The sequence below is a fragment of the Neophocaena asiaeorientalis genome, unplaced genomic scaffold (assembly GCF_003031525.2).
Source record: "Neophocaena asiaeorientalis asiaeorientalis breed wild unplaced genomic scaffold, Neophocaena_asiaeorientalis_V1.1 scaffold357, whole genome shotgun sequence".
NCBI lineage: Eukaryota > Metazoa > Chordata > Mammalia > Artiodactyla > Phocoenidae > Neophocaena > Neophocaena asiaeorientalis.
The window spans coordinates 5209254-5275150 of NW_020173270.1; the positions used below are offsets into that span (position 1 = coordinate 5209254).

Below are 65897 nucleotides of genomic sequence, written 5' to 3' on the forward strand. Positions count from 1 at the left end.
TCCTTTCATGTGTTTGTTGGCCATCTGTATATCTTCTTTGGAGAAATGTCTATTTAGGTCTTTTGCCCATTTTTGGATTGGTTTGTTTGTTTTTCTGATATTGAGCTGCATGAGCTGCTTGTATATTTTGGAGATTAATCCTTTGTCAGTTGCTTCATTTGCAAATATTTTCTCCCATTCTGAGGGTTGTCTTTTCATCTTGTTTATGATTTCCTTTACTGTGCAAAAGCTTTGAAGTTTAATTAGGTCCCATTTGTTTATTTTTATTTCCATTTCTCTAGGAGGTGGGTCAAAAAGGATCTTGCTGTGATTTATGTCATAGAGTGTTCTGTCTATGTTTTCCTCTAAGAGTTTTATAGTGTCTGGCCTTATATTTAGGTCTCTAATCCCATTTTAAGTTTATTTTTGAGTTTGGCATTAGGGAGTGTTCTAATTTCATTCTTTTACATGTAGCTGTTCAGTTTTGCCAGCACCACTTATTGAAGAGGCTGTCTTTTCTCCATTGTATATTCTTGCCTCCTTTATCAAAGATAAGGTGACCATATGTGCATGGGTTTATCTCTGAGCTTTCTATCCTGTTCCATTGATCTGTATTTCTGTTTTGGTGCCAATACCATATTGTTTTGATTACTGTAGCTTTGTAGTATAGTCTGAGGTCAGGGAGTCTGATTCCTCCAGCTCTGTTTTTCTCCTTCAAGTTTGCTTTGGCTATTTGGGGTCTTTTGTGTCTCCATACGAATCTTAAGATTTTTTTGTTCTAGTTCTGTAAAAAATGCCATTGGTAATTTGATAGGGATTGCATTGAATCTGTAGATTGCTTTGAGTAGTATAGTCATTTTCACAGTACTGATTCTCCCAATCCAAGAACATGGTATATCTCTCCATCTGTTTGTGTCATCTTTGATTTCTTTCATCAGTGTTTTATAGTTTTCTGAGTACAGGTCTTTTACCTTCTTAGGTAGGTTTATTTCTAGTTATTTTTTCTTTTTTTGCAGTGGTGAATGGGATTGTTTCCTTAATTTTTCTTTCCGATCTTTCATTGTTAGTGTTTAGGAAAGCAAGAGATTTCTGTGCATTAATTTTGTATCCTACAACTTTACCAAATTCACTGATTAGCTCTAGTAATTTTCTGGTGGCATCTTTAGGATTTTCTATGTATAGTATCATGTGATCTGTGAACAGTGACACTTGTACTTCTTCTTTTCCAATTTGAATTCCTTTTATTCCTTTTGGTTCTCTGATTGCCATGGCTAGGACTTCCAAAACTATGTTGAATAATAGTGGCGAGAGTGGGCAACCTTGTCTTGTTCCTGATCTTAGAGGAAATGCTTTCAGTTTTTCACCATTGAGGATGATGTTTGCTGTGGGTTTGTCATATATGGCCTTTATTATGTTGAGGTAGGTTCCCTCTATGCCCATTTTCTGGAGAGTTTTTATCGTAAGTAGGTGTTGAATTCTGTCATAAGCTTTTTCTGCATCTATTGAGATGATCATATGGATTTTATTCTTCAATTTGTTAATATAGTGTATCACATTGATTGATTTGCATATATTGAAGAATACTTGCATCCCTGGGATAAATCCCACTTGATCATGATGTATGATCCTTATAATGTGTTGTTGGACTCTGTTTGCTAGTATTTTCTTGAGGATTTTTGCATGTGTATTCATCAGTGATGTTGGTCTGTAATTTTCTTTTTGTGTAGTATCTCTGTCTGGTTTTGGTATCAGGGTGATGGCGGCCTTGTAGAATGAATTTGGGAGTGTTCCTTCCTCTGCAGTTTTTTAGAAGAGTTTGAGAACGATGGGTGTTAGCTCCTCTCTAAATGTTTGATAGAATTCACCTGTGAAGCCATCTGGTCCTGGACTTTTGTTTGTTGGAAGATGTTTAATCACAGTTTCAATTTCATTACTTGTGATTTGTCTGTCATATTTTCTATTTCTTCTTGGTTCAGTCTTGGAAGGTTATATCTTTCTAAGAATTTTTTTTTTTGGCTGTGTTGGGGCTTCGTTGCTGCATGTGGCCTTTCTCTAGTTGCGGCAAGCAGGGGCTACTCTTCATTGCGGTGCACGGGCTTCTCATTGTGGTGGCTTCTCTCGTGGAGCAGGGCTCTAGGCCCACGGGCTTCAGTAGTTGCGGCATGCGGGCTCAGTAGTTGTGGCGCACGGGCTTAGTTGCTCTGCGGCATGTGGGATCTTCCCGGACCAGGGCTCAAACCCGTGTCCCCTGCATTGGCAGGCAGATTCTCAACCACTGCACCACTAGGGAAGCCCCTCTTTCTAAGAATTTGTCCATTTCTTCCAGGTTGTCCATTTTATTGTCGTAGACTTGCTTGTAGTAGTCTGTTATGATGCTTTGTGTTTGTGGTGTCTGTTGTAACTTCTTTCTCATTTCTAATTTTATTGATATGAATCCTCTCCCTCTTTTTCTTCATGAGTCTGGCTAAAGGTTTATCAATTTTGTTTATCTTCTCAAAGAACCAGCTTTTAGTTTTATTGATCTTTGCTATTGTTTTCTTTGTTTCTATTTCATTTATTTCTGTTCTTATCTTTAGGATTTCTTTCCCTCCACTAACTTTGCGTTTTGTTTGTTCTTTCTCTAGTTACTTTAGGTGTAAGGTTAGATTGTTTATTTGAGATTTTTCTTGTTCCTTGAGGTAGGATTGTATTGCTGTAAATTTCCTTCTTAGAATTGCTTTTGCTGCATCCCATAGGTTTTGGATCATCATTTTTTCATTGTCATTTGTCTCTACCTATTTTTTGACTTCCTCTTTGATTTCTTCAGTGATCTCTTGGTTATTTAGTAGCGTATTGTTTTAGCTTCCATGTGTTTGTGTTTTTTACGGGTTTTTTCCTGTAATTTATTTCTAATCTCATAGCTTTGTTGTTGGAAAAGATGCTTGATGACGACTTCAGTTTTATTAAATTTACCAAGGCATGATTTGTGACCCAAGATGTGATCTATCCTGGAGAATATTCCATGTGCACTTGAGAAGAAAGTGTAATCTGCTGTTTTCAGTTGGAATGTCCTATGATATCAATTAAATCTGGTCTGTTGTGTCATTTAAAGCTTGTGTTTCCTTATTAATTTTCTGTCTGGATGATTTGTCTATTGGTGTAAGTGAGGTGTTAATGTCCCCCCCTAATTTTGTGTTACTGTCGATTTCCTCTTTTATAGATGTTAGCATTTGCCTTATGTATTGAGGTGCTCCTATGTTGGCTGCATATATGTTTATAATTATTATATCTTCTTCTTGGATTGATCCCTTGATCATTATGTAGTGTCCCTCCTTGTCTCTTGTAACAGTCTTTATTTTAAAGTCTATATTATTTGCTATGAGTATTGCTACTCCAGCTTTCTTTTGATTTCCATTTGCATGGAATATCTTTTTCCACCCCCTCACTTTCAGTCTGTATGTGTCCCTAGTTCTGAAGTGTGTTTCTTATAGGCAACATATATATGGGTGTTGTTTTTGTATCTGTTCAGCCAATCTGTGTCTTTTGGTTGGAGCATTTAATCTATTCACATTTAAGGTACTTATCAATATGTATGTTCCTATTACCATTTTCTTAATCATTTTGGGTTTGTTTTGTAGGTCCTTTTCTTCTCTTGTGTTTCCCACTTAAGAGAAGTTCTCTTAGCATTTGTTGTAGAGCTGGTTTGGTGGTGCTGAATTCTCTTAGCTTTTGGTTGTCTGTAAAGCTTTTGATTTCTCTGTCAAATCTGAATGAGATCCTTGCTGGGTAGAGTAATCTTGGTTGTAGGTTATTCCCTTTCATCACTTTAAATATGTCATGCCACTCCCTTCTGGCTTGTAGAGTTTCTGCTGAGAAATCAGCTGTTAACCTTACAGGAGTTCCCTCGTATGTTATTTGTCCTTTTTCCCTTGTTGCTTTTAATAACTTTTCTTTGTCCTTAATTTTTGTCAGTTTGATTACTGTGTGTCTCAGTGTGTTTCTCTTTGGGTTTATCCTGCCTGGGACTCTCTGTGCTTCCTGGACTTGGGTGGCTATTTCCTTTCCCATGTTAGGGAAGTTTTTGACTATAATCTCTTTAGATATTTTCTTGGGTCCTTTCTCTCTTTTCCTCCTGGGACCCCTTTAATGTGAATGTTGGTGCATTTAATGTTGTCCTAGAGGTTTCTGGCTGTCTTCATTTCTCTTTTCTTTACTCTGTTCCTCAGTAGTGATTCCATCATTCTGTCTTCCAGGTCACTTATCTGTTCTTCTGCCTTGGTTATTCTGCTATTGATTCGTTCTAGTGTATTTTTCATTTCAGTTATTGTATTGTTCATCTCTGTTTGTTTGTTCTTTAATTCTTCTAGGTCTTTGTTAAACATTTCTTGCATCTTCTCAATCTATGCCTCCATTCTTTTTCCGAGGTCCTGGATCATCTTCACTATCATTCTGAATTCTTTTTCTGGAATGTTGCCTATCTGCACTTCATTTAATTGTTTTTCTGGGCTTTTATCTTGTTCCTTCCTCTGGTACATAGTCCTCGGCCTTTTCATTTTGTCATTCTTTCTGTGAATGTGGTTTTCATTCCAAAGACTGCAGGATTACAGTTCTTCTTGCTTCTGCTGTCTGCCCTGTGGTGGATCCACTCTATGTCTTTTGATTGGAGCATTTAGTCCATTTACTTTAAAGTGATTATGGATAGGTGTGTACTTATTGCCATTTTGTTAATTGCTTTCTGGTTGTTTTTATAGCTTTTTTTTGTCCTTTATTCTTCTTTTGCTCTCTTGTGATTTTATGACTATCTTTAGTGTTATGTCTGGATTACTTTCTCTTTTGTGTGTATCTATTATAGATTTTTAGTTTGTGGTTACCATGAGGTTTATACATAGCAACCTTTCTATATACATGATTACCTTAAGTTCTAACAGCCCTGCATTTTTAGTCCTCCCACTTGTGTTTAATTTTTTAAACTTTATTTATTTATTTATTTTTGACTGCATTGGGTCTTCATTGTGGTGCACAGGCTCCTCATTGCCGTGCCTTCTCTTGTTTCAGAACACAGGCTCTAGGCACGCGGGCTTCAGTAGTTGTCACTCGCAGGCTCTAGAGCACAGGCTCAGTAGTTGTGGTGCACCGGCTTAGTTGCTCTGTAGCATGTGGGATCTTCCGGTACCAGGACATGAACCCATGTCCCCTGCATTGGCAGGTGGATTGTTAACCACTGCACCCCCAGGGAAGTCCTTTAATATTTTTTGTATCATATTTTACATATGTTGTTTTCTGTATTCCTTAACTACTTATTATGGATATAGATAAATTTACTAGTTTTGTCTTTTAACTTTCCTACTATGTTTGTAAGTGGTTGATCTACTACCTTTACTTTATCTTTGACTTTACCAGTGCAACTTTTCCTTTCTGGTTTTTATATTTCTAGTTGTGGTCTTTTCCACTTAGAGAAGAACATCATGAAAAGGTGATGTTCTAACAGATACTTTTCCTGAGTCTATTGAGGTGATCATATGGTTTTTGTTCTTTGTTAATAAGGTATTTGATACCAATGCTTTGTTTCTTTGAACCAAACTTTTTATTCCTGGGATAAATCCCTCTTGGTGATGGTGTTTAGTACTTTTTATATTTCTCTAGATTTGGATTGTGGATATTTTTGAGGAATTTTTTGGTCTATATTTATATGGAATACTGCTCTGTAGATTTCTTTACATGTGATGTCTTTTTGTTGTCTTGGTATCAGGGTAATACAAGCCTCATAGAAGGGGTTGGGAAATGTCTCTCTACAATTCAATTTTGTACATGGATCACCAATTACTCATGCTATTGAGCCTCTTTTCATATGGTTATTGGCCATTTGTATATCTTCTTTGGAGAATTGTCTATTCACATTTATTGCCCCATTATTTAACTGTATTATTTGTCTTTTATATTCTTATCTTTTATTTTTTTTATTGTTGTCATATGAGTTCTTAAAATATATTTCTGATACAAGCCTCTCATCAGGTGTGTGATTAGCAAACCCAGTTGCAACCCTAGTTGAAGTAACCTTGCCTTCTTTGTAGCTGATATTGTGGGGATTTGTTTTTCCTTCAGATTTTGAGACCATATTTTTTGTTTTAAAAAATCTCTAATTTTTAATTTTGTCATTGTCTGTTTATATCATCAGCGCAGTGTGGTCCCATATTTCTTTTTTCAAAAAATTTTATTGATTTTTGGCTGTGTTGGGTCTTCATTGCTGCAGGCAGGCTTTCTCTAGTCGTGGTGAGCAGGAACTACTCTTTTTTGAGGTGTGTGGGCTTCTTATTACAGTGGCTTCTCATTGCAGAGCGTGGGCTCTAGGTGCACAGGCTTCAGTAGTTGTAGCATGTGGACTCAGCATTTGTGGCACGTGGGACCTGGAGCACTCAGGCTTCAGTAGCTGAGGCACGTGGGCTCAGTAGTTGTAGCACACAGGTGCAGTAGTTGTGATGCATGGGCTTAGTTGCTCCGCGGCATGTGGGATCTTCTGGGTCCAGGGCTCAAACCCATGTGCCCTGCATTGGCAGTTAGATTCTTAACCACTGTGCCACCTGGCAAGTCCCCAATATTTCTCTAAAAATAATAATTAGGTTCTTTTTTCTCCCTGTTAAAGTCAACTTGACTCCATTACCATTAGATCCTTCAACAGCTCTTGTTTGTGGGGCCTGTTCCTTGAATTCCGAGCACTCTGTTATTTATTTGAGAGGCCCCGCTGGCTTGACAGATTCCTGAGGAACCAGGACTTTTCTTACCCAGTGGATGTGCCAGGCCCTGGGCCCTGGACTGCCTGTATACCCCTAGTGTCCATCTTATCTTGGCAGGGGGTGGTATCTCTGCCTCTGTTGGATATGAGGGGGCTAGACCAGACTCCCTGCTGCTTTTGCCTTCAAGTTAAGTGTTATTCAGATCCAGCAGCACTGACGTTCTGTTTCTGGTTCTTGGAGGTGACAAGGTAGTAATAACTTTTGACCAAGCCAGGTATCCATTTCCATGTGATCTGAATGATGATTTCATTTTTCAGTCTTTATCATACCTTAGGATATACTCTTTCAGTAAAAACAATTCTTTCTAATTATGTGTGTGTGAGTATTTATCAAGTATTGCTGTTACACTTTGCTTCAGTTTCCAGCACTTAGCATCACTGAGTAAAATGCATTTGATTGGCTTGTATGTGTTCATTTCCCACAAGAGTGTAAGCTCAGGAGTTCTAGGAATTGAGTCCAGTTCGCGACTTTCAGCCTCCCCATCTTCCCACACATGGGGGTGAAGAGGGAGCCTTGCTGACATAGAACCTGTGGCTGTTTCAGGACTCGGTGGTCTTTGAGGACGTGGCTGTGAACTTCACCGTGGAGGAGTGGGCTTTGCTGGACCTGGCTCAGAGGAAGCTCTACAGAGACGTGATGCTGGAGACCTTCAGGAACCTGGCCTCTGTGGGTGAGGATGGCTTCCTCCCTGCACTTAGTCTTTAGGGAACAAATATTTCTTACAATTGTCCTTTCTTATTAGGGACAAGGATGAGAACATGTTGGAAAAAAGACAGACACAGTCCAACCTTTCATGAAACCTACCTAGGGTCAGGTAGCTTTTCCATGAAAACAAAGTTTACTGTATTGATTGACTTTTTGTCACTCTTGATTAGAATCCTGAGGGTCCCGAATTTTATAAATGTGAGCATATTCTGCAGTGTCACGTAGAGCAGTGGGAGAAGCGTTATGGTTTTCACCCTGTGAAAGTTACACTGTGATCAGTATACATTTGACATGATAATTTTGCTGCAGTTAAACCCACACTTACCCATTGTCAGTGACTTGAGGACCAGAGAATTGGCCCATCTCATGGATGGCCTGTTGTCCTTCATCCTCCCCATGAGGAGCTTTTCTCCATGAGCAAGACAGCAGCCACACACCATCCGATCTCCCAGTGGCAGCTGGGTCAGTGGAGATAGGCTTTGTCTAGGGCCTCTGTGCCTGCGATCACCAGGAGGGCGCACCTCTCAGGAGGAGAAGGTTCTGGATCAGGGAGTGATATTTGGACGTATCTGTTAGAAATATGACTCTGTCTTTGAGAAGGTGATGTTTGTCATTAACCTGGCTTCCCTCTTGGAGTTTTCATCCATCCTTGCCCACTTGGGAAGTCTTTCTGTAGCTCCTCTTACAAAGGGAGCATTTGGGAATGTGCATTTTACCCAGTTCCATCCTACTTTACTTTTCTGAAAATACTGATCTCGACATCAGTCTCCATTCTTTTTGAAGTACCTCTTAGTGAACAAGCTGCCACTTTGACTCATTTTTTGTACGATGGCCAAAGTTCCAAATAGCTAGGGTCCTCAGAGTTTTTCTTTGTTCCCGTGTCCATTTTTCCTTATAAAATGTGTTTACATTTTTGGGTCAGTATATGGAAAGAAATCTGCATATGGTTTCTTTTCTTTCCTTTATCCCACCATTTCTTTCCCAAAGGTTTAGTTATGTTATCAACTGTTGCAGGTTCTTGCCCTCAAGTTAAAACCAGTGGATCAAGTCCTCAGTGGGATATTTTGGAGAATGAACTATGCAGTGAAAAGAAAATAGTAAGATGCACAAGAAATGATTCCTGTTCTGTTTTTGGAGAAAACTGGATATTTCATAACATCCGAGGTCACCAAACTCAGGAGAGGGATTTCAGGTGAGTGGCACAGCTACAGGGGAAGGCGGATCTCTGCAGACTGTTAGACTAACTTGAAACTAAAGAAAAGGTATAAACCTAGCTAAACAATTTTTTACTTAGAAAATTTTCACAAGAGAATACTTTCATAAATGTGAGGTATCTGAAACATAATTCAGTTGGAAACAACGACCAGGAAACCCTGTATGTAAGAAACACAGAACGTTATGGCTCTGTCTGAGCCCTCAGCCAGAGCATTAAGCTTGTTACATGTTGTCACAATGCAGACAGTGCCTACAACATACCCATTCCTTGAAAATGGCAAATACATAGTGAAAATAATAATGAACAACCATCAATAAATCATTAATGAAGAAATAAGTTATAATCATTAATCCCTAATACTGTTCTTCCCATTTTGAACAGAAATGGTTTGGTGGAGCATCTCTGCAAAGGTAATGAAGGTCATCAATGTGGAGAAACCCTGAACCAGATTACACATCTTACTGTGCATAAGGGTTATCCAACTGGAATTCAGCCCTATAAATGCACTAAGTGTGGAAAAGCCTTCAGGGATTGTTCTTTCCAAAAGAATCAGCAAAGATCTCACCCTGGACACAAACCTTATCCATGTGAAGAATGTGGGGAAGCCTGCAGCTGTGTCTCGTGCCTAAATCCTCCTGGGGAAACACACATTGTAGAGAAACCCGAAAAACATCAGGATGCTGGGAGAGCATCTGAGAGATATGTGAAGAGTGGCAGTAGTAAACAGTCTTTAGAGTGTAAGAAGTCTGGAAAAGCTCTCACTTGTCCCTCATCCTTTAAGGGACGTCAGAGAGGTCACCATCGACAGAAAATCCATGTGTGTAAAGTATGTGGGAAATCCTTTATGTATTATTCCTACCTTGCACGGCATGTGAGAACTCACACTGGAGAGAAGCCCTATGAATGTAAGGAATGTGAGAAAACCTTCCGATATCCTGCATCCCTGGGAGGACATGTGACAGTGCACACTGGAGAGAAACCTCACGTGTGTAAGGAATGTGGGAAAACCTTCAGTTGTCCCAAATACTTCAGAAGACACGTGAAAACACACAGTGGCATGAAACCCTATGAATGTATGGAATGCGGCAAAGCCTACAGTTGCTCCTCATCCCTTCGAGAACACGCACGAACACACAGCGAAGAGAAACCCTATGAATGTCAGCACTGTGGGAAAGCCTTCAGGCATCAGCGATATTTTAAAAAGCATGTGAGAATGCACAGCGGAGTGAAACCCTATGAATGTATGGAATGCGGGAAAGCCTACAGTTGTTCCACATCCCTCCGGGAGCATGAGAGAACGCACACTGGGGAGAGGCCCTTCGAATGCCAGCACTGCAGGAAAGCCTTCACTCGCCATGCCTCCCTTCGAGGACACATGAGAACGCACAGTGGGGAGAGAGCCTACAGATGTACACAGTGTGGGAAAGCTTTCTGTTGGCCCTCGTCCTTACGAAAGCACGTAAGAATGCACAGTGAGGAGAAGCCCTATGAATGTCAGCAATGTGGGAAAGCCTTCTGGTACCCCGCAAACCTGCGAGGACACATGAGGCTACATGCTGGGGAGAAACTCTGAATCCAAGGACCGTGGGAGAGACTTCATTCTCTCTTCAAACTTGTAATGTGAGCAGCACACTGTAGAGAAAACTTATGAAAGGGAAAACGTGGGAAAACTTTCAGCACTTCACTTACTTTGTACATGAAAACTCAGAGCACAATAGAAATCTTTTAACAGAGATAAATATGGTTTTGCCTTGGTAAGTGCCTCATCCTGAATAGGGATCCCAGTGTATTAATTTCTAGCTCATATTGCTGATCTGAATACTTAAGATAATAACTATCTCTCTATGTCTACTTCATCTGTACTACTTATGTTTTGTTATCTCCAACTTTAAATAATCATACAGTCATATAAAGCTTGCCTCATTTCCATCACAGTGTCTTTTTTTTTTTGGCTGCCCTGCTCAGCCTGTGGGATCTTAGTTCCCTGACCAGGGATCAAACACATGCCCCCTGCAGTAGAAGCACAGAGTCCTAACCACTGGACTGCCAGGGAATTCCCATTATGATGTCTTTTGAACCCAGGGGTGATAAGTGGTTTTCAGTTTTTGTTTTTTTTTCATGTGTAACTTGGTATAATTTTTAGGTGAAAAGCTTTTGATTCTTACTTTGCATTATCTTCCTAATATGTGATCATGATATGAGGTCTGTATTGTTGAAATGTCTTTCCTGGTCCACTGCTACAGATACTGGAATTTTCTGACTCAATATTTACCCTCCCCTTGCACCTTCATTACTGAAAGGTGTGTCTTCCAAGTTGTTTGTTGCTAGCAGATACCATATCTTTGTTTCTCACAGAAATTAGTAATTGTGGAAGGTCTTGGAAAATAACATTCTCATCTGATTATGTTTGTAATTTGGCCTCTGTTCATGTCCATGATCTTGGTTGGAAATCGGACATGATAATTGAGTTAAGAAGTGCAACTTGCTGGCATGAAGATGAAAGCTCCTGTCCAGACGGTTCTACTGAATTGTGTTGTCAGCTTGGGTGAGGTGGGAAACTGTATATCCAGAGTCCTTCTGTTAGTGGTTCTGAGTTAAAGTTCTTAAGATGAGGAAGAAGCATGTGGTCTGGAAAGCAGAAGTGTGGAAACCATGATTCTCAGGTCTTCTGTACCATCAGGAGACAGAGATGCATGGCAACCTGGTGAGCCTGAGTTCCAGCACCGTTTTTTGACTTCTGGCTCTGCCCATGTGGAGCAGTCCCAATCAGACATGTTTGATGAACCCAACCCTGTGGATTTCTGGCTACAGAATCTGATCCATGATGGGGGTTTATAGAGGTTATGTGTGGAAGCCAGGACCCCTAGAAGATGGAAGAGAAAAAGTTGGCATCTGGTTTGATTACTTACTTGATTGACCTGGCTGGTGATCACGAGCTTCTACCTGGTTGCCCCAGAAGCCCCTGTGCACTGGTCTGTCTGTATATGGTGGTTCCAAACCCTGGGAGGAATGATTTCTTCACTGGTGCCTTCCAAATCTCATATGAGTTAAGCTGTTGGTGAATTGTAACCTGGAATCGTAAAGACGGGGATCCTGGGAAACATACCTCCCAGCCTTACCCTCAGTGAAACAACAATTCAGCAGAAACATATCTACCTTTAGAGTTCATTGACCTTTCACAGTAGTACCAAGAAATGTAGCACAATGGGGATGAGAGGGATATGGAGATGGAAGTTTCATTCATTCATTTATTCCAGGGAATATTATAGCGGAAGAGTAAACTAACTATTTCAGATAACACTGGAAGTTGATACCTAAATGGATTATTAAAATATATACAAATGTGTGGGACTTCCCTGCTGGTCCAGTGGTTAAGACTTCACACTCCCAATGCAAGGGGCACGGGCTCGATCCCTGGTCAGGGAACTAAGATCGCTCGTGCCACACAGCACAGCCCCCCACATAAAATACATACACATATACTGACTTAAGTAGTGTGTCCTCCCCTGCCCCACCACCGATTTCATGTCCACCTGGAATCACTGACACAGCCTGATTTGGAATAAGGTCTTTGCAGATGTAATCAGGATGTGGTCATATTGGATTGGTGTCGGTCCTAATCCAATGATGTGTATCCTCATAAAAAGAGGGAAATTTGGGCACAGAGACCTGCACAGGAAACAGACATGTCTTCACCATGTAAAGACAGAGAAGAGGTGGGTGTGATCTCTGTACAAGCCAAGTCATGTGAAGGATTGTTGGCAACCTCCAGAAGGTAGAAGATATGCCTAGAACAGGTTCCTCCTCAGAGCCTCCAGAAGTAGCCAGCCCTGCTGATCACTTCATTTCATACGGCCAGCCTCCTAAACTGTGAGAAAATAAGTTTCTGTTGTTTAAACCACCATGTCTCCGGTGCTTTGTTAGGGCAGCCCAAGCAGACTAATGTAGTTCCTAAGGAGGGTGTGGGCCTTGGATATTTGAAGGACAGCCAGAGGCCAGTGTTTCTGGAGCAGAGTGAGCTGGTGGCAAGAACAGCAGAGGTGAGAGGAGAGCAATGGTGGTGGGTAGGCACATCATGTCCTGATGCACTGACCTGCTGTGGTGCCCTGACATTGGCCATGAGTGACATAGAGCCTGAAAGTGAGATGAGGCAGCTTTACAAAGTTCCTGTGTTACCCTGAGAATAGACTCTAGGATGTTGTCACTTAAGGTGGTGGATCAGATGGGGTTGGTATCAGTGACAATGATGTGCCAGGTTGGAGCCCGGATGTAATTTGAAGTAAGAGCCATCAGAATTTCTTGATGGCTTGAAGGTGGGGTGAGAGGAAGATTCAAGAGTGGCTCTATTATTTTGTGCAGGAAAAACTGGCATGATGGTATTGCCATCAACTGACATGTAGGTCGTGGGCAATGGAGAAGAATATTGGTGGAGTGTAAGGAGTTGAACTTGGAGTGTGCTGAGATGAAGATGAGATCAGGGCACACTAAGGCAGAAGATAAACTTATGAGAATTTTATTAGATTTTATTACAATTTAAAAAATATTTTAGGGACTTCCCTGGCGGTCCAGTGCTTAAGACTGAGCTTCTACTGCAAGGGGGTGTGGGTTCGATCCCTGGTCTGGGAACTAAGATCCCACATGCCCCGTGGTGTGGCCAAAAAATAAAAGTAAAAATAAATTTTAAAAAATTAAAACATATTGTAAGAGAATGTTATTACAAACATTGGTCCCAATGGCAAAAATGTGGGGGAAAAAAGCTCCTAACAGTTGAATCATTACATGAAAATGGTATAGTCCTACAAGCATAAAAATAGATTAATAAAAGTGCATAAATTACCAAGCTGTGGATGGCAAAACATTTTTGCATAAAAGACACTTGATAGGGACTTCCCTGGTGGTCCAGTGGTTAAGAATCCACCTTCCAATGCAGGGGACACGGGTTCGATCCCTGGTTGGGGAACTAAGATCCCACATGCCAAGGGGCAGTTAAGTCCGAATGCCACAACTAGAGAAGCCCTTGCGCCATAATGATGACCCAGCACAGCTAAAATTAAAAAATAAATAAAATTTAAAAAGTGGACTGTTAAAGCTGATATTTAAAAAAAAAGGACACGATATAAAATGATACATACCATTTGACTCTATTTACATGCAATATAAAACAGGAAAAATTATTGATGAAACTAAAAGTAAATGAAAGGAAATGATTTTTAAAAGTTTGGGATATTGGTAACTGTGAGAGGGCAGGGTGGGGCTTCTGATGGGGCATAAACCCAAGTGGGATGTGGGGGGTGTGACAGCAGCCTCCCTGTCTTGTATGGATTATGACATCATGTGTTAAAAAAAAGGAGACATCGGGCCCAAAATGTAGTCACTTGTGCTGAATCCCATGTCAGCAAGCCAAAACTTACTACCTAGCCAAATTGCACTTTCAGTCTTTCCCAGGAGTGTGACCTTTAACCAGTCGATCCGGGTTTTCCTGCTCAGCACTAGTGAGGTAATCCCCTTGATAGGCCCCCTCCATCCCCCTTAGGAGGGCGGCATTGCCTGAAACCATGCATTCTTTGCTAATAATTTCCTTTCCACTTTTGAAAACCTTTCCTATTCTGAAGCTCAGTGGTGCGCCTTTCTACTTGCCAGATGGGACACTGCCCAGTTCATCAATTGTTCAATAAAGCCAATTTGATCTTTAAATTTACTCAGTGAATTTTTGCTATTTAACAGATTTGGTGGCAGCAGTGGGATCAAAGGACTTTCCAACGGTATTCAGAGATGACCAGAAACAGAGGCATGGGGGACTTCCCTGGTGGTCCAGTGGTTAAGACTCTGCACTTCCACCGCAGGGGGCACAGGTTCATCCCAGGGAACTGAGATCCCACATGCCGTGTGCCATGCAGCACAGCCAAAAAATAATTAATTAATTAAAAAAACACACACACACAGCCATGGTACCAGCAAACCTTTTTTCGAGTTCACTGTCTTTCTCACCATTTCTGAGGGTTGTGGATAAGTTCCTCTCATTTCTGAGCTCTGCTCTCTGTTGTACTCCCAATCGAATTGACTTCCCAGTCAAGGGTTTAGTGGGTCAGCTTGAGCTGGAAGATGGTTCCATCCAGAACCCTAGTCCCTAGTTCTTAGTTCAGTCTGCAATCTCCTGCTTGTTTGGAATCCCTTTCACAAGTTGCACCCTGCATTTCCCCTTTACTGGGGTTGCTGTTACAGTCCTTTCCCCAGTTCCAGTCTATTGACCCCATTTGCTGGAGTCTCCTTATTTAGTCCATGCTGGGATTTTTTTTTTAATTTGGCCATGCCCTGAGGCATGCTGGATCCTAGTTCCCGACCAGGGATTGGACCTGTGCCCCCTGCAGTGAAAGTGCAGGGTCCTAACCATTGGACTGCCAGGGAAGTCCCCCATGCTGGGAGTTACTGGTGGTATACGTGGACTTCTGCAGCAGTGTGTCTTGGTTGCTGCTGGTTTGTTTTGGTGAACATGTTTATCTTGTTTTGTATAGATAAAGGCTACTGCTAACATGGATCTCAGAAGCCAAAAAGCCACAAAACTTGGTGGTCACAGATCAAGAATTTAAGAACTGTTAGAACACTTGCCACCTAACTCAAAGACTCCCATGTTGGGATAAGTTGGTCACAGAATGGGTTGGAATGGTACAAGGTCCCTTGCCAAACTCAAGAAAATTTCTATGCAGTGTAGTACATTGTAAACTACCACAGTTTCCAACTGAGTGGCGTGTCCCTTTTAGGTATTAGTTTGACTCCAAGTGACCGAAAGTATAAGAAAGAAATAGAGGGAGGGAGGGAGGGAGGAAAGAAAGGTACATACATACATAAATAAATAAGATCCTTAAATCCACATGGTTAATAAGCATGCCACCTTCCAGCACACCTGTTAGGAACTGTGGTCCCAGAAGCTATAAATATCTGTAAAAATGGCAAAATTTTACTGACAACAACCTACAAATTTTGTGTCTTGAGAACATGGCTTGGGAGCCCCAAAATATGGCCAAATAGAAATGTATGTTAATCTCCATTTGCAGCTAGGGTCCTACCAAACTGATGCCATTCCTCAGGGAAATTAAAACCTAGCGTTACAATGGTTGTTATAAGGAACATTCCAATTAGATAAGATCATTTAAGAAGTGCACTTGGGCTTCCCTGGTGGCGCAGTGGTTGAGAGTCCGCCTGCCGATGCAGGGGACACGGGTTCATGCCCCGGTCCGGGAGGATCCCCCAGGCCGGGGAGTGGCTGGGCCCGTGAGCCATGGCCGCTGAAAGTTTTTTTTTTTTTTTTTTTTTGTGGTACGTGGGCCTGTCACTGTCGTGTCACAAAAAAAAAAAAACAACTTTCTGTCTGTGAATTCCCTGGCATTCCAGTGGTTAGGACTCTGCAGTTTCACTGCTGAGGGCCTGGGTTCAATCCCTGGTGGGGGAACTAAGATCCCAGAAGCTGCAAGGCATGGCCAAAAAAATTCTTAAAAAAAATTTTTTTTTCTGTATTTGGATTTACCTAGTCTGGACATTTTATATACCTAAATGAAATCATACAATATTGGTCTTTTGTGTCTGGCTTTTTTCCTCAGCATATTTTCAAGGTTTCATTCATGTTGCAGCATGTGTCAGAGCTTCCCTTATTATTTTTTTTTTTTCGCGGTACGCGGGCCTCTCACTGTTGTGGCCTCTCCCGTTGCGGAGCACAGGCTCCGGACGTGCAGGCTCAGCGGCCATGGCTCACGGGCCCAGCCGCTCCGCGGCATGTGGGATCTTCCCGGACCGGGGCATGAACCCGTGTCCCCTGCATCGGCAGGCGGACTCTCAACCACTGCGCCACCAGGGAAGCCCCCCAAAAAGTATTTTAGTGGTGACCAAGAGGTAGGCTTGTCATGGCTATAATGGCCTTATAATTGTTTTTAAATGAGTATACCGTTCACATACCATAACGTTCACACTTGTAAGTGTAAAACCCAGTGGCTTTTTGTACATTGCACAGCTGTCCAACCATCACTATGCAGTGTGAAAAAGGAAATATAACTTTTTACATTTCAAAATTCACGGAGACTGACTAAAAGCTGATCTGACATAAATTTCCCTGCAGTATAAAATGCACACCTGAGAACTGTGACATCTCCGTGTCTGTGCTGAGACCAGTCCTGCAGAGAGACTGGGACCTCAGGGTCTGACTTCCCACGGGGTAAAGTTCCCTGGGCCTTGGGTAGCTGACCTCAAGCCCCAGCGGTGGGAGCTTGGACTAAGGGCAGAGCCTCCTGCTGTTAAAGGTCACACATGGACCACGCCTGACCTTGCGTTGCACATGGTGGGTGGTGTCACTGAGTCTTTGTTCTTAAAGGGCACGTTTCCACCATGACCTTGCCCTGGGCCATGCCCTGACACTGGAGATCACCAAGCTGATGAAAGAAATTTTCACCTATTGAGGTATGGGGAAGTTATTCGGACTTATACATGATTTAACTCGAATTTTATACTAACTAAAATGGCCTTTTTGTGGCCTATCAAACACATTGTCTGTCTGCTTTAATTATTAAAGGGCACATTGACCAGAACAAAAGATGTCCGTGTTAAAAATAAAGACTAGAAGTCTCCCTTCCTGGGACACCAATGCTGGTCCTCCTTCGATAGCTACTCGTTGCCTCCTGCTGCAGCCTATGTGCTGACCTGTTTGTTTTTTGGGGTTTTTTTTGTTGTTGTTGTTATTGTTGTTTGTTTGTTTTTGCCGTTTTTTAAAAAAATATTTACTTATTTGGCTGCACCGGGTCTTAGTTGCAGCACGCAAGATCTTCATTGTGGCATGCGGGGTCTTTAGTTGCAGCATGTGGGATCTAGTTCCCTGACCAAGGGTTGAACCCACGCCCCCTACACTGGGGGCACGAAGTCTTAACCAGTGGACCACTGGGGAAGTCCCTGATCTGTTCGTTTTTGAAACCTTGAAGGAATGTTTCCCTGCATTGTTTGCTGTTAAGAGTTCTTACAAGATAGAAAACGGTGCTAAAAACCATGCTTTTCCTGCGCAGGTCCTCTGAGTTATCTGAGAGGCCGTCTTAAGGGCTCTAGTCTTCAGTTTGGCTCAAAAGATATTTCTATTCCTATTATAGATCGTTTGTTTTTTATTTTCATCAACAAAGCCCTATGACCCGTATTTTCTCATCCTCATTCCGGGTATGGAGCGATCCCCGGGGAAACTGAGTCTGGACTTCCAGGTGCAGGAGGAGGACACAGGGGAGCCACCGAGCAGATGCCACAGGGTGTGCCGCGCCCAGAGCCCGTTCTACACGGAGCCCAATTCCCAGGCCGGCGTATCAGCCACGCGTGTCCCTGTGCCCTGTCATTCGGAGGTAGGGGCGGGGTCTGGTTGAACTGTCCAATGAGCGGCGACTGGGCGGGGTCCGGACAAAGCAAGCAGGATAGAATGGGACTAGGAGGACTGTCCATCAAGGCGGGGGCGGGGCAAGGATTACTGTCCAATCAGAGCCCGGGCCCCGAAGAGGGAGGGCGGCGTGCGCGTTCCCAGCCCGCGGAAGTTTTTCTGCGCTTGTGCGAACTTGTCCTGCGCGGCTTCAGGTGTCGCGTCCCCGTCGGTCTCACCTGCCCAGGTCGGAGGGTCGCCCCGAGGACGCTTCGCAGAACCCGAAAGGAGGCACAGATGGTGAGTGCACCGCTCAGGGCCCTAACAGGGAAAAGGCTGGTTCGAACGGTCCGGAACTTGCCGACAGCGACGGCCGGGCCAGGGTCTCCCCGCGTCCCACCCACCCCGGAGTCCCGACCCGAGTGTCCCCCTTGGCCTCGGGGTGGGTACCCGGGATCCGGACCCGAGTCTTCCCCTCGGCCGCGGGCTGAGGACCTGCCGCGTTGCTCCGTCACTGCTCGGGGTCCGGGGGCGTCCGGACCGAGTCTTTGGCCCCGTGGGGGTCGGAGGGAGGACAGAACTATTCCCGACGCGGGCCGTTAGGCGCTGGGGCGTGGGGCACCCGCCCTGGACCTGACAGATAAAGTCAAGCCCGGACTTGTCAAAGAGACTGTATTGCAAATACTGTTGCGATAGCGCCGAGGCTCGGATCTCAGAGATGTGCCAGCGTCTCCAACCACACATCAAAGGGCTTTTCTGTGTGAGGAGGGCGAGCAAGAGGGAAGTTGGGCGAGTGAGGGCGGTGCGCGGAGTGCGGGGCCAGCGTGGCTGGACTGGACAGGGCTCCTTGGGTCACCTGTTGTCTGGAGAAGCTGATCAGGGGCTTGTTCGGAACCTTAGTGTTGCTCAGACGTGGGGGCGACACCCTGTCCAGGAACCTGTGGGGAGAAATCTGACGATGTGGGGTAAGAAACAGGACACAGAGAACTTCGTCAAGCCCAAATGTGTGGGCAGGAGGGCCGGATCTCCTGGTGTCAAAGATAAAATGTCAAAGTGGGGCTGGCCCCTGAATACGTGCAGGGAGCATCACAGAGTGTCTCTGTACTCTGGGAACAGATTCACAGTGACCTTGCCCCCAGGCCGACCCCTGACTCGGGAGGTTCCCCAGGCCCTCCTGTGTCATGTGGAACAGTAATCAGTATTGAGCTTATTTGAGGTCTTAGGAATTGCAACTTGGGGGACCCAGATTTGAGTTGATGGAATACAATTTATGTTTTTGAGGCATAAGAAAGAAAATTTAAGCATAACATTACTCTCTGCCCTTATTGGGCCCTCCCTAATGTGCATTGTGCATCTGCATTATGCATTAACAGACCTTCTCAAAGGTAGGAATGTCTGCTCCACCAGAAAGATCAAATTTTTTTCCTTGTTCTGCCACCAGCAATGTAACTCCAAGATAACATACCTTTCCTAATCCTGTCAGGGGTCATGCTGATCTGCTGCAGATCTAGACTATGTATTTTTGGTGAACCTTATGTGAGATGTCATTGTGTCATTTTGATATATGCGCCTTTGCCTCAAAAATGTATATGATGGTCTTAGACTTCTAGTAAGTGGAACAGCCCTCTGAGTTTTATGAGAGACTGTCTCCTCGGTTATAATCTTCTCATAGGCTTAAACAAAAATTTCTATTTTCTCTTTTAGATCGACTATTCATTAATTTTTCATCAACAGCGTAACACTGAAAGTGTTGTAGGGAGGAGCAAGAGTAACAGACTTATTAAAGGAAAAGCCACAGGGTTGTTAAAGTTGCCTGGCATGAATTATGATAGACTGACACAGGGAATGAAAAATTTGTCCTTAAGGAATAGGCTGAAAAAAAAAAAAAAAAAAAAAAAGAAAAGACATTTTAGAGTGCTCTCTTAGCAATACTGACTCCATTTTGATTCTCCTTTCACACCTGTCCCCTGCTGTCCTGGCTCCCGGACTTAGGGGGGCAGCCCTGGACAGGGGGCACTGAGGGGAACTGAGTGGCACATTTCTGTTCAGGAGAAAGGGACTGCAAGCTGTGGGCTGATGCTGTGTCTGTCTGGCCAGCAGTACATTCGGCTTAGAGTCCACCAGGGCAGCCAGGTCTGGCGCCCCATAGAAAGCCAAGCAGTAAAGGGCTGAAGCCAACCAGCCGCACTTCCGCCCTGCTCCGTCACGTGACCTACAGACCGCCCTTCACTCAGAATCCAGACCTGCACCCGTTGTCAATCAGGGCCCAAGAAGGGGGTGTGCCTAGAGACCCGTCCAATTAAGGTGCGAAGGCTTGGAGCCTCATCCAATCAGAGACGGGGGCGGGCGCATTCGCTTACGTTGTGACGTCGCTCTTAGCCGCCCGGGCGTTGTGTCGCACCTACTTCAGGGGACCTCAGGTGTCCCGTCGGTGTTGCTCTAACCTGCCGGAGCTGTTGGGCTGCAAGGCCGCGGGGAGGACGACCTGAATGCGCGCAGAGGGGCTGAAATGGTGAGTGCGTGGGGCTGGCGCCGAGACCGTCTGGGGCTGGTTCGAATTGGCCGGAAGCGGCAGCAGGATAGGACTCCCTGACCCCGGTCCGGACCCTAGTTTCCACCCTCGACCGCGTCGCGCGGTCCCGGGGTCCTGTCCGGTCCTCGCGTGGGGTCTCGGGTCCCAACTCGGGTCTCCGCCCTCGACCGCAACTTGGGATCCCGTGAGTTCCGACCCAGTCCCTGTCCCGGTGGGTGTCTGAGCGAGGATGGGGCGAGCCGCCGGAGCGGGCGGTCAGGCGCTGGGGTCCCGCCCTGGACCTGAGAGATAATGTCGAGTCCAGGGTTGGTCAGGGAGACTATTTTGCAATTAATGTTGCGATAGGGCCGAGGCTCGGATCTCAGGGATGTGCCAGCGTCTCCAACCACACAGCAAAGGGCTTTTCTCTTTTGTGAGAGGAGGGTGAGAGGGAGGCGGATTGACAGAACCAGAGGTCCTGTGGTCAGGGCGTTCTCGGCCCAGGTGAGAGGGGATTTGCTCTGCAGCTCAGTGATGCTCAGTTTGGGAGGTGTAGCGGGGAGTGACCCAGAGTCAGGGGCATTTGGGAAGAAGCCTGAGTAAAGTTTAGGTAAAAAAATGGATGTTGAGCTTAAAAATAACAGTTATTTACTAGGAAAAATGGATTTATTTGGGAACAGCAAAAAATTGCAATTCGGGACAGACAAGGTATAGCAAAAGCCATAGGCAAGTCCAACAGACTTATTTATTGCAGAAAAAGGAGGGAGTTGGGAGGGGTTGTATTGATGTAAAGTCCGAGGAGAAATGGAGAATTAGGTTGATGCTGGTTTCTCATTGGCTAGTTGCTGGGGTAGCCAGTTTCTGGAGAAGATGCAGTGTATGTACATCTTTTTCTGTTGGGGCCTGTAATTGTTGATTCTTTCGTGTTCTCAATTTTTCTGTTGGGGGCTGTAATTGACACTTCTTCCTGTAATTGATGTCAAGTGGTTCTGGGTGAGGCTCTCCCTTCTGCACCCACCCCGACTTCTTTTTAGTGCGTTTTCTCTTTTTTAATTTTCACAAGGGCCGTTGAGAACACTTGGTCAACCCTGTGGCATTAAAAAAACTACAAACTTTACAACAAGAGACCTTTATTCAAATGAGTTCCTGCAGGGGGAGAAGGGTCTGTTGCACCAGGCACAGGGGGCTCTGCAGGAAGGGGGACATCTGACCCTAAGATCTGCAAGTGTCTCAAGAGTTGGGCAAAGAGAGTTTTTCTCTTATACAGAGGAGTAAACACCACCAGGAGGGACCAGGTGTGATGCTCGGATAGCAGATCCCTGAGGCCAGCCTGTTCTTAGGGGTCTGTCGGCTGGCTGCGGTGAGGCCAGGTCAGGGGGAAGGAGAGGAGCTGAACCAAAGTTTGGCCAACAAGCATTTGTTCTGCTTGGCCAGAGGGGGGAACAGTTCCGCTAATCACTGATGAGGTGGAGATGGAACTTTGAGGGGACTGCATCTGGCCTTGTCCTGGATAAACAGGGGGCCTCCGTGTGAGTCTTATCTGAATCAGGTGGGGCACGGGGGCGGTTTCTTGCAGCCTGCCGTTTTCCAGAAGAGCAAAGGGTGGGGGGCCCTTTCACCTCCCATCGAAGTTTCCAGGAGCACATGGCTCAGGGAGGGTTCAGCATTGTCCCCTGACACCTGTAAGCAGCCTCCTCTGGGTCCAGCTCAGCACTAATAGCTTCCCCTGATCCAGCTTCCAGTTTCAGCAAGTGTAAAATTCTCCATTCTTTTGCCTGGTTTCTTCTCCTTAGTGAGGGTAGTAAGAATCTTAGGTCTTTGCCTTTTCCTGACGACTCGTTTTATTCCAGGCTTTTGGGCCTTAACCAGAGATGCCTCTGGGGAGAAGTGTCTCAGTACAGAAAATATTTTCTCTTCCATTAGAACTGCAGGAAATGGGACTTCCCTGGTGGTGCAGTGGTTAGGAATCCGCCTGCCAATGCAGGGGACACGGGTTCAAGCCCTGGTCCGGGAAGATCCCACATGCCGCGGAGCAACTAAGCCTGTGCGCCACAACTGCTCAGCCCGCGAGCCACAACTACTGAAGCCCGTGCGCCGACAGTCTGTGTTCTGCAACAAGAGAAGTCACTGCAATGAGAAGCCTGCGTACCGCAATGAAGAGTAGCTCCTGCTCGCTGCAACTAGAGAAAAGCCCACGCGCAGCAATGAAGACCCAACACAGCCAAAAATAAATAAATAAATTTATTTTTTATAAAAAGGAAGAAGAATTTCAGGAAATGCAGGCAGTCCCACCCCTTCATGTGAAATGGGTGGAGAGATGGATTAAAAAGATTCATAGAAATTGTAGTGACTCTTCCATGAAGGGTACAGAGTTGTGACACTGTCCGATTCTTGTCTACTTCCTGTTATTAGCTGGTCAACAGAGATGAATGGAAATTCTGTGGAATGTGACCAGTGCTACTGAGACTTGCTCACTAATTTTTAGATGAGTTACAGCTCGTCATCATGAGGATATTAGTGAACTGATGCCTGTCTCCTGAAAGGGGTGAGCAGTAATCCTGTTCCTCAAATCATAAAAGTGCCCCAGAATTTCCCTCTCCTGCATTATCCATGAACACAGGAGGAAGCAGTGATCCTGCGGGTTCTCATTTACACACTGAGACGGGTCTTCATCTCCTGTAAATGACCCACAGGGATCGTCATGATTGCAGGTGTATCATCTGGGTCGGGGACAAGCTGAGCCTGTGAGGGAGGTGAAGGAAGGTACCCTGGGGTATTGCCCCACCCCATCTCCCCCATCCCCCCATTGCAGGTGGCCTACAGACCATAGAACCACCACAGAAGGAGCTGTTAATGGCACGAGCATGGGGCAGGGCATCCAGCTCCAGAAGTGCTGGGGGTGGTTTGTCCTCTGAGGTTGTGCTGCCCTCGGCTGTCTCCCGACCTTTGCTTTTGGCCTCATTCAATGAGTTGGTGGATTGAGTGTGATGTGTGCACCCTGAGTGAGTCTGTGAAGGTCAGACGTGGGGAAGGCTCCTTGGGCTCAGCTGCTGCTGAGAGGGTCGATGAATTAGAGAGTTTCTCTGGGTCAGAACTTCAACTTGAGCGTTTCCTCCTGGGTGAGAATTGAGGCCCAGGGAGGGGGCATTCCTATACTTAGGTGGAGCTCAGTCCTTCCCCCTGCCCTGGGGGTACCCATCCAGCTCGGTTGGCTTTGACCTTCTGACTTGGGGTTTCCTTGTGCACCGTGGGCAGCAGGCCGCTGATCTGAGCGGCTCACACTTGGCTGCGCTTCCCCTTTGTGTCCTCCTCAATACAGTGTTCTGCCCTGTGACTCAATGTGCAAGCATGTAAGACATTTTTGTTCCATTACTTGAAAGTGTAGGGTTGTTTGGTTTTTATAGATTTCACCAATTTTATATGTATATGTATGTGTGTGTACAGTTTTATCATGTGTACATGTGTATAGCCATCACCACAATCAAGATACAGCACTATTCTATCACTACAAAGATAGTTCCTGCTATCCCTTTATAGTCACACAAACCCCACTTCCTTCTTACCCTCACCCCTAACTTCTGACAGCCACTCAACTGTTCTTCATTTCTATAATTCTTCTAGTAGTTTTTTAAAAAGTTTATTTGGTTGCACTGGGTCTTAGTTGCAGCAGGCAGGCTCCTTAGTTGTGGCCTGCAAACTCTTCGTTGTGGCATGAATGTGGGATCTAGTTCCCTGTCCAGGGATTGAACCCGGGCCCCCAGCATTGGGAGCACGGAGTCCTATGCACTGTGCCACCAGGGAAGTCCCTCTTCTAGTAATTTTCTATTGCATACTTTTTTCCACTTTTTCTGAGACTCCAGTGATACTAATGTTTTATCTTTTGTGTTTGTCCCACAGGTCACTAAGGCTCTTTCACTTTTTTTTTGGTCTGTTTTCTCTGTTGTTCAGATTGGGTAAATTCTGATGTTCTACCTTCAAGTTGACTGATTCTTTCCTCTGTATTGAAACCATCCAGTTTTTTAGTTCAGTTATTGTATTTTTCAGTTCTAAAATATCCATTTGGTTCTTCTTTGTATCTTTTCTTTCTTTGCTGAGACTTTCAATTTTTTATTTGTTTCAGGTGTGTTTGTTTGTAATTACTCACTGAAGTATTTTTCAGTGGCTTTAAAATCCTTGTCAGATAATTCCATGTGTGATTTTGATGTTGGTGTCTGTTGATTGTCATTTTTTGTTTGTTTGTTTTATGATTATTTGGCTGCGTCGGGTCATAGTTGTGGCACACGGATCTTCGTTGTGGCACGTGGGCTCTTCCTTGTGGCGCGCAGGCTTATTTGCCCTGCGGCATGTGGGATCTTAGTTCCCCCACCAGGGACCCAACCCTCATCCTCTGCATTGGAACCTGGATTCTTTACCACTGGACCACCAGGGAAGTCCCTTGCATTTCAGTTTTTGTTACACTTTGCAGATACTGTGTTGTTTGCAAATTGAAGGTGTTGTGCAACCCTACATCTCAGCGTGGGTGCCATTTTCAAAGAGTATTTGCTCACTGATGGTCAGCATTTTTTAGCAATAGTGTTTTTAAATGTATGTACAAGGTTTTTTAGACATAAGTCTATCGAACACTTAAAAGACTATGTGACTTTTACCTGTACAGGGAAGCAAAAAAATTTGTGTAATTCACTTTATTGCAATATTTCCTTTATTGTGGTGCTCTGGAATTAAACCCACAGAGTTACCAAGGCCCGCATGTATTATTTCCTGGTAAAATGACGCCATTAGTTTCCTCTATTAATGATTTTAAAACTCAAGCATGTACTGCAGGTCAGCATTAGAGAGATTTCTATGTCTATTATTACCAAGAGATCAGGGTGAGAAATACATTTGGATATTTGAAAAGACTCTCTGAGCAGAAACAAGACTTGAAATGTGGTTTTATGATAAACCATTCAGAAGACCTCAGTCATGCAATACTAAAAACACAGAACAGAAGATAAACAGACACTAAGCTATTGTCTCCAGCATGTGACACTTGACACGTGACATATTAAGGCATCTTTTGCTCCCATCCTGGTATGTGCAGCAGAGAGAGAGGCTTTAAATGGAAACCAGCACTTCTGCTCAAATGCATTGGGAAGATTTGTTTTTTATATTCTCCCATTCCACACACCCTGAAAGCTCTCATGATGAAGCACTTCTTGACCCAGAGCAACCCAGTGGTGTACACAGATATCTGTTTAGTAAAGAAGAGCAGTTCCCCGTTGAACAGTAGGAAGGAATGAGAAGAAGATTATGTTAAAAAGTTCCAAGACTGGTATCTCAGTTGCTCTCAAGAAATTTATGCTTCAGTGATAAGGAGATAGACGAGATGAAGACTTAACTAAAGATGAGATTCTATTAATATGGATCCTGCGGGGGAATAATTGTTCATCGGTATTTTGCTCCATTGGGATGAGAGTTTGAAAAGCACTTCATATGCCTTAAAAAAAAATCATGTTTACTAGAATAAGATCATTTAACTTAATACTAATTTTTTATTATTTCCCATATTTGTCCATTTTCAAAGCTCAACAGGCTCCATAAAGTATACTGAAGAGTGACCTGTTCACCTGTTATTAAGGCAGGTGCTTGGAAATAGTGTACTAGAACTACATCTTTCATGAACTGTCAGCTTGCAACATTTTCCCCCCAAGAATGGTACCAAAATTGTGCTTTGTGGAAACCTCCCTCCATACTAGGGAAGACTATGAAAGATTTTGAGCCCAGTTCCTTTTTGAAAAGACAGTCTTTCCTCATCTCCAAGACTGAGCATCGTTCATCATCTTTAGGGCCAGTCGTGTTTAAAGGCTTCACATCCACTCAGCCCATCCTCGGGAGCTGCTTCTTGCTGAGCCATGTTATCTGCCAGCTCTTCATTCTGGGCTTTTGAAAGTGGTTATTTTTTGTCTTTTTTCCTTCTTGATGGGGCCGTTTTAGGAGTTTCAACTCCTAAATGATCAGGCTTATGGATGGTGCAGGGTATTGGGAGGACTCTTCTCCAGGAGCTCTCCTTGGTGGGTGGAAACAGTCCGTAGGTGACGGCAGTTCCAAGTTGAACATGACTGACCCACTCTGCCTTCAGCTCACACATGGTGGAATGTGCGGCGTTACTTCTCTCCAGGAAATCTCTGTTAAGGCAGTTTGGGGAATCACCATTTTCAGCCCGTAGTCTTGAAAGAAAACCAGACTGAATTTTTGTCTCCTGTAGAAATAGAACATCATGCATCAAGTTCCATCTCTGGGCACTTGTTTCATCCTTGACAATTGATTTGTGATATCTCCTCAACCTACTGGATCTCTGAAACGTTTGTAACTTTGTTCCTTAAGCAATTCATATTCTTTTATTTGCCCAAGTTCTGGTGCTTTTGAATAAAATTGCCATTAGATTAAGAAGAACATGTTTTTAGCTCGTCTGAATCTTTTTTTTTTTTTTTTTCGGTACGCGGGCCTCTCACTGTTGTGGCCTCTCCCGTTGCGGAGCACAGGCTCCGGACGCGCAGGCTCAGCTGCCATGGCTCATGGGCCCAGCTGCTCCGCGGCATGTGGGATCTGGGATCTTCCCGGACCAGGGCACAAACCCGTGTCCCCTGCATCGGCAGGCGGACTCTCAACCACTGTGCCACCAGGGAAGTCCTGAATCTATTTTTTAAACAGTTTTTATTGAGGTATAATTTATGAACCGTAAGGTTTCCTGGTTTAAACTGTAAAATTCAGAAGTGTTAGAATGTTTACTGGATTGTGCAACCGTCCTCACATTCTAATTTTAGATATTTTTATCACCCCAAAGAACTTGTACCTGCTGGCAGTCACCTCTCATTCCAAGCCTCCACCCGCCCTTCGTCTAGGCAGTTTATTAATCTAATTTGTGTCTCTATAGCTTTGTTCATTCTGTACATTTCACATAAATGATATGATACTGCCTGTGGGCTTTTGTGAAACCTGTTAATGTTTTTAAAGTTCATTGATTTTGTGTCGTGGATTAGTACTTCATTCCTCTTGTTGCAAATAATATTCTGTTGTGAGATTACTGTGTTTGCTTATCCAAATCAGTTGATAACCTTTTGAGTTGTTTCCACTTTTTGGCTGTTATGAATCATGCTGCTGTAAACATCTGTGTATTACTTTTGGGGTTTTTAAAAATATTTATTTATTTGGCTGCATCAGCTCTTAGTCGTGGCATGTGGGATCTTCTTCGTTACGGTGCACAGACTTAGTTTCCCCGCGGTGTGTAGAATCTTAGTTCCCCGACCAGGGATCGAGCCTGTGTCCCCGGCACTGGAAGGCGGATTCTTAACCACTGGACCACCCGGAAAGTCCCTGTGTATTAGTTTTTGTGTTGGTGTTTGCTTTCGCCTCTCTTGGGTAGATAGATACCTAGGGTGGAATTGCTGTGTTATATGGTGAAACTGTGTTTATCATTTTGAGGATCTGCTGGATTGTCTTCCAAAGTGGCTTCATTTTACCTTCCCACCAGCAGTTTGTAAGGTTCCAACTTTCCCACATCCTCGCCAGCATCGGTTTGTCTGTCTTATAGCCTTCTTAGTGGGTAGGAAGAGGTATCTGCTTGTAGTTTTCATTTGCATTTCCCTGATGACTAATGTCCCATATTTTCAGGTGTGTGATTAGCAAACCCCAGTTGCAGGCCCGGGTGAGATAGCCTTGCCTTCTTTGTAGCTGATGTAGTGGAATATTTTATCATTTCAATGTTCGGAATATATTTTTTATAGAAATTCTAATTGATAAAGATAGCTTGCTTTATATTTCAAGGGTGTAGAGTCATACCATATTGTCCTAAAAACATTAATTCGGTGATTTTTCTCTGTGTTAAAGTCATCTTTGGCTCCAATGCCATCAGATCCTTCTATGACTCTTCTTCGTAGGGCATTATTCTTGATTTCTTGATTATTTATCTGAGAGGCCTTGCTGGCTTGACAGATCCCTCAGGAACCAGGCCTCCTCTTACCCCACAGGTGTCCCAGGCCCTGGGCCCTGGCCTGCGTCTGTGCCCTCCGTGTCCACCTCATCCTGGCAGGAGGTTCGTATCTCTAACTCTGTCGGATATGAGGGGACTGGCCCAGGCTTTTACATGCTCTTCAGTCCAGGCGAGAGTTCTTCAGATGCAGCGGCCCTGGAAAATCAGTGTTCACGACCTCCTGACAGTCTGCTCCAGTTCTAGGAGGTTCAAGGAAATAACTTATGAGCAGGCCAAGTGTCCATTTCCATGTCATCTGAATGATGATTTCATTTTCAGTGTGTGTCATACCTCACAGTCTGCTCTATCTCAGTAAAAACCGTTTTTTTCATTATGTGTGCATGAGTGTTTATCAGGTATTGTTGTTACATTTTGTTTCAGTTTCCAGCACTTACCATCACTGAGTAAAATGCATTTGATTGGCTTGTGTGTGTTCATTTCCCACAAGAGTGTAAGCTCAGGAGTCCTAGGAATTGAGTCCAGTTCCCCACTGTTAGCCTCCCCATCCTCCCACACATGGGGGTGAAGAGGGAGCCTTGCTGACACGGAACCTGTGGCTGTTTCAGGACTCGGTGGTCTTTGAGGACGTGGCTGTGAACTTCACCGCAGAGGAGTGGGCTTTGCTGGACCTGGCTCAGAGGAAGCTCTACAGAGACGTGATGCTGGAGACCTTCAGGAACCTGGCCTCCGTGGGTGAGGACGGCTTCCTCCCTGCACTTAGTCTTTAGGGAACAAATATTTCTTACAGTGTTCTTTCTTACTGGAACCAAGGAATAGGAATATGTTGAAAAACAGGCAGACGTGGTCCCCACCTTTATAGAACGTACCTAGAGTCAAATAGCTTTTCCATGACGGTAAATATTTCTATATTGAATTGATTTTTATTGCTCTTGATCGGAATCCTGAGGCTCCCTAATTGTGTAAATGTGAGCGTGGTCTCCAGTGTTACTTTGGGGCAGTGAGAGCAGCGTTACGGTTTTCACCCTGTGAAAGTTACACTGTGATGAGTACACATTTGACCTGATAATCTTGCTGCAGTTAAACCCAAACTCACCCATCCTCAATGACATGAGGACCAGAGAATCGGCCCATCTCATGGAGGGCTTGTTGTCCTCCATCCTCCCCCTGAGAAGCTTTTCTCCACGAGCAGGACAGCAGCCACGCACCGTCTGATCTCCTAGTGGCAGCTGGGTCACTGGAGATAGGCTTCCTCTAGGGCCTCTGTGCCTGCGATCACCAGGAGGGCACACCTCTCTGGAGGAGCAGGTTCTGTATCAGGGAGAGATATTTGGACATAACTGTTAGAAACATGACTCTGTCTTTGAGAAGGTGACGTTTGTCACTCTGTCTTTGAGAAGGTGACCTGGCTTCCCTGTTGGACTTTTCATCCATCTTTGCCCACTTCAGAAGTCTTTCTGTAGCTCCTCTTACGAAGGGAGCATTTAGGAGTGTGTATTTTGCCCAGTTCCTGCCTGCTTTGCTTCTGTGATGTATCTCTTCTGAAGTATTTCTTAGTGAACAGTCTGCCATTTTGACTCATTTTCCCTATGATGGCTAAAGTTCCAAATAGCTGAGGTCCTCAGAGTTTTTCTTTGTGTGTGTGTTAAATTGGGTTTGGACCCAATTCCAATGTGTTTGTGGGTGTGTGGGTGTTAATTTTGTTTTGGACCCAGTTCTAATGTGTGTCTGTGTGTGTGTGCACACGTGCACATGTGTTAAGGCACCTCACACCAACAAACAATTACTGGACCAGCAGCACATCATAGAATTCAACTCAATCCTGACACCATCTACCCAGTGATAGCCACAGATTCCACAGCTTAAGGTTTCAATCCTTCAAGACTTACTCCATATTCTCCCACTTCAGATGCCAATCTCAAGTCCAGGCTTTTACCTGTCCTCCTGACCAACTGGTTATAAATCAGAGGTTCCCATGACCCTCTCCTTGGGTTCAACTAATTTATTAGTGTGGCTCACAGAACTCAGAGAAACCTACTACTTACTAGATCACAGGTTCATTTTAAAAGGATATAATTCAGGAACAGCCAGATGTAAGAGATGCATAGGGTAAGATTTTGAAAAGGAGTTTCTGTGCCTCTCCAGGTGCCAGTCTTCCCACATCTCCACGTGTTCATCAACCCAGAAGCTCTCTGAACTATTTTTCATGCCTTCATTACATAGGCATGGTTGATGAAATCATTGGCCATTGGCAGTGGATTTGATCTCTAGCCCCTCCCCCATCCCCAGAGGTGTTGGGGTGTCTGGGGGTGTGGATGCGATTGAAAGTTTCAACCCTTTAATCACATGGTGTCTCCATTGGCAACCAGCCCCCATACTTCTTTCTAACAATTTTTTTCATTAATATAAACCCAATTGGGATGGAAAGGGCTTTTTATGAATAACAAGACACCTATTTCACCTTTCTGATCCTGAAGTGTTTTCTGGAAATGAGCACAAGAGAATACATATTATTCCATTGCTTTTACTGCTCAGGAAATTCCAAGGGTTTTAGGATCCCCGGGCAGGAAACTGTGGATAAGGACCCGATTTATCTGAGAAATATATGTTGGTCATCTGAATGACCAAATATATATATTTCTGATATATCACACATCTTCTTCCTTCCTTTATAAAATTATTTTACATTTTTGAATTAGTGTATGGAAAGAAATCTACATGTGGTCTCTTTTTTTTCCTTTATCCCACCATTTCTTTCTCATGGATTTAATTATGTTACCAATTATTGCAGGTTCTTGCTCTCAAGTTAAAACCAGTAGATCAAGTGCTCATTGGGATATTTTGGAGACTGGACTATGCAGTGAAGAGAAAGTAGTAAGATTCACAAGAAATGATTCCATGTCTTTTTTGGGAGAAAACTGGGCATATCATAACATGCAAGATCAGCATCTAACTCAGGAGAGGCATTTGAGGTGAGTGGCACTCCCACGGGGGAAGGGGAATCTAGGCAGAGTATTAGACTCACTTAAAATTAAAGAAAAAGTGTAAACTTAGCTAAACAATTGTCTATTCACAGAATTCTTACAAAACTACTTTTATAAATGTGATGTAGATATGGAGCTCCTAAAACTTAATTCAGTAGGAAACACTGGTCAGGAAACCTCGTATGTAAAAAACACTGAAAATTATGGTGCTGCTTGAGCCCTCAGCTGAAGCATTAAACTTGTTGCACTTTGTCACAATGCATAGAGTGCTGAAAACATGCCCATTCATTGAAAATGGCAAATGTGTAGTCAAAATAATAATGAATAACCATCAACAAATCACTAATTAAGAAATCACTTATAATCATTAATCCCTAATACTGTGCTTCCTATTTTGAACAGAAATAATTTGGTGGAGAGTCTCTGTGAAGGTAAAGAAGGTCATCAATGTCTAGAAACCCTGAATCAGATTATAGATTTTACTGTGCATAAGAGTTATTGGACTGGAATTCAGCCCCATCAATGCATTAAGTGTGGAAAAGCCTTCAGGGATCATTCTTTCCAGAAGAATCAGCAAAGATCTCACCCCGGACACAAACATTATCCATGTGAAGAACGTGGGCAAGCTTTCAGCTGTATGTTGTGCCTAAGCCCTCCCAGGGAAACAGACATTGTAGAGAAACCCGAAAAACATCAGGATGCTGGGAGAGCATCTAAGAGGTGCGTGAAGAGTGACCGTGGTAAACAGTCTTTAGAGTGTAAGAAGTTTGGAAAAGCTCTCACTTGTCCCTCATCTTTTCAGGAACATGAGAGAGGTCATTATGGACAGAAAATCCACATGTGTGAAGTATGTGGAAAATCCTTCAGTTATTATTGCCAACTTACACGGCATGTGAGAACTCACACTGGAGAGAAACCCTATGAATGTAAAGAATGTGGAAAGGCTTTCACTCGCATCTCACACTTCCGAGAACATGTGAGAATGCACACTGGAGAGAAACCCTATGAATGTAAGCAGTGTGGCAAAGCTTTCAGTTGGTGCACTTACCTTCGAGAACACATGAGAACACACAGTGGAGAAAAACCCTATGAATGTAAGCAGTGCGGCAAAGCCTTCCCCTATCTCAAATCCCTGCAAGGACATGTGAGGATCCACACTGGAGAGAAACCTTATGTGTGTAAGGAATGTGGGAAATCCTACAGTTGTCCCAAATACTTTAGAAAACATGTGAGAACACACAGTGGAGTAAAACCCTATGAATGTACAGAATGTGGGAAAGCATTCATTACTTCCTCATCCCTTCGAGAACATATGAAAACACACAGTGAAGAGAAGCCCTATCAGTGTCAGCAGTGTGGGAAAGCCTTCAGGTATCCCAGATCCCTGCAAGGACACATGCTAACCCACAGTGAAGGGAAGCCATATGAATGTCAGCAGTGTGAAAAAGCCTATAGGTGTCTCATATCCCTGCAAAGACACATGAAGACACACACTGGCGAAAAATTCTGAATAGAAAAACTATGGGAAAGCCTTCATTCTCCCTTAAAATCTTATAAATGGAGCAGTCACAGGAGAGAAACATTATGAACGGAAAGAATGTTGGGAAACCTTCAGCACTTCCCTTATTTTATACTTGAAAACTCAGGGTAGACAAATTTTTTTAATGGAGAGATATGATTTTTCCTTTTAAGTGCCTCATCCTGAATAGGGATCCCAGTGTATTAATTTCTAGCTCATGTTAACTGACCTGAACACTTAAGATAATAACCGTGCCTCTATGTACCCATCATCTTTGCTACTTATCTTTTGTTATCTTGGACTTTAAATAGTTATACAGTCATATAATACTTGTCTCAATTCCATTACAATGTCTTTTGAACCCAGAGTGAAAGTCTTTTTGTTTTGTGGTTTTTTCATGTGCAAACATGGTATGAGTTTAGATGAAAAAAGTTTTTTAATGAATTTATTTATTTTTGGCTGTGTTGGGCCTTCGTTTCTGCGCACAGGCTTTCTCTAGTTGTGGTGAGTGGGGGCTACTGTTCGTTGCAGTGCGCGGGCTTCTCATTGTCGTGGCTTCTCATCACACAGCACGGGCTCTAGGCACACGGGCTTCAGTAGCTGTGGCTTGTGAGCTCTAGAGTGCAGGCTCAGTAGTTGTGGCGCACAGGCTTAGTTGCTCCGCGGCATGTGGGATCTTCCCTGACCAGGGCTCGAACCTGTGTCCCCTGCATTGGCAAGAGAATTCTGAAGCACTACACCACCAGGGAAGCCCCTAGATGAAAATATTTTTGATTCTTACTTTGTCTTATGGTCCTAATATGTGATCATGATGTGAGACCTGTGTTGTTGAAATGACTTTTCTGGTTCCTGAACGATACTGGAATTTTCTGACTCAGTATTTATGCTCCCCTTAGTTTATATTACTGAAAGATGTGTCTTCCATATTTGTTGCTAGTGGATACCATATTTGTGTTCCTCACAGAAATTAGTAATTGTGGAAGGTCTTGGAAGGCCTTCTGTCTCATCTGATTATGTTTATTAATTTGGCCTCTCTTCATTGTCCATGATCTTGGGTGGAAATTGCACACGAAACATTGAGTTAAGAAGAGCGACTTGTTGGTGTGAAGTTGAAAGCTACTATCCAGGTGGTTCTACTGAATTTTGTTGTCAGCTTAGGCAAGGTGGAAAGCTATATATCCCAGAGTCCTTTTGTTAGTGGTTCTGAGTTAAAGTGTAGGGAAGAAAAAGATGGGTGAGGTCCAGGGCTTCCCTACTGGTGCAGTGGTTAAGAATCCGCCTGCCAATGCAGGGAACACGGGTTCAAGCCCTGGTCCAGGAAGATCCCACATGCCGCGGAGCAACTAAGCCCGTGCACCACAACTACTGGGCCTGCGCTCTAGAGCCCGTGAGCTACAACAACTGCGCCCGTGAGGCACAGCTACTGAAGCCCGCGCACCTAGAGCCCATACTCTGCAACAAGAGAAGCCACTGCAACGAGAAGCCCCAGCACCACAACGAAGAATAACCCCCGCTCACCGCAACTAGAGAAAGCCTGCGTGCAGCAATGAAGACCCAATGCAAACAAAAATAAATTAAAAAGATGTGTCCAGAAAGCAGAAGTGAGGAATCCATGATTCTCGGATCTTCTGTACCATTAGGAGACGGAGATGCATGGCAACCTGGTAGGCCTCAGTTCCAGCACCATTTTCTGACTTCTGGCTCTGCCCATGTGGAACAGCCCCCAACCAGACACGTGTTTGGCATTTGGGGACAATGAGAAACACAGGTACAGTACGAGGGAAACCCTTTTGAGTTCACTGTCTTTCTCATTCTCTCTGAGGACCATGGGTAAGTTCCTCTTGGTTCAGATCTCCAGTCTCTTCACATTGAGCTTCCCACTCTACTTGGCTTCTCAGTTTGTAATTTTCAGGTGTTTGGAAAATCCCAACCTTTTTTCTGTCCCAAGATCCACATGGGAACTGTTAGTGGCAGCTTGCAGTTGCCCAACCATGTGGAGCCCTGAGTCCACAGTCCCCATTTGTTGAGGTCTGCTGGGTCAGCACTTTCCCTAGTCCAAGTTTCCACAGAAATTGCTGGTGGTGCACACGGGGCCTTTTCTTGGGAAGTCTGCAGTAATTTCTAAGCCCCAGCCCTTGGTTCTGTTCCCAGTTTCCTTACTGGGAACTGCTGGTGGTTTAGTGTATAGTTCCCTATGTATTAGAATTTTCCCCCACAGTCCACATTGGGAACTGCTGATGGCAAGTGCAGTTCTCCATTTGTTAGGAATGAGTCCACAGTGCCCATCTGTGAGGTCTGCTGGTTTAATCCTTTCCCTGTCTCTAGTTCTTCGGTTGCTACTGGTGTCCACAGCTCCATTTCCTTGGTTACCATTGGATGCTGTTAACGTGCACATGAGGTAAAGGCTATTTGCTACACGGGAATTTCAGAAGCCATAGCCACAGAAGTTGGGCAAGGGATGCAAACTTCAATGCTGTTAAAGCACTTGCCACCTAACTCAGACACCCATGTTAGGTTAAGTTGGTTACGAAATGGGTTAGATTGATACTGGGTCACCCTCAAACCTCAAGAAGATTAATTTTCATGTAGTGAGGTACAGCGTAATACATCACACAACTTCCAACCCAGCATCATGTCCCTTTTACGTATCAGATTGTCTCGAGAGACCCAAAAGCTTAGCTAAAAATACAAAACCAGTAATACAATGGGATCCTTAAAATCTAAGGAGTCAAGTGTATCCCCTTCTGGCACACTTGCTTTTTTTTAATATCTAAGAACGGTGGTCCCAGAAGCTGTAGATATTTGTAGTAATGGCAAAATCTTGCTAAGCTTGTTTTGTTTCCTGAGAACTTGGCTTGGTAACTGTCATGTTGGGGGCACCAGAACATGGCCAGACTGAAATGTGGGTTGCACCTAACCTAACAGGCTAGGGTCCTACATAACTACTGTCAGCCCCCAGGGGAATTGCAATGCCCATTAGAAGAACCTCTCTAATTGGATAAGATCATTTCAGAGGTGCACGCAAGAGTTCACAAATGAAACAAACAGAATGGGATACTTACTTTAATTGGCACCCAGAAGCTCCCCAAAGGCTTCAGAATTCCAAAAATATCTTCATTAAAAGCTTCCTTGCAAAAAGCTAATGAAAAATTAATGATATAAAAGGCAACATAGATCCAACAAGTAAACAGCCTCATATACACCCTCATACCTACCTTGAAAGGAGGATCCCTCCCAGAGTTGATGAGACTCAGAGATTTTCTGGTAAACTGCTGCATTATTCTCTTTAACAGCCTAGGGGAAACTAAAATTAAAATTAATTTAAAACCCTAACCAAATTCTAGTAAAAATCAGAGCTACGCTCTCCACTTTCTACCCCACTCAGAACCTGCACATGTGATCCTGGAAAAACTGGCAAAATCAGCTAAGGGTGAAAATTCTTATCATAGCACTCCCAAATCTCTGTCTGTACTGCCCAGTCGAGAGAGGGAAATAACATTTCACAGCTGTTCCTTTCCAAAATCCATACCAACTGGTTATTGGTCCTTTCTCTCCCAGGGATAGATTTGGTTCCTTGCATGTCTTGTTTTATGTCATAGAAACTTGGCTGGGGGACTTCCCTTGGTGGTGCAGTGGTTAAGAATCCGCCTGCCAATGAAGGGGACACGGTTCGAGCCCTGGTACGGGAAGACCCCACATGCCGCAGAGCAACTAAGCCTGTGCACCACAACTGCTGAGCCTGTGCTCTAGAGCCCACGAGCCACAGCTACTGAGCCCACCTGCCACAGCTACTGAAGCGCACGTGCTTAGGGCCCATGCTCCACAACAAGAGAAGCCACCATAATGAGAAGCCCACGCACTGCAACGAAGAGTGGCCCCTGCTCACCACAACTAGAGAAAGCCCACGCACAGCAATGAAAACCCAATGCAGCCAAAAGTAAATAAATAAATAAATAGGAAAAAGAAAAAACTTGGCTGAGCTTTCTGTTTTCCTGGGACATACAAGTTGATGGCGCTTTCTTTGGCTGTTTTGTGAGTGACTCTAGATATCGTGAAGATAATATATTTTGTACCTCTTTGGGGACACTTCTTGAATCCAAGACGTTGTTCATATTACCAAAAATATTCACTGCTCCTGGCTGAAACCTGACACGACATTTGAAAGGACTTAATAACTTTAAACCAGAAATTTGGCCAGATTAGAACCTGATATGCAGAGCCTGAAAGAAAAAAATTTCGTTAGGCCTTTTACCTTAAGTTAAATGTACCCATAGGGAAAGAACATTCCAGCAAAGGTGGAGAGGTGAAGCAACGCATGATGTCATTTACACTACAACCCAATTCTTTGAGGAACTGAGAGCAACTGTACTTATCTTAACAAATAAAAAAAACAGCTGTAGAGGCAATCCAATATCTATTTCTTTTTAACCAATCCTAAAACCTTCCCTATTTATCTCAAAAAGCTTTTAAGTTATTGGTCTTAGGAAGCCAGAGTCCTTCTTAGAGGAATTTATATCATTTCCCTGTGCCTTTGAGATAAAAAATGTTAACTCCTAATCTAGGCCGTATGTTTAAAGTACAAACTTCAGGGATGTATTTGTAATGAGAAGTAAAAGGAAAGGGGGAAAGGTTATTTTCAACTTAGAAAAACAAGAAACCCTTAAAGTGTCTTCTAAGGTCTCTGTTTGGAGCTGTGTGTTTGTGTATGTCTGTGAATGTACATTAAAGATACAGTGTTTTTTTTACCTCTGGATGGTATTGACAAAATTATATTGTAAAAGGAGCTCTATTTAATTGCCTTAAAGAAAATAAGCACTTATATAAATTAAATTCCCAGAAGTGTAGTGGAAACTAACCAAAATGCTTTTCAGGGTCACGTCATCTGGGAGAATATTCACTAGTGAAGCTAATTTGCATTTGTTGGTTTAATTAAAATAGGCATGTCTTTAGAGTTATCAGCATTAAATATAAAAATTTTACTTAGAGGGAAGAGATATGGGAATATATGTATAAATGATTCACTTTGTTATAAAGCAGAAACTAACACACAATAAATATTTATACTCCAATAAAGATGTAAAAAAAAAAATTTTACTTAGACGCAAGAGGGAGGGGATATATGTATACATAAGCTGATTGACTTTGTTATACAGCAGCAACTAACACAACAACGTAATGCAATTATACTCCAATAAATATGTTAAAATTTTTTTTTACTTAAGTTTACCTGAAGTCAAGTAACTTCACTTTATCTCTTACAAAATTTGTCAGGAAAAAAAATAACGATTTAATTAAGTTTTCAAAACTAATGGAAACATAATAGTTGAAAACAAGCAAATAGATTGCAAGATAAAAAGGTTTTAGGTGAATTTTCCAAAAGACTCCCCAAGTCTTTTGGTAACCTAGAATCTTAAAGTTTTCCTAAGTTAAATGATGATTTAAGTTAAATACATGGAATATCCAGATCATTTCCAAATAAGAAAAAATACTGAAACAGTTACTGAGCATAGGTTTATCCACTTTTTGCTTCCTTTTATGGAGGAATTAAAGATATTCCATTGGTAAAAATGAGAAATTTTCTATGAAACAGCACGTTTCTAGAAAGTATAAACAGTTCTTGTAAATCTAACAATTTTCCAAATGCTAATGTAAAGACAGTTGCTTACTTAGTTCTAATTGTTAAGAATTCTAATTAATACATGTAATTAAAACTACTGAAAATAATTAGGGAAATAATTCTACTTTCGAGGAAAGTAAGATATGTTTTTTGTTTAGAAACAGTATGAGGTATGAGGGAAATGAAAGTGATTTTGTCCTACGGGACTTCATTGGCGGTCCAGTGGTTAAGACTCCCTGCTTCCACTGCAGGGGGCATGAGTTCCATCTGTGGTGGGGGAACTAAGATCCTGCATGCCGTGTGGCACGGCCAAAAAAAAAAGAGAAAAACAATTTTAAAAAAGAGAGAAAGTGATTTTGTCCTAAAGTAAAGCTGGTTATTTCCAAGAGAAAGAGAAAAAGGAATAAACTAAAATGGACATAGAAAATTACAGAAAAATTTTAAGAATGGAATCGGGGAAAATTTTTGTGTGATCAATAAATAAATATAAGAATTTTTAAGATTAGCTTTAATATCAATAGTGTACTTATGTGAAACTGGGACTTCATTTAAATAACTAAGTTTGCTCAGAACTGTAAGAGTGCTGCAGTGCGCAGCCCTTAGCCCTAGGCAGTTGCTACGAGCAGTTACCCCCCACCACCCACCACCCCCACTCTGTTACCAGGCAACTGTTACCGGGAGACCATTAACGCGGGAAGGTTAGAGCCACGTTAGAGGTCATGCTCAGCCATTGGTCGGCACAGTGGGCCCCGCCCCAAGCTAGCAACTGTCAATGGGCGATCGTTAGAGGGCCCATTCAGCCATTGGTCGGTGCTGCAGTGGTCCCCGCCCCAAGCGAGCAGCTGTCAATGAGCAACCAGTGGAGGGGCATCGAGCCAAGGGTCGCCGGAGTGGTGGTCGTCAGGTGGAGAGTGGGGTAAGAGGCAGATCCTGGCCTTCTCCCCGGGGCCCTCCTGCTCACCCGGCCTCGGATTGGCGGGTGAGCTGGGGGGCCCAGGGAACAGGCTGGGGGTGTGTCCTGCAGGGTTCCAGAGCCCTCACCAGGACCACCCACTGGCCTGTCCCAGGTCCTGAGGGAGCGGTGAACCTCTCCCCCATCCCCGCCTCTGCGACCTCATGGCAACGGTAGTCTGCGTGAGACACAGTCTGTGGGACCTGGCCCCCGCTGTTTGGGTGGCCTGAGGAGCCTGAGGGCCAATTGGGTCATGGGTGCCTGGCTCCCTCAGCTATGACAGCTGGGCAGGGTCTGGGGACCTGGCCCTGAGGGAGCCACCAACCGAGATCTGTCTCCTCCTAGCCAGCACCTGGACCTCAGAGAGTGAAAGTTGTGTCTTGGGACCTTGCCTTTTCTTGTCAGAGCAGAGAGTAACATTTGTTTGGTGGAGGTTTACAGGAATATCGTGACCTGACCGTGACCTGACCTCAAGAGCAAAGGCTCTGACACCAAGAAGTTGGCAACAACTAACCACGCCCCTCCCTCACTTTTCCTATAAAAGGGCTTTGCTGAAAGCTTTCGGGGAGTTTGGGGTTTTCAGGCATGAGCCACCCATCTCCTTGCATGGCCCTGCAATAAACCTTTCTTTGTTCCAAACTCACTGTGCGTTGGGCACACGGACTTGCGTTTCGGTAACAGTACTCCTTGGGCCTATGAATGCTTGAATGGCTACCGCATAGCGGGCAATGCCTCTCACATTATCTAGCTGGGCTGCCACCTGTTTACAAACTTACTGAGACACCTTATTGCTCAACTCCCCTAAATTTACATTGTTAATTTAGAAAGGATTTTCCAGGAGGCGTCGATGACTCAGGATTTGCTTCCTTTGGCAGGACCCTACTTCCTGGTGAGGAATAAAGGTGAATGACACTTGATCAGGAACTGCCCCATAACTTCTGAAAGTATGGCAGAATCCACAGCTGCCCAACAAAGAACCTTAGACACTCTGGCCAGAGTCTTTCCTGATAATAGGATAGGCCTCTGTTATCTTACAGCTGAGCAAGGAGATGTGTGTGCTGTGGCCAACACCACCTGCGATCTGGATTAACACCTGGGAAAGTTGAAACTCAGTTACATGAGCTCACTGAGCAAGCCCCTTGGCTGAAAGAGGTGACTCTTTCGGTGGGGTCTTTCTTTGACTTACTTGATTTTGGTTGGTTTGGATCTTGGGGAACTAGTTGTCTGCAGTGAACATGGATTACTTGCAAAATTAGAAAGAAAAAAATAAATGTCATTAAAAACAAAAAACCTGGGCATTAACTATCCCGCTATGTCCCCTTCATCCGTACTGCATATATTTTGTTATCTAGGGCTTTAACTAATTGTAGTTATATAAAACTCGTCTCATTTCCATTACAATGTCTTTTGGCCCCAAGGATGATAAATCGGGTTTGATTTGGGTTTTTTTTTCTTTTGCAATTTGGTATAGGCTGACGTCCTTTTAGTGCACGTCGCTTTTTTTTTTTTCCCCTCCCACCCCCGCGCCCAAAGTGCACATCGCTTTAAGCCCATTGCAGATAGTGGCTTTTTTTTTTAATATTTTTTTTTTTACAAATTGGTTTGTTAACACCAAAATAGTGGCTGGCAGTTGAATCAATACACGAAAATTGTATAGTCCTAGAAGGATAATAATAGATTAATAAAGTGAATGAAGGGCTAAGCGCAGGAAGATTGTAAATATCTTTGAACAAGAGATATTTGATATAAAACGATACATACTGTTTGATTCTATTTAGATGCAATATAAAACAGGCAAAATTATTGTATACTTAGGTAATGAAACTAGAGGGAGAAAGGAAATGACCTTTTAAAAGGTAGGATATTGGTGACTGAGCGGGCAGGTGGCTCCCCTGACAGGTCATCATAACTACTGGGATGTGAGGTGTAGCCGCAGCCTCTCTTTCTTGTCCAGTTTGTGATGTCATGATGTTTATTTAGTCATATTTCTGTCGAGTGTACATTTTATGCATTTTTCTGCATTGCGTTTTCAAATATAAAATGCTGTGACATCATCGATATAACTCACCATAATACCACATTTATAAAAAGCTATCTCAAATAATCTCAATGCATGGATAAAAAGTGTTTTATACTATTTAACATCCATGACAAATTTCTTACTAATTTAAGAATAGATGAGAACTTTCATAATCTTTTGAAAGGCATCTTCAAAAATTTTTTTTCATGATAGAAAGTACATATAAGTAGTCAAATGTCACTTATTCAATAAAATTGCATACCCATCACCCCTTTAGCAGTTTCCTAGATAGCCTAGCTGGTGCCAGGAGAAATAGGTGTTTGAATTATAAAGGAAGAAAAAGAGTATCTTGTTGCTGAAACAGTTGTGCATATAGAACCTCATGGGGGTAACCATAAAAACGAAAGTGATTAACAGGTTTTCAGAATGCAAACAATATAAAAATAAACATCAATACCTTTCTAATCGTTACCAAAAAGAAGTTGAGTGTATAACTTAAAAGGTAACATGTCCAAAGGTAAAAATGAAATGATTCAATTATCAAAATAAGTCTAATTAATGAAACATATAGAGAGAACCATATGCAAAACATTTTAAATTATATTGAATGACATCAAAGCAGACTAAAATAAATGGAATGATGGAAAGGGTTCTAGGAAACGAGAGAGCCATGTCACCACGATGTCAATATTTCACAAAGAGCTGTGTGGTTGGTTTTTTTTATATGTATACATTTATTTTATTTATTTATTTTTGGCTGCGTTGGGTCTTTTTTTAATATATAAATTTATTTATTTATTTTTGGCTGAGTTGGGTCTTTGTTGCTGTGCGCAGGCTTTCTCTAGTTGCAGTGAGCGTGGGCTACTCTTCGTTGCGGTGCGCAAGCTTCTCATCATGGTGGCTTCTCGTTGTGGAGCACGGGCTCTAGGCGCGCGGGCTTCAGTAGTTGTGGCGCACGGGCTTCAGTAGTTGTGGCTCGCGGGCTTAGTTGCTCCGCGGCATGTGGGATCTTCCCGCAACAGGGCTTGAACATGTGTCCCCTGCATTGGCAGACGGATTCTTATCCACTGCGCCACCAGGGAAGTCCGGGGATAAGGTTTTATTGTCCAGAATACATTAAAAACCTCACATATCAGTAACAGAAATGCAAACAACCCAATTAAAAAAACAACAAAGGACTTGACCTGCTGGAAGTCAAAGACACAGTCATATATTTTCAATTTAATGCATCAAAATGACATACTGATATTTTACATGAAGTTCACCAAAGATACACTGTCCAGGTAAGCATGTACAAAGCAACCCCGTAAGTAACCATGACCCTTTACAAAGTTGGGAAAGAATGCTAATCTTCTAAGAAGCTACGTTGCTAGGATCAAAAGAAAGGAAAAAAAAAAAAAGGTTCTTTATGGTTGAGCAGGCATCCCATCTTTGAGGAGGTCTGGTTAATATATAAGGCAGATACTCACTGCCCACTAAAGGGGAGGGAGGGAGGAGGCCAAAAAGGACAGAGAGAAATTTACATAATTTTATTGTCCTGCCTCAAAATATACATTGTATTTCATAAAATGGATAAACAAAATATAGCCTGTACATAGGATGGAGCAGTATCTAGCCATAAAACGGAAGAAAGCTCTGATATGCTGCAATGTGAATGAACCTTGAAATTATTATGCTGAGGAAAAAAGCCAGACACAAATGGCCAATATTGTATTATTCCATTTAGATATATAAAATGTCCAGAATAGGTAAATCCAGTGAGACAAAGTATTTTAGTGGTGATCAGGAGGTAGGGTTATCATGGATATAAAATAACCTTATAATTTGTTTTTTTAAATGAAGATATATTTCACATACTCTCACATACGTTCACACTTTTAAGTGTAAAACTCAGTGGCTTTTTGTACATCGCACAGCTGTGCAACCATCGCTGTACAATCTGAATGAGGAAATATAGACTTCTACATTTCAAAATTCACTTGGACTGACTAAAGCCTGATCGGACACAAATTTCTTTGCAGTGTAAAATGCACACCTGAGAACGGTGACATTTCACACCTGTGTATGTGCTGAGGCTGCAGGGAGGCTGGGGCCTCGGGGTCCGACTTCCACGGGGGAAAGGTCCCTGGCTTTTGGGTTGCTGATCTCAAGCCCCAGAGGCAGGAAGCGGGGACGAAAAGTGGGACCTCCCCGTGTCAAGGGTCACACTTCAAAACCTAGCCTGACCCTGCCTTGCACGTGTTGATGTCACTGAGAGTTTTGTTCTTAACGGGCACATTCCCCCGGTGACTTCTCCCCGGTCAGTGTCCTAACTCCGGAGTTCACGAAGCCCTGTGTCTCGTCCTTTCTCATCCTCACTCCGGATATGGAGCGATCCGCGGGGAAACTGAATCTGGACTTCCAGGTGCTGGAGGAGGACACAGGGGAGCCACCCAGCTGCGAGCAGATGCGACAGGGACCTCCTGGCTGGGAGCGGGTTCTTGCACGGAGGCCAAGTCCCGGGCTGGGGAATCAGCGACGCGTGTCCCTGTGGCCTGTCACTCGGGGCAGAGGCGGGGCCTGGTTGAACTGTCCAGTCAGCGGCGACTGGGCGGGGTCCCGACAACCAGCCAATCAGGGTAGGAAGGGACCAGGAGGACTGCCCGTCGGGGCGGGGGCGGGGCAAGGGTTACCGTCCAATCAGGGCTCGGGCCCCGGAGCGCCGTCCAATGAGGGCGGGCGACGGGCGCGTTCCGAGCCCCCGGAAGTTTCTCTCAGCCGTCTGCACGCTGGTGCGAACTTGTCCCGCGCGGCCTTAGGTGTCGCGTCCCCGTCGGTCTTACCTGCCCAGGTCGGAGGGTCGCCTGGAGGACTCTTCAGAGAACCCGGAAGGAGGCGGAGATGGTGAGTGCGCGGCCCGGGGCCCGAACAAGGAAAAAGCTGCTTCGAACTGGCCGGACCTGCCGGAAGAGGCAGTCTGGCCAGGGTCTCCCCGCGTCCCACCCACCCCCATGTCCAGACCCAATTCTGCCCCTCGGCCGCGGGGAGGGGACCCGGCTTCCAGTCCCGGGGTCCCAACTTGACTCTCCCCCTTGGCGGCGGATTGGGGTCCGGGCATCCGGACTGAGCCCTTGGCGGAGTGGGCTTGCGAGGGAGGAAAGGACAGTCAGAAGCTGGGGGCGAGGGAGGTCATCCCTGGATCTGACAGATAAAGTCAAGCCCGGACTTGGCAAGGAGACTAAATTGCAAATACTGTTGCGATAGCGCCGAGGTTCGGATCTCAGAGATATGTCAGCCTCTCCAACCGCGCAGAAAAAGGCTTTTTCTCTTCTGTGTGAGGAGGGAAGTTGGGCGAGTGAGGGCGGTGCGCGGACTGCGGGTCAGTGTGGCTGGACTGAACAGGGTCCCCTGGGTCTCCTGTTCTCTGGAGAAGCTGACCAGGGGCTTGTTCGGAACCTCAGTGCTGCTCAGGTGTGGGGCCGACCCAGCGTTCCCTCCTCCTGTGGGGAGGGAGCCTGATGATGTGCGTAAGAAATGGGACGGGGAAAAGTTGGTGGAGCCCAGATGTGTGAGTAGGTCAGGAGGGCCGGACCTCCTAATGTCAAAGGTCAAAGTCAAACTGGCTCCTGCTTTGTTATAAAGCAGAAATTAACACACCGTTGTAAAGCAACTATACTCTAATAAAGGTGTTAAAAAAAAAACCACCAAAAAAACTGGCTCCTGCAATGCCTGCAGTGGTGTCACAGAGTGTCTTCGTTCTTAAAGGAAGGGCACAGATCCACAGTGACATTGCCCTCCATCCGTCCCCTGACCCAGGAGTTCCCCAGGTCCTCCTCTATCATGTTCAATAATAATCAGTATTGAGGCTGCAAAGAACAAAGCGGTTTATTTGGGGGTCTTAAGAATTTCAATTTGGGGTACACAGGTTCTGGCAAAACCAGAGTGTTCTGGGGAAGAGAAAGAGTCAGGAGTTTATAAAGCACAAGCCACAAGGTTGTTAAAGTTGTCTGGCAGAAATTATGATTGACTCTGACAGACGCGGAGGAAAATTCAAGTAACCATTAAATTAAGAAGAAAGGGAATTTTATTCGAGCCAAACTAAGGATTATAACCCAGGAGACAGTCTCTCAGAAGCTCTGAGAACTGTTCCACCAGTTAGAAGTCGAAAACACAGTCATGTACATTTTTGAGATGAAAGATCGTACATCAAAATAACATACTGACATTTCACATAAAGTTCACCAAAGATACATAGTCCAGGTAAGCACGTACAAAAAGAGTAGTAAGAGAGAAGTTACATTGCTAGCCTCAAAAGAAAGGGAAAAGTTTGATCTTTACGTTTGAGAAGGCGTTCCCATCTTTGAAGAGGTGTGGTTACCGTGTAGTGCATATGCTTAAACACTAAGTGGGGAGGGAGGAGCTCCAAACAGACGGAGAGAGAGCGTTTTATGTTAAAATTTACTTCTGCTTTCTCAAAGTATAAATTTTATTTCATCACACAGGGAAGGAAATATTTGTCCTTAAGGGATAGGCTGTCACGAGTTATTTAGGGGAAGGGTCCAATAAGTATCTTGACTTTCTGGGTCATTGGGCAGATGTTCTGGATGCCTGCGTTAAGTCAGTAAGTGGTCAAAAGTTCAGATTCCATCTGGGCTGAGACCTGCATAAGCCCCACTTCCTCAGTGGCCTCCTGGCTCCATTTTAGAGCGCTCTCTTAGCAATACTGACTCCATTTTGATTTTCCTTTCACACCTGTCCCCTCGTGCCCCAGCCCTCGGACTAAAGGGCAGGGGCAGCCCTGGACAGGTGGGGATACTAGGAGGGGAGACTGAGTCAGCACTTTTCTGTTTAGGAGAAAGGGTCTGCAAGCTTTGGGCTGATGCTCTGTGGCCAGGAGCAGATTCTGCGCATAGCCCAGGATCCTGGCGGCCAGGTGTGGCGTCCCATAGAAAGCCAGGCGGTAAAGGGCTGAAGGCAACAAACGGCACTTCCGCCCTGCTCCGCCACGTGACCTACAGCTGGCCCTTCTCTCAGAATCAAGCCTGCAACGTTGTCAATCAGGGCCTGAAGGGGGTCCGTCCAATCAGGGCGCGAGGGATCGAGCCTCATCCAATCAGAGCTGGGGGCGGGCGCATTCCCCCCTGCGGGGACGTCGCTCTCCGCCTCCTGGGAGTCCAGCGCGCCACATGGGATCCAGGTGTCCACTCGCTGTCCCTCTCACCTGCGCGGACGGTCGGGCCGCAGGGCCGCAGAGAGGACACCGTGAGAACCGAGAGCAGGGCTGAGATGGTGAGTGTGCGGGCCATGCGCTGAGACCAGCCGGGGCTCGTTCCAACTGGCCGGAACGGGCCGCGGGCCCCGTCTCCCTGTCCGCAGTCCGCACTCAACTCTTTACCCTCACCCACGACGTGGGTCAGGAGTCCTGTCCCATCCACGCACAGGGTCTGGGCGCCCTGATCTGTTCCTGGGCCGGGAGGGCAGGGGGTGGGGTCCGAGGGAGCACCAGCGGAGCGGACGCTCAGGCGCTGGTGGGGAGGGGACCCGCCCTGGACCTGACAGATGAAGTCCAACCCAGACTTTTCAAGCAAGGAGCCTGTATTGCGAATGCTGTTGCGATAGCGCCGAGGCTGGGATCTCAGAGAGGTGCCAGCGTCTCCAACCACACAGCAAAGGGCTTTTCTCTTCTTTGTGAGGCGGGTGAGAGCAAGGCTGTTTTTCAGGATCGGGGCTCCCTGTGGTCAGCGCATTCTCGGCCCAGGTCTGCAAGGGCTTGTTCTGCAGCTCATTGTCGCTTGCGGTGGGGCTGCGGGTGAGGGTGGGGTTGAGGTGGGGGAGAAACCTAAAATCAGGGGCCTGTGGGTGAGAAGCCTGATCAAAGGTGGGCTGAGAAATAGTCGTTGACCTTAAAAATAAAAATCAGCTGTTTACCAGCAAAAATGGTTTATTTGGGAACAACAAAGAATTGCAATTTGGGACAGACAACGAATAGTAAAAGCCATATGCAAGTCCAAGGAACTTATTTACTGGAGAGAAAGGATGGAGTTGGGAGAGGTTATAGTACTGAAGCAACTTCCACTGGAGAAAATGGAGAGTTCAGGGTGATGCTGGTTTCTCACTGGCTAGCTGCTGGGGTAGCCAGTTTCTTGAGAAGATGCCATGCATGCACATCTTTTCCTGTTGTGGCCTGCAATTGGTGATTCTTTCTTGTTTCCATTTGTTCTGTTGGGGTCTCTAATTAACCCTTGTTCCTGTAACTGACATCACGTGGTACTGGCCGAGGCTCCCTCTTCTCCCCACCAACATCTTTTTTAGTGAGTTTTCTCTTAATTTTCACATGGCCACTGAGAATACTTGGTCAAGCCTGTAGCATAAAATAATCTAAACTTCAAAACAAGAGACCTTTATCCAAATGAGTTCCTGCAGGGGGAGAAGGGTCTGCTGCATGAGGCACAGGGGGCTTTGCAGGAAGGGGGATATCTGACCCCAAGATCTGCAAGCGTCTCAAGAGTTGGGCAAAGAGTTACAGAATTTCCGTAGGTGAAGGAAGGTGGCCTTGGGTCCTGCTGTCCACCCTACCCCACTCCTACGCCGGTGGCCTCCAGGCCATAGAACCACCACAGAAGGATCTGTTTGTGGCATGAGCGTAGGGGAGGGGATCCACCTGCAGGAATGCTAGTGGTGGTTTGTCCTCTGAGGTTCTGCTGCCCTCAGCTGTTCCCTGACCTTTGCTTTTGGCTTCATCCAAGAGAGTTGATGCTCTGAGTGTGATGTGTGCACCCTGAGTGAGTCTGTGAAGGTCAGGCGTGGAGAAGGCTCCTTGAGCTCAACTGCTATTGAGAGGGTTGATGAATTGGAGAGTTTCTCTGGGTCAGAACTTCAACTTGAGTGTTTCCTCCTGGGTGAGAATTGAGACCCAGAAGGAGGGGGCATTTCCACACTGAGAGAGGCAGCACAGGCGTGTGGAGCTCTGGAGCTCGGTCCCTCCCCCTGCCCTGGGGGTGCCCAGCCAGGCTGTGTGTCAGCAGGGGGATCCCAGCCCCCCAGCTCGGATGGCTTTGACCTTCTGACTTGGGGTTTCCTTGTGCACCGTGGGCAGCAGGCCGCTGATCTGAGCGGCTCACACTTGGCTGCGCTTCCCTTTTGTTTCTTTGATGGAATCTTGTGTCATGTGACTCAGCGTGAGTACTGAAGACTTTTGTTCCGTTACTTGAAGGTGTAGATATTTATTCCCTTGGTTGGCTGGTAGCACTTCTCAGTGAGCGGCCCCCAGGGTGCCCATCATCCTGGTTTTATTTATTTATTTATTTATTTATTTATTTATTTCCGTACGCGGGCCTCTCACTGTTGTGGCCTCTCCCGTTGCGGATCACAGGCTCCGGACGCGCAGGCTCAGCACCCATGACTCATGGGCCCTGCCGCTCCGCGGCATGTGGGATCTTCCCGGACCGGGGCACGAACCCGTGTCCCCTACATCGGCAGGCGGACTCTCAACCACTGCGCCACCAGGGAAGCCCCCTGGGCTTTTTGTTATTCTTTGCAGCTTTATGTCCTTCATCACCAAGCATCATTTTGTTTGATTTTGCTTCTGCTGAATTTGTAATAAGTGAATATGACCCGTACCACACAAGTAATGCCACACAGAAGGCTTCTCTGTGGTTCTCAGCCCCAGTCTGTTTCACACGTGCTGGTTTCAGAGGTCACCTGATTATATCCTCCATCCAGTCGTGTGAGGCTTGAGTTGTCTCATGTTTAATTTTGATTTGTCAGCAGCGCCGTTAAACTCCTTGATTTTGTCTCCAAGTGCCAGTGCAATATAAATTTTGTACATGTGGAAGGAAAATTGTAGGATTGTAGATTATGGATATTTTCAAAATACTAGGAAGTGTGGATGGAGGACTGGAGACAAGTGTTTATTCCACGTCATTTCCAGCAGATGGAGATTTGGAAATTCCAGCTTAATTTTGTTCATCTCAAGTGTGTAAAATGGATCTGCTTGTGATTGTATATTGGTCTTTACTGATAATCATTGAGTCTGAGCATTTCTTATAAGTGGTGGCTCATCTTCTGTGAGATAGTTTTCAGTTGTTTTCTCACCTTTAATTCTTTTGTATATTTATTGATTTTTATGTGTTATTTACATACACTGGACATTCATCTCTTTTCATTTCTAGGTATGGCAAAGATGTTCTCCCAAACTGTGGGTTATCATTTCTTTTTTTCTTTTTTTTAATGTTTATTTATTTATTTATTTGGTTGCACCTGGTCTTAGTTGTGGCATGCGGGCTCCTTAGTTGTGGCATGCGAACTCTTAGTTGCAGTGTGCATGTGGGAACTAGTTCCCTGACCAGGGATCGAACCCAGACCCCCTGCATTGGGAGTGCAGAGTCTTAACCAGTGCACCACCAGGGAAGTCCCTATCATTTCTTTTTATTCTACACTTCATGGACAATTCTCAACTTTAATAGACTTGAACTGAATTTATCCACCTCTTCCGTTGTAGCTCTTTTTTCTTTTCGTGTATAGGAAAATTTCCCCTACTCTCAAGTCATGAGTGAGTTTGCCTGTAACTTCTCAATGTGTTCTACTTTCTTCTTTCACAGTTAAGTTCACAGTGAGTTGGTTATTGCATGTGCAGTTACTAAGGAAAAAGATTTCTTATTCCCCTGTAAATACCCAGTGATCACTGCCCCTCAGGTCAAAGTGTCATCATCTGGCCCCTGCCCAGCAGCTTACACTCTGGCGTTGATCCACTTGACAAAAACAGGTGGGCCTGTTTCAGTGCGCTGTTTTTCCACTGGTGTATTTGTCCATCCCTCTGTTAACACCATCTTGTCCTAATCACTGCAGTTTAAAACGCTTCAATGTCTGTTACGGAATATCCCACCACCTTGTTCCATAGAAAATTTTGGCTATTTTTCGAAATTTGTTTTCCATTTCAGTTTTTAGAAGTAGTTTTTCTTTAAGTTCAAACAAAACAGAATCAAACCATCCCCAAAACAAGCCAATTTTAGATTTAATGGAATTTTCTTAAAACTCTTAACCTGTTCGGGAGAAGCTGACATCCTGGTCTCTTTTCTGTGGATATGCGCCATCCCTTCATTCATTTCCTTCTAGGATGGTGTTAGTCAATAATGTTTTGAAATTTTTCCATTAAATTGTTTTATATTTTTTATTAAACATATTTTAGAAAGAAAGTTAATTTTAATGACAATTAGTTTTAATTATTTATTTATTTATTTTTGACTGTGCTACGTGTCATCTTAGTTCCCCAACCAGGGATCGAACCCATGCCCTCTGCAGTGGAAGCTCCAAGTCTTAACCACTGGAGAGCCAGAGAAGTCCCCTAATGACAATTAGTTTTAAAAGTCTATGTTAAGAAAAGTCTGTTTAAACTTTTACATTTCTACTGCTTGTTTCTTTTTTTTAAATTATTTTTTAAAATTGAAGTATACTTGATTTACAGTGTTGTGTTAATTACTGCTGTATGGCAAAGTGATTCAGTTATTTCTTTTTTAAAATATTCTTTTCCATTATGGTATGTCATAGGATATTGAATATAGTTATCTGTGCTGTACAGTAGGACCTTGTTGTTTATCCATTCTCTATATAAAAGCTTACATCTGCTCACCCCAACCTCCCACCCCATTCTACCCCCAACTCCCTCCCCCTTGGCAACCACCAGTCTGTTCTCTGTGTCCGTGATTCTGTTTCTGTTTCAAAGGCAGGTTCATTTGTGTCATATTTTAGATTCCACATATAAGTGATATCATATGGTATTTGTCTTTCGCTATCTGACTTACTTCACTTAGTATGATAATCTCTAGTTGCATCCATTTTGCTGCAAATGGCATTATTTCATTCTTTTTTATGGCTGAGTAATATTCCATTGTGTAGGCATACCACATTTTCTTTATCCATTCCTCTGTTCATGGACACTTAGGTTTTTTCCATGTCTTGGCTATTGTGAACAGTGCTGCTATGAACATAGGGGTGCATGTATCTTTTTGAATTATAGTTTTGTCTGGATATATGTCCCAGAGTGGGATTGCTGGATCATATGGCAGTTCTATTTTTAGTTTTATGAGGAATCTTCATACTGTTTTCCACAGTGGCTGTACCAATTTACATTCCCACCAACAGTGTAGGAGGGTTCCCTTTCCTTTTCTCCATACCTACTCTCCAGCGTTTGTTATTTGTAGACTTTTTAATGATGGCCATTGTGACTGGCATGAGGTGGTACCTCACTGTAGTTTTTATTTCATTTCTCTAATAATTAGTGATGTTGAGCATCTTTTCATGTGCCTATTGGCCATCTGTATTTCTTCTTTGGAGAAATGCCTATTTAGGTCTTCTGCCCATTTTGGATTGGGTTGTTTTTGTTGTTGTTGAGTTGTATGAGCTGTTTATATATTTTGGGGTTTTTTGGTTGTTTTTTTTTTTGCGGTACGCGGGCCTCTCACTGCTGTGGCCTCTCCCGTTGCAGGGCACAGGCTCCAGAGGCGCAGGCTCAGCCGCCATGGCTAACAGGCCCAGCCGCTCCGCGGCATGTGGGGTCCTTCCAGACCGGGGCATGAACCCATGTCCCTTGCATTGGCAGGCAGACTCCCAACCACTGTGCCACTAGGGAAGCCCTGTTTATATATTTTGGAATTAAGCCCTTGTTGGTCGCATCATTTGCAAATATTTTCTCCTGTTGTGTAGGTTGTCTTCACTCTCCTCTATTAATGATTTTAAAAATCAAGCATGTACGGCAGATCAGTATTAGAGAGATTTCTGTGTCTGTTATTACCAAGAGCTCAGAGTGAGAAATATGTTTGAATACTTGAAAAGACTCTGAGCAGAAACAAGACTTGAAGTGTGGTTTTATGATAAACCACTCAGAAAACCTCAGTCATCCAATACTAAAAACACAGAAGATAAACAGGCATTTACTAAACTCATTGTCTCCAGCACATGACACATGACATATTAAGGCATCTTTTGCTCCCATCCTGGTATATGTAGCAGAACAACAGGTTTTAAATAGAAACCAGCACTTCTGCTCAAATACATTGGGCAGATTTTTTTTTTTTTTTTTTCGGTACGCGGGCCTCTCACTGTTGTGGCCTCTCCCATTGCGGAGCACAGTCTCCAGACGCGCAGGCTCAGCGGCCATGGCTCACAGGCCTAGCCACTCAGCGGCATGTGGGATCTTCCCGGACTGGGGCACGAACCCGTGTCCCCTGCATCGGCAGGCGGACTCTCAACCACTGCGCCACCAGGGAAGCCCAGCAGATTTTTAAAAATATATTTTCCAATTCTACATACCCTGAAAGCTCTCATGGTCAATCACATCTTGACCCAAGGCAGCCCAGCAGTGTACACAGATATCTGTTTACTAAAGAGGAACAGTTCCCCATTGAACAATAGGAAGGAACTACAAAGCACATAATGTATAAAGTTCCAAGACTGGTATTTCAATTGCTTTCAAGCAATTTATGCCTTAGTGATGAGGAGATAGATGAGATGATTGAAGGTGAGGGTCTATTCATATGGATCCTGCAGGGGAATAATTGTTCATTGGTATTTTGCTCCATTGGGATGAGAGTTTGAAAAGCACTTCATATTTCTTTCTTTCTTTCTTTCTTTTTTAATTTATATTTTTGGCTGCGTTGGGCCTTCATTACTGCACGCATGCTTTCTCTAGTTGTGGCGAGCGGGGGCTACTCTTTGTTGTGGTGTGCGGGCTTCTCATTGTGGTGGCTTCTCGTTGTGGAGTACGGGCTCTAGGCACATGGGCTTCAGTAGTTGTGAAACACAGGCTCAGTAGTGTGGCACTCAGGCTCAGTAGTTGTGGCTCATGGGCTGTAGAGCACAGGCTCAGTAGTTGTGGCACGCAGGCTTAGTTGCTCTGTGGCATGTGGGATCTTCCCGGCCCAGGGCTCGAACCCGTGTCCCCTGCATTGGCAGGCGGATTCTCAATGACTGCACCACCAGGGAAGTCCTGAATCTATTTTTTAAACAGCTTTAGTTGACATATAATTTATGTACCATAAGGTTTCCCTGTTCAAAGTGTAAAATTCCAGGGTGTTAGTGTATTTACAATTGTGCAAGCATCCTCATATTCTGATTTTAAATCATTTTTATCACCCCAAAAGAAAATTTGTATCTGCTGGCAGTCACCCCTCATCCCAGGACTTCACCCGCCCTTGGTCTAGGCAGTTTATTAATCTACTTTCTTTTTCTTTTTCTTTTTTTTAAAGGGAACTTTATTTTTATTTTTTTATTTATTTATTTTTGGCTGTCTTGGATCTTCGTAGCTGCGTGGGCTTTTCTCTAGTTGTGGAGAGCGGGGGTTACTCTTCGTTGCTGTGCACAGGCTTCTCATTGCAGTGGATTATCTTGTTGTGGAGCACAGGCTTTAGGTGTGCGGTCTTCAGTAGTTGTGGCTCGTGGGCTCAGTAGTTGCAGCACACAGGCTTAGTTGCTCGCAGCATGTGGGATCTTCCCGGACCAGGGCTCGAACCCGTGTCCCCCTGAATTGGCAGGCAGATTCTTAACCCCTGCACCACGAGGGAAGCCCTATTAATCTACTTTCTATCTCTATAGATTTGCTCATTCTGTGCCTTTCATATAAGTGTTATGTGGAGTCTTAATGTTCTTAAAGTTTATTGGTTTTGTGCCACCGATCAGTACAACATTCCTCTTCTGGCAAATAATATTCCGTTGTGAGATTATATTGTGTTTGCTTATCCAAGTCACTTGATGATCTTTTGATTTGTTTCCACTTTTTGGCTGTCATAAGTCATGCTGCTGTGAATATCTGCGTATTAGTTTTTGTGTTGGCGTTCGCTTTCACCTCCTCTCTTGGGTAGATAGATACCTAGGGTGGAATTGCTGTGTTATGTGGTGACACTGTCTTTATCATTTTGAGGATCTGCTGGACTGTCTTCCAAAGTGGCTTCACCATTTTACCTTCCCATCAACAGTGTGTGAGGTTCCAACTTCCCCACATCCTTGCCTGCCCCACCTTGCCTTGTTTGTCCATCTTATATCCATCCTGGTGGGTGTGAAGTATCTGCCTGTAGCTTTGGCATTTCCCTGATGAGTGTCGTCCAGCATCTTTTCATGGGCTTATTGGCCACTTGTATTTATTCTTTGGAGAAATGTCTGCTCACATTATTTGTCCATTATTTATGCATTATTTGTTTTTCTCTTGTTGCCCTTTATTTTTTATTGTTGTCCTATTAGTTTTTTAAAATGTATTTAAAATACAAGTTTCTTATCAGGTGTGTGATTAGCAAACCCCAGTCGCAGACTCAGGCGAGGCAGCCTTGCCTTCTTTGTAGCTGATGTATTTGGAATTTTTTATAATTTAGATTGTCAGACTATATTTTGGATTAAAATTCTAATTTATAAAAATAATTGCTTGCTTTGTATTTCAGGGGTCTGGTGTCATCCATATTGTCCTAAAGATAATAACTAGGTGTTTTTTTCTCTCTGCTTAAGTCTCCTTTGGCCCTATTGCCGTCAGATCCTTCGACTCTTCTTTGTGGAACATTTTCCTCCATTTCTGGGCACATGATTATCTGAGAGGCTCTGCTGGCTTGACAGATCCCTCAGGAAACAGGCCTCTTCTTACCCCACAGCTGTCCCAGGCCCTGGGCCCTGGCCTGCGTCTGTGCCCTCGGTGTCCACCTCATCCTGGCAGGGGGTCGTGTCTGCCTCTGTTGGATATGAGGGGACTGGCCCAGGCTTTTACATGCTTTTCAGTCCAGGCGAGAGTTCTTCAGATGCAGCGGCCCTGGAAAATCAGTGTTCACGACCTCCTGACAGTCTGCTCCTGCTTGGAGTTTCAAGGAAATAACTTTTGACCAAACCAAGTATTCATTTCCTTCTTATCTGAATGATGATTTTATTTTCAGTCTTTACCACCTCAGGTTCTGCTCTCTCACTAAAAATAATTTTTTTAAAAAATTGAAGTGCAGTTGATTTACAGTATTGTGTTAGGGGACTTTCCTGGTGGTCCAATGGTTAAGACTCCGAGCTTCCACTTCAGGGGGCGCAGGTTCAATCCCTGGTCAAGGAGCTAAGATCCCATGTGCTGGGTGGTGCAGCCAAAAAGTTAAAAAAAAATAAATTGTGTGTTAGTTTCAGGTGCACAGCAAAGTGATTCCCTTATACACACACACACACACACAGATATGTATGTATATATCTGTAGTCTTTTTTTCCAATATTTTTCCATTATAAGTTATTACAGTATATTGAATATAGTTCCCTGTGTAAATCCTTATTGTTTATCTATTTTATATTTGGTAAAAAACAGTTCTTTTTAGTCATGTGTCTATAAGTCTACGTCTGTTGTTGCTGTTACACGTTGCTTCAGTCTCCAGCACTTAGCATCACTGAGTAAAATGCATTTGATTGACTTGTGTGTGTTCATTTCCCACAAGAGTGTAAGCTCAGGAGTCCTAGGAATTGAGTCCGGTTTCCGACTGCCAGCCTCCCCATCCTCCCACACATGGGGGTGAAGAGGGAGCCTTGCTGACACGGAACCTGTGGCTGTTTCAGGACTCGGTGGTCTTTGAGGACGTGGCTGTGAACTTCACCGCAGAGGAGTGGGCTTTGCTGGACCTGGCTCAGAGGAAGCTCTACAGAGACGTGATGCTGGAGACCTTCAGGAACCTGGCCTCCGTGGGTGAGGACGGCTTCCTCCCTGCACTTAGTCTTTGGGGAACAAATATTTCTTACAGTGTTCTTTCTTACTGGAACCAAGGAATAGGAATACGTTGAAAAACAGGCAGACGTGGTCCCCACCTTTATAGAACGAACCTAGAGCCAAATAGCTTTTCCATGACTGTAAATATTGAATTGATTTTTATTGCTCTTGATCGGAATCCCGAGGCTCCCTAATTGTGTAAATGTGAGCGTGGTCTCCAGTGTTACTTTGGGGCAGTGAGAGCAGCGTTACGGTTTTCACCCTGTGAAAGTTACACTGTGATCAGTACACATTTGACCTGATAATCTTGCTGCAGTTAAACCCAAACTCACCCATCCTCAATGACATGAGGACCAGAGAATCGGCCCATCTCATGGAGGGCTTGTTGTCCTCCATCCTCCCCCTGAGAAGCTTTTCTCCACGAGCAGGACAGCAGCCACGCACCGTCTGATCTCCTAGTGGCAGCTGGGTCACTGGAGATAGGCTTCCTCTAGGGCCTCTGTGCCTGCGATCACCAGGAGGGCACACCTCTCTGGAGGAGCAGGTTCTGTATCAGGGAGAGATATTTGGACATAACTGTTAGAAACATGACTCTGTCTTTGAGAAGGTGACGTTTGTCACTCTGTCTTTGAGAAGGTGACCTGGCTTCCCTGTTGGACTTTTCATCCACTGTTGCCCGCTTGAGAAGTCTTTCTGTAGCTCCTTTTATAAAGGGAGCATTTGGGAATGTGCATTTTGCCCAGTTTCTTGCTACTTTGCTTCTCTGGTAATATTGATCTCGACATCAGTCTCCATTCTTTTTGAGGTATTTCTTAGTGGACAAGCTGCCATTTTGACTCATTTTCCCTACCATTGCCAAAGTTCCAAATAGATGAGGTCTTCAGAGTTTTTCTTTGCTTGAGTGATAAATTAGGTTCTGGACCCAATTGCATCATGTGTGTACCTGTGTGTTTGTGTGTTTAGGCTCCTCACAACTGGTCAACTCAATTCTGACAGCATCTACCCATGGTAGCCTCAAATTCCACAGCTTAAGCGTTCGGTCCTAAAAGACTCACCCCTGGTCTTCACCCGCCCTCATCTGATGCCAGTTTCAAGCTCAGGTTGTTACCAGTACTTGTGACCAACTGACTATAAATGAGAGAGGTTCCCGTGACCCCCCTCCTCAGGTTCAATTAATTTGCTAGTACACTCACAGGACTCAGAGAAACATTTCATGTACTTTATCACCAGTTTATTATAAAAGGATATAACTCAGGAACAGTCACATGGAAGAGATGCATAGGGCAGTATATGTCAGAAGGGCTTGGAGCTTCCATGCTGTCTCCAGGTGCCAGTCTTCCCATTATCTCCATGTTTTCACCAACATAGATGCTCTCTGAACTTCTTTTTGCTGGGGTGGGGGAGGTTATGGAGGCTTTATTACATATGCACGATTGATTAAATCATTGGCCATTGGCAAGTGATTGAAACTCTGGCTCCTCTCCCCTCCTCAGAGGTGCTGGGGTGTCTGGAGGTGTGAGTGGGACTGAAAGTTCCACGCTTTAGTCACATGGTGTTTCCATTGGCAACCAGCCCCCATCCTGCGCTGCTTTTCAACAGTCACCTTCATGAATATAAACCCAATTGTGATGGAAAGGGCTTGTTATGAATAACAACACTTATTTCACCCTTCTGACCCTGAAGCATTTTCAGGAACTGAGAACAGGAGATCAAATATTATTCCATTGCTTTTATCACTCAGGAAATTCCAAAGGTTTTGGGAGCTGTGAGCAGGGAACTGTGGATGAGTACCTGATTTATGTGAGAAGTGTATGTTGGTCATCTGAATGACCAAATATATATGTATATATTTCTTATAAATCACAATATCACACATATATCCTTCCTTCCTTTATAAAACTATTTGACATTTTTGAATCAACGTATGGAAAAAAAGTACAAATGGCCTCTTTCCTTTATCCCACCATTTCTTTCCCAAGGATTTAGTTGTGTTACCAATTGTTGCAGGTTCTTGCCCTCAAGTTAAAACCAGTAGATCCAGTGCTCATTGGGATATTTTGGAGACTGGACTATGCAGTGAAGAGAAAGTAGTAAGATTCACAAGAAATGATTCCTGCTCTTTTTTGGGAGAAAACTGGACATTTCATAACATGAGAGATCAGCGTGTAACCCAGGAGAGGCATTTGAGGTGAGTGGCACTCCCACAAGGAGAAGGGGGATCTCGGCAGAGTGTTAGACTCACTTGAAATTAAATAAAAGATATAAACCTAGGTAAACAATTGTGTACTCACAGAGTTTTTACAACACAATACTTTTATAAATGTGATGTAGACATTGAGCATCTGAAACTTAATTCAGTAGGAAATTTCAATGATCGGGAAACCCAATATGTAAAAAACACTGAAAGTTATGGCTCTGTTTGAGCCCTCAGCTGGAGCATTAAACTTGTTGAACTTTGTCACAATGCAGAGAGTGCCAAAAACATGCCAATTCAGTGCACATGGCAAATACATAGTCAAAATAATCTTTAACATCCATCAATAAATTATTAATAAAGAAATCATTATTATTAATCCCTAATACTGTGCTTCCTACTTTGAACAGAAATCATTTGGTGGAGAGTCTCTGTGAAGGTAAAGAAGGCCATCAATGTCTAGAAACCCGGAACCAGCTTACACATCTTACTGTGCATAAGGGTTATCTGACTGCAATTCAGCCCTGTAAATGCACTAAGTGTGGAAAAGCCTTCAGGGATTGTTCTTTCCAAAAGAATCAGCAAAGATCTCACACCAGACACAAACCTCATCCATGTGAAGAATGTGGGCAAACCTGCACCTGTGTCTCATGCCTAAATCCTCCTGGTGGAACAGACATTGTAGAGAAAACTGACAAACGTCAGGATGATGGGACAGCATCTAAGAGATATGTGAAAAGTTACAGTAGCAAACAGTCTTTAGAGTGTAAGAAATCTAAAAAATCATTCACTTGCCTGTCATCTGTCCAGCGACATGTGAGAGGTCATTATGGACAGAAAATCCACATGTGTGAAGTATGTGGAAAATCCTTCAGTTACTATTCCCAGATTGCACGGCATGTGAGAACTCACACTGGAGAGAAACCCTATGAATGTAAAGAATGTGGAAAGGCTTTCACTCGCATCTCACACTTCCGAGAACATGTGAGAATGCACACTGGAGAGAAACCCTATGAATGTAAGCAGTGTGGCAAAGCTTTCAGTTGGTGCACTTACCTTCGAGAACACATGAGAACACACAGTGGAGAAAAACCCTATGAATGTAAGCAGTGCGGCAAAGCCTTCCCCTATCTCAAATCCCTGCAAGGACATGTGAGGATCCACACTGGAGAGAAACCTTATGTGTGTAAGGAATGTGGGAAATCCTACAGTTGTCCCAAATACTTTAGAAAACATGTGAGAACACACAGTGGAGTAAAACCCTATGAATGTACAGAATGTGGGAAAACGTTTATTACTTCTTCATCCCTTCGACAACATATGAAAACACACAGTGAAGAGAAGCCCTATCAGTGTCAGCAGTGTGGGAAAGCCTTCAGGTATCTGATATCCCTACAAAGACACATGAAGACACACACTGGTGAAAATTCTGAATACAAAACTGTGGAGAAGCCTTCTTCTCCCTTAAAACCTCATTGTAAATGGAAGCAATCACATGGAGTGAAATCTTATGAATGGAAAGAATGTGGAAAAACCTTCAGCACTTCACTTATTTTGTAAATGAAAACTCAGGGCACAACAGAAATCTTTTGTTATAAACATCGTTTTTCCTTTGTAAGTGCCTCATCCTGAATAGGGATCCCAGTGTATTAATTTCTAGTTCGTGTTGCTGATCTGAACACTTAAGATAATTAATTATCCCTCCATGTCCCCTTCATCTGTACCTCATATAAAACTTGTCTCGTTTCCATTACAGTGTCTTTTGAACCCAGGGATGTTAAGTGGTTTTTGGTTTTTTCAGGTGCAACTTGGTATAATTTTAGATGAAAAAAGTTTTGATTCTTACGTCCCATTGTTTTCCTCATATGTGATCATGAGACCTGTATTGTTGAAATGTCTTTCCTGGTCTACTGTTACAGATACTGGAATTTTCTGACTCAGTGTTTACCCTCCCCTGGAGTATTAAACTGAAAGGTATGTCTTTTCCATGTTTCCTTGTTGCATATATGTCCTCACAGAAATTAGTAATTGTGGAAGGTCTTGGAGGACATTCTGTCTCATCTAATTATGTTCATAAATTTGACCTCTGTTCATGTCCATGATCTTGGTTGGAAATTGGACATGATCCATGGAGTTAAGAAGAGTGACTTGCTGGCATGAAGATGAAAGCTCCTGTCCAGACGGTTCTACTGAATTGTGTTGTCAGCTTGGGTGAGGTGGGAAACTGTATATCCAGAGTCCTTCTGTTAGTGGTTCTGAGTTAAAGTTCATGGGAAGAAGAAGATGCATGAGGTCTGGAAAGCAGAAGTGGGGAAGCCATGATTCTCGGGTCTTCTGTACCATCAGGAGACAGAGATGCATGGCAACCTGAGTTCCAGCACCGTTTTCTGACTTCTGGCTCTGCCCATGTGGAACAGCCCCCAACCAGACATGTGTTTGATGTTAGTTCCCTGTTGGGCAGCAGATTCCACACTTGTCCACAAGTTCCCTCATGGATCTTCTTTGGTTTTCAAGTGCACACAGATCCTTGCATGTTCCTATGGCTGTTTGGTGTCCATCAGCCTACTTCTTCAGGCTTCAGAAGATCACCTAGTGATTTACTCATATCCTGTGACACCCCCCTTCATGTCCGATGATTCTCATAATTATGTGATTTCTGTAAGAAGCATCTTGTTCCTTTAGTAGAGAGGCTGTTTCCTTCCCAACCAAATGCAGGAAACTTACTTCCCTGCTTGCACTGTTGAGGCTGCACTGACCCTACATTTGTTGTTTCTGGTTACTTCTCTGATTGCAATAAGCACTTTTGAATGTATTTGGCCTATTGTGAGCATTTTCTCTCTCTCTCTCTCTCTCTCTCTCTCTTTTGACTGTGTTGGGTCTTCATTGCTGCGCATGGGCTTTCTCTAGTTGAGGCAAGTGGGGGCTACTCTTCGTTGCAGTGCACAGGCTTCTCATTGTCATGGCTTCTAGGGATGCAGAGCATAGGCTCTAGCGGGCTCAGTAGTTGTGGCACTCGTGCTTAGTTGCTCTGTGGCATGTGGGATCTTCCCAGACCAGGGATCGAACCTGTGTCCCCTGCATTGGCAGGTGGATTCTTAATCACTGCACCACCAAGGAAGCCCATGTTTTCTCTTATAGCTGACTGCTCTCTAAGCCATAAACCTACTATATTTACTTACCTTGCATTTATAGATGTGATTACCCAGTGTTTAATTATTTCATTTTTTAAATGTTTTGTTTGTATTCATACTTGATAGAGCAGAGTTGTCAATAATTATACAATAATCAGAAAAACAAGCTGCAAGTTGGTGTCCAACTATCCCCTATGCATTGGTCCTTCTATCTGCATGATGGCTTATAGTACTGAGAGAAATAGCTTCTTCACCTGTACCTTCCAAATCTCTTGCAATTTAGGCTATTGGTGAATTATAACCCGAAATTATAAAGACAATTCTGGGAAGTATACATCCCAGCCTTACCCACAATGAAATAACGCAATGCAATAGAACCATATCTACCTTTCATTGACCTTTCATAATTAGCACAGTAGGGGCTAGAGGGATATGAAGATGGAGATTATATATATATGAAGTATATATATGTATAAAATATAAAATATTTCTGGTTCCAGAAAATAGTATAAGCAGAACAGTAAAATAACTATTTCAGATAACACTGGAAGTTGATACTTAAATGGATTATAAAATGTATAAAAGTATACATATACCAAGTTCAGTAGTGTCCCCCCAAATTTTATGTCCATTTGGAACCTCAGAATATGTTCTTTTTTGGAAATAAAATCTGATTAATGGGAGACAGTAGGTCCAAAATGGAGTCACTTGTGTTAGGCAGCCAACCAAGACTTAATAACGAACCAAATTGCAGCGGCAACTTTTCCCAGGAATGTGGCCTTTAACCAGTGAACCTGGCATTTCCTGGTCTACAGTAGGAGGTATTCCACTGATAGACTGCCTACACTTCTGTTCCCCTCAGAAGCGTGACCTTGCCTGAAACAATGCACTCTTTGCTAATAATTTTTCTTTTTCTGTCCCTTCTCTGTCTTTAAAAAAACGATTATTTCTGCAGGTCTTTGGACCTCCTTTCTGCTTGCTAGATGAAATGCTGCCTGATTCATGAGTCGTTTAATAAAGCCTATTAGATGTTTAAGTTACTCAGTTGAATTTTTGTTATTTAGCAGATTTGGTGGCAGTGATAGGATCTGAGGTGAACTTCTGATGGCATTTGGGAACAATGAGAAACACAGATGTGGTACGAGGGAACCCTTTGAGTTCACTGTCTTTTTCATTATCTCTGAGGGTTATGGGTAAGTTCCTCTTGGTTCTGATCTCTACTCTCTTTCCCTTGAGCTCTCACTCTTTTTAGTTTGCAATTTCCAGGTGTTTGAGTGGAAAACTCCAACCCTTTTTTCTGTCCCAAGATCCACATGGGGACAGTTAGTAGCAGCTTGCAGTTCCCCAACCATGTGGAGCTCCTATTCCACAGTCCCCATTTATTGAGGTCTGCTGGATCAACCCTTTCCCTACTCCACAATTCCACAGAAATTGCTGGTGGTGCACACAGAGCTTCCTCTTGGGAAATCTGCAGTAATTAGGTTTGTGCTGTGACCAGCACTACCTGCTGCACGTGGATCAACATTTCTGGGAAAGTTGAAACTCAGTTACGTGAGCTCACTGAGTAAGCCCCTTGGCTGAAAGAGGTGACTCTTTTGGTGGGGTCTTTCTTTGACTTATTTGATTTTGATTGGTTTGGGCCATGGAGAACGTGGCTGTAAAGTGCACTCTGGACATTGGGCATTATCTTCTTTCCACTAATAATAATAATACGCTTTCTGGTGCACTGTATCCCCTCAAGAGTCTTTAATGTGTGTTCATAGCTGCGAACCACCAAGCAAATGACCTAAGACTGGAATGTCAGAAAAGAAACAAGAGAATGACCAAATTTAAAATGGAAACCTGGGCTTCCCCGGTGGCGCAGTGGTTGAGAGTCCGCCTGCCGATGCAGGGGACACGGGTTCGTGCCCCGGTCCGGGAAGATCCCACATGCCGTGGAGCGGCTGGGCCCGTGAGCCATGGCCGCTGAGCCTGTGTATCTGGAGCCTGTGCTCAGCAATGGGAGAGGCCACAACAGTGAGAGGCCCGCATACCAGAAAAAAAAAAAAAAAAAAAGAGGAAACCTAAAGCTGTGACCTGTGAATATCACAAGGATTAAGCAAAAAGTGTCATGACATATATCCGGATACCACACAAAGGATCAACAGAATTCACAAAGCTGTGAGAACTACAGGGTAACAGCTGAGTGGTACTAATGCCTTAAATTTTGAACACATTTCTCAGTAAAGCTGAGACTGATCAAAAGAGGGAAATGTTTAAAAAAGGAAACTACAGGCCTCAAATGGAGTCACTTGTATTAGGCCCCAGCCCCACTGCAGCAAACCAAGTCTTAATACCTAACTGAATAGCAGTGTCAACTTTTCGCAGGAATGTAACCTCTAGCCAGCCAACCTGGCATCTCTTGGCCAACTGTAAGAGGTACTTCACTGGTAGACCCCTTCGGTTTCCCTTAGGAAGGTGACTTTGCCTGAAACAATGCATTCTTTGACGATAATTTCTTTTTTTCCACCTCATTCTTTCATTTTCTGTAGCTCTTTGGAGCTCCTTTCTACTTGCTAGATGAGATGTCCAATTCATGACTCATTTAATAAAGACAATTAAATCTTTTAAATATGATCAGTTGAATTTTTGTTTAACAGGTCTTTTCAGATATACTCAACACGAGTTCATAACAGATTAGAGTAGGTCTGGTCCAACGATGGACGTCCTTTTAGAAAGAGGGAACTTTGGACACAGACCTGCACAGAAGATAGATATGTCCTCACCACATGAGGTAAAAAGGAGCAAATTGGCATGATCTGTCCACAAGCCAAGGAATGCAAAGGGTTTTTGGCAACCACCAGAAGCTAGGAGTGAGGCCTGGAACATTCTCCCTCACAGCATCCAGAAGGAGCCAGTGCTGCCAACAGCTTGATTTCAGAATGTCAGACTCCATTGCTTTGTTAGGGGATCTGAGTAGACTCATATAGTTCCTAAGGCAGCAGTAGGCCTTAGGTAATTTTAGGATAGCCAGAGGCCGGTGCACCTGGAGCAGAGTGAAATGATGGAAAAACAGCAGAGGTCAGAGGAGAGTGTGAGGGTGGTAGGCACATCATGTATTGATGCACTGGCCTGCCATGGTGCACTGACATTGGTTGTGAGTGACATGGAGCCTAAAATTGACCAGACGAGGCAGCTTCACAAGATCCTTCTGTTTCCTTGAGAACAGGCAGTAGGATGATGCTGTCAATCAAGGTAGTAGATCAGACTGGGTTGGTAGCAGTGGCAGTGTTGTATGGGGTTAGAGCCCAGACATAATTTGAAACTCAGGCTATTAGAATTTCTTGATGGCTGGAAGTTTGGGTGAGAGGAAGAATCAATGATTCCTCCATTATTTTGCACAGAAAAAACAAAACCCAGCGTGATTGAGTTGCTATAACTGAGATGCAGGTTGTCACCCATGGAGAATAGTGCTGGAGTGTGATGAGTCCAACTCTAAGTGTGTCGGGATGGAGACGAGATCAAGACAAGCTGAAACAGAATTTAAACCAATAAGACTTATTAGGTTTACTACAATTTAAATTTTTTTCAAAAATGTTACTAGAAACATTGGTCCAAAGAGTGAAAGTAACTGCTAGCAGTTGAATCAATACGTGAAAATGGTATTGTCCTACAAGGGTATGGATAACTAACCATTTTCAAAAGAAAGATATTTGATATAAAATGGTATATACCATTTATGTTTTCAAAGAACCAGCTGTGAATTTCATATATCTGTTCTATTTTTTTTTAGTCTCTATTTATTTCTTCTCCAATCTTTGATTTCTTTCGTTCTGCTAACTTTGGGTTTTTGTTTGTTCTCCTTTTTCTAGTTCCTTTAGGTGTAAGTTTAGATTGTTTACTTGAGATTTGTTTTGTTTCCTGACGTAGGCTTGTATCACTGTGAACTTCCCTGTTAGAACTGCTTTTGTTACATCCCATAGATTTTGGAATGTTGTGTTTCCATTTTCATTTGTCTCCAGTTATTTTTTATTTGCTCTTTGCTTTCTTCAGTCACTCATTTGTTATTTAGTAGCATATTATTTAGCCATCACGTATTTTTGGGTTTTGCCTTTTTTTTTTTCTTGTAGTTGATTTCTAGTCTCCTACTGTTGAGTTCAGGAACGATACTTAATATGATTTCAATCTTCTTAAATGTATTGAGACTTATTTTGTTACTTAGCATGTGGTCTATCCTGGAGAATGTTCCATGTGTACTTGAAAAGAATGTGTATTCTGCATTTGGGGGTGGAATGTTCAT

At 43.9% G+C, this 65897-nt stretch overlaps 2 protein-coding genes across 4 annotated transcripts in view; both read left to right on the plus strand.

The window, feature by feature from the left end:
* The window catches only part of LOC112400281 (zinc finger protein 77-like), a 26482-nt gene extending 15906 nt beyond the window's left edge, over positions 1–10576 (plus strand). Inside the window, exons 2-4 of the mRNA XM_024745995.1 lie at positions 7293–7419; positions 8469–8646; positions 9052–10576. Coding sequence (XP_024601763.1) covers positions 7293–7419; positions 8469–8646; positions 9052–10243 — 1497 coding nt within the window. The 3' untranslated portion in view covers positions 10244–10576. The remainder of the gene's footprint in view (positions 1–7292; positions 7420–8468; positions 8647–9051) is intronic.
* A 7356-nt stretch (positions 10577–17932) lies between these two features.
* LOC112400190 (zinc finger protein 77-like) lies at positions 17933–60471 on the plus strand. Of its 3 annotated transcripts, XM_024745835.1 has the most exons (5): positions 20418–20555; positions 29130–29256; positions 31313–31493; positions 31908–32225; positions 32308–32523. In XM_024745835.1, exons 1-5 carry the CDS (start codon positions 20553–20555, stop codon positions 32399–32401), a joined length of 723 nt encoding a protein of 240 aa, XP_024601603.1. In that variant the 5' UTR covers positions 20418–20552; the 3' UTR covers positions 32402–32523. The 3 variants fall into 3 exon arrangements, with proteins under 3 accessions (XP_024601601.1, XP_024601603.1, XP_024601602.1); XM_024745833.1 differs by lacking the exon at positions 20418–20555 and adding an exon at positions 17933–18343 and having other exon boundaries at positions 31908–33384; XM_024745834.1 differs by lacking the exons at positions 20418–20555; positions 29130–29256; positions 31313–31493; positions 31908–32225; positions 32308–32523 and adding exons at positions 46723–46881; positions 56146–56272; positions 58301–58481; positions 58898–60471.
* Positions 60472–65897: the final 5426 nt, after the last annotated feature.

Bases quoted from the DNA above. Each gene is read 5' to 3' on its own strand.
- LOC112400190 (XM_024745833.1), top strand. From the start codon at position 17,933: ATGCCACAGGGTGTGCCGCGCCCAGAGCCCGTTCTACACGGAGCCCAA. The intron at 29,257-31,312 runs GTGAGGACGGCT...CAATTATTGCAG, and splicing joins CAGGAACCTGGCCTCCGTGG to GTTCTTGCTCTCAAGTTAAA. The intron at 31,494-31,907 runs GTGAGTGGCACT...TATTTTGAACAG, and splicing joins ACTCAGGAGAGGCATTTGAG to AAATAATTTGGTGGAGAGTC.